The 52132-nt window shown below is 43.0% G+C and overlaps 1 protein-coding gene and 1 long non-coding RNA gene across 3 annotated transcripts in view; both read right to left on the reverse strand.

The window, feature by feature from the left end:
• The window catches only part of LOC136474765 (uncharacterized), a 10185-nt gene extending 5265 nt beyond the window's left edge, over positions 1-4920 (reverse strand). The window contains exon 1 of the long non-coding RNA XR_010763013.1: positions 4784-4920. This is a non-coding gene — a long non-coding RNA (uncharacterized lncRNA). The remainder of the gene's footprint in view (positions 1-4783) is intronic.
• Positions 4921-18758: 13838 nt separating this feature from the next.
• Positions 18759-49977, reverse strand: LOC136478061 (nuclear-pore anchor-like). 2 transcript variants are annotated; one of them, XM_066476385.1, is made up of 49 exons: positions 49481-49977; positions 49248-49394; positions 48480-48578; positions 48186-48314; positions 47997-48089; positions 47856-47921; positions 47434-47523; positions 47258-47335; positions 46805-46947; positions 45797-45905; positions 45621-45713; positions 45133-45181; positions 44888-44991; positions 44747-44815; positions 44250-44384; positions 44050-44154; positions 43816-43929; positions 43611-43689; positions 43398-43441; positions 43233-43306; positions 42694-42796; positions 42417-42551; positions 36836-36934; positions 33628-33669; positions 33490-33543; positions 30209-30388; positions 30082-30123; positions 29508-29552; positions 29124-29207; positions 28757-28831; positions 28488-28672; positions 28285-28387; positions 27437-27553; positions 26098-26190; positions 25422-25577; positions 25287-25340; positions 24589-24702; positions 24360-24437; positions 24126-24275; positions 23792-23863; positions 23177-23323; positions 23047-23100; positions 22870-22957; positions 22699-22763; positions 22523-22630; positions 20814-20876; positions 20523-20700; positions 19184-20355; positions 18759-19100 (listed from the first exon to the last, which is right to left on the reverse strand). In XM_066476385.1, exons 1-49 carry the CDS (start codon positions 49784-49786, stop codon positions 19050-19052), a joined length of 6033 nt encoding a protein of 2010 aa, XP_066332482.1. In that variant the 5' UTR covers positions 49787-49977; the 3' UTR covers positions 18759-19049. The 2 variants fall into 2 exon arrangements, with proteins under 2 accessions (XP_066332482.1, XP_066332481.1); XM_066476384.1 differs by having other exon boundaries at positions 19184-20361.
• Between the last annotated feature and the right edge of the window lie 2155 nt (positions 49978-52132).

Consider the following 52132-nt stretch of genomic DNA (forward strand, 5'->3'; position numbering starts at 1 on the left):
AACACAAGTTGCAAGTAATCGCAAAACTAGGGACTAGTTCACTACCAAGCAGGTTAAGTACAATTTGCCTTCGTGGTGCAGTTGCACAACAAGTTTGGTTGACTTGCATCGTAGCAAAACCAGCTTTCTTACTACATTTGTCGTCGAGACTTCCATTCTAAGGCCAATCAATATCTCAAAAACCATAATCCAAAAATCTGCGGTTTGACACCTTTCCAATTGCTTTCGAATTGCAAGGGCACAATTTGACTTGTAGAACATCTTGACTGCTCAACTATTATCGATACGAGAGGACAAAGGTACGGCACAAACATGGGTGCAAGGAGTCTTCTCTAGGGCATATAAAGGATTATCTAATGGCAAGACAATGATCGTGTTGCCAATCTTGGCATCGATTGTAAACACAACTTTCTCAGGTGAAGGATGACCGCAGTCGCCGCGAAATTGCAGATTCAGTACCCTTTTGTTTTATATTCATATCTCACAAACTACTGATCCAATATGCACAAATTTTGGTGGGCATGTAGATCCATGGGTCTTCTAACTACTCACCAAAATTCAACTCAAACAGACACCGTTTGTCCATCCAAACAATTCATCTACCAAAACTGTTGTGTTCTGAAATGGCAGCAAACCGAGCCGACAAGATATCTCTCAAATCCGATGTTTTACTCAACCAATACTCAAACCAACTTAAGACATTGAAGGGTCCTAAGCGAGGAATGAGATCACCAAGTTTGAGGTCAATCCAACTTTGTTTGAGTCACTAATCGCCGGCTTGAAGATAACCGGTTTAGTGCCACAAAATCTAGACATATTTCATGTTCTCCCTTTTCTTTGCTTCACACGTGGAGGTGTGCGTTTTGCACTCTCTAACCTTTCTCATAGCAGCAGCAACCTTTCCCTAGCTGAGGATGGGGGCTAGAGTTTTCCTCACATGCTTCTTAGGTAACAATTTCCGCTGTTGATCTAGATACCAACTTGACGATGCACAAGCATTGGACTTGTGGCTGTTTTCGCAGGGCACAAAACATTATTCCACATGTAGGGTATTTCTACATTGACAAGGAACCATTCCTATATATCCTTCGGCACTTCATCCAATAGAGTCCGGACACATGTGTAATTGGCACCTTAGGGCATAAAGATGCTAACTAAAATCAGGGACGTGCTTTCACTAGCTCCTACCTAGCCGATACCACGTCTTGTACTATCTACGTGATTGTCCAAGATGGAATTGACTTGATAGCACATTTGGAGAAGAAGTAGCACTTGTATTGTGGGGCCAGGTTTGCTGTTTCCTTGATCAACATTGTTCTGTGAGATCTGGCCTTCATAGTTACCAATTAGTTGTTACCTATCTGAAGACTAACTTTCCTACTGGTAACAAATCAGTTGTCCCTCAACACTAAAAAGGTTCCAAATCTTCACTCTTGACAATAAAAATTTGTGGTCGAAGCCTACAGATGGTCGCCATTGAAGTCAGCAGAAAGGGGTCACACCAAAGAAGGTCGGTTCATCTATGTCATCCTTATGCACCTAAAGATTGAGAATTTGGACAGGAATCTCATATATACCAGGTGATCTATTACAGCACATAATCTCCTGGTCCATTCATTATCCGACTGATAACTTGTTCAACCTTAAGTGTGGTGCACCTTTTTGATCCAATGAAAATGACATAAGTTGCTCACTAGATGATCGATGTCATTACAGGGACAGTCACGTCGAGTAGAGTCACTTATCTACCACCTCTTGCAGTCTGTTTATGTTCCTGTTAGTGACCTGTTCTTCAAAGGTTAACCGTTGGACGACTTAAAAAGGGAGTCCTATTGCATCTAGTTCGACATATAGATCTCTGGACATGATGAGGAGAGATAACCAAGGAAGAGCTCAAGTGAGAATAACATATAGGTGCAGTTCGGCAATGGATCATGACTAGGAACCTCGATACCAGCGCGTGCCGAGCAGCACAACCTTGTGTGCGCGCCCACAGGAGGCTCTCGGTTTCGTCGCGGCACCATGGATCGCTAATCGTGGCACCATTACTGAACATATAACCTACAAGAAATCTCACATGGCACAAATTGGGTTGCATAGGAGCAAGCACTATGCGAAGGAGGGATAGCAAACAAAGGTAGTCACAAGGTTAGGAGTCAACAAGCAGGGGATCCGAAAATCAAAACACAACGCAAGAGAGCATAGCTTAATTGCCAAAGACAACTGAGCAGGGGACTTCTTGCCAAATTTCCATATATGTCTTGTGTCCACCAAGTGATTACCAAAACTTGGACGTGGTTCTAGGATAGCGCTCTTCAACACTCGTATGCTTACCGAGGACAAAAGGGGTGATAACTATGGCACTAATTAGATAACAAGCATACATACCCACCACTTGGCTAAACTAGAGGACATTATAGGTTAAGCATGTAACCACAATTATTTCTAGCAAGGCTAAGCACACACTTTTCTCAAGCACTTCCTATTCAAGCAACATGGAACAAGGCATTCTTGTTTAACTCCACACAAGGAAGATAGTGCAATACATCGATCACAAGTTACTTAGAACAAAGGAAGGAAAGCATATTTATGCACAAGCACAATCATGATGCATGCTCGTCCTATTCGTCCTCACGAAATTGCCAGCCTAAGGTGGCAATCACGTTCTATGTCGGTGGCATAACACGTACTCTCTCGATATATAGCTAGTCGTCAGCTACATTCAATCTACGCATTCGTGGTTAGCGTACCTGCAGGCAAATTCATTGCAGCCCATCCCCACAAGAGATAAATAAGCGCACAATGAAAACAGTAAACTAAGATACTCTCCATATATACATCCCCAGATGTATATACTTTGATATCCATAGCTATCCGATAAATATACCCGCAATTAAGTACCTTCATATATACATGTGTGTAACATGTAAATATTCCAGTAGCCACAGCTATCTCTCCCTTAGACCGACAGTTGGACGGTCATACTCTCACAACTCACACTTACCTGGGCGTAGAGGCAATTGATCCATACAATACCATTCAAGCGAATGGCATCCATACAATAGCACGCCGTATGGACGACGAAAGAAAAATTGCAATACAGTACATCCCTCAAAGTTAGTACTTAGATAGCCACCTAATAGTCCTTAACTGGGCATAAAAGAAGATGTCGCTAGCATAGTTTTACAAATAAGTTTTGACAAATTTGCCTGTAGCTAAAGTTTTAGTTAAAATAGACTTTTTAAAACCAAAACTTGGCTTTTAAAACTATGTACCTGACAGTATTATGCTTAATCTCGCTCTGATACCAGCTGTGACAGAACTGCCCAATTTATACAAGATCAAGTACGGTTGTCCCCGCTAACACGTTGACACACCCATACTTTCACTCATATAAACCCGGTAGTCTGCCGAGTGTCCCGAAAGACCTCGGTAAATCAACATCACAACCAAGATCGCGTGATTAAGCAAATACACATCACATACATCGGGTTGCAGCAGAAATGATATTACAAAGGGGTTAACAAATGATAGTACAAGTTTGGGTTTCAAAACCACTTAGTGAAAACAACATAGCTTTCAAATGATTACATTAATATAAGTTCCAAATATATTGCTAGCATAGTGACATCATCCGACAAAAGCATATAGATGAGAAGTAAGTATAGAATCACCGAGCCCACCGGTGGTTAGCCACCATCATCAACAGGTCGAGAACATCACCTGCAACAAGGTGGGATAAACCCTGAGTACTCGAGTGTACTCAGCCAGACTTACCCGTCGGAAACCAAAACAAATGACACCAAGGATCATGCAAGGCTTTCTTTAGTGGGCTAGCTGACTTGTTTGCGAAAAGCATAAGCTATCATGAAGAAACCATTTTAAGTACTTTGCATCATCTTTATTATGGCCTATCCATCTAGGTAAGCACCTGTACTATAGCAATCACTTGATTAACCAATAACATCCAGTTACCAATTTAGATTTAGCATATCCCATACCATCCAGATAACCATCATTGTTCCATAATAATTACTACGATGCAGTAACTCGAGTCAAGTGCTCACTATCCAGGAGCGATGGCGATTCGAATCGATTCCTAACCAGCTGGTGATTTATTCCTTACACAAACCTCACTCACCCGCTAAAGTGAGATATTGATCACCGAGTCAACTTTCCAGGAATCTCGAGTTTGCCAGGAACCACATGTACCTGGGGGCCGACCGACTGCACTTTGGCCTTATCATCCCGCCCCCGTGTCCTACCACACCTGCTCCGGCACAGTGCGTTGCGGGCAATCTACTCGGCCCAAAAAATCTCCCAGCTTCGCGGTCGGAAGGTACTTTATCCGGCCAGCTAAATGTAAGGCATGCGTTCAACATGACTCGAGGCCCAACAACGGTCGGTCCTTAATCGACATAGACGGAAACTAACAGCACCCCAGAACCCTGTCTGGTTGCCTCCAACTTTTTCCGTCCGGTCTCCAATTATCCATCACACATGGTTAATTCCAGGATATCATTCTTTCCATAGCTAAATTTTTCCAGTAACCACCTATAATGTAGGTGACCGGATATCACCGATCGCTACCAGTCTAAGCAAGGCTAAGCAGTTATTCGATCCTGACCTAACAGGGTAAAAAGGTAATAAGGTAGGCAAGGATAGTAATAAATGCATCAACGGTTTCAATCAACTCCTACAACTTAATGCAACAATATATAACTCATATATAGAAAGAATTGCTTTTTATAAATTAGGAGACTTATAATGCTCCGGGGCTTGCCTGGGATCCGCCACAAGTCAGTTCAGTTAGCTTGCACCGTCCTGGTGACATCACAGGTCCTAACACTTGCTTAGTCCTTCCATCTTCGGGATAGATCCTCCATACACCGTCTTCGGGTTTGGCTCCAACATCATATTCTTCACATGGTTCATCTAGCGCACCTAGATGAGATGCAATATGCAAGTGTATGAATATGAAGAATAGTACCATGAGACGCATCACAAAATAGCAAGCAAGGACAAGCATAGTTTACACTCACACTTAAGTACTTTGCGATGCTTAACTTAACCATCACACAATCTATCATGCTAAGATGGCAAAGAAGATGACAACACCAAGCATGACACAAGTTTTCCCAAGATCTCATGTGCTCTAACTCAGTCATCACTCAAGGCATAAGTCACACTTAACAATATACAAGCAAACACTATAATTGGAATCTGCCAATTTCTGGACATGCAAACAACAGCTACAAGATTTAGCTATAACTGGAGTTACACAAATCCAAATGACTTGCAAGAAGACATTATGGAAATATTATGAAATTGTCTACAATTCATATTTAAACCTATCAGCATGATTCCAAAGTTAACCAGGTTAAACAGGCACATTTATCAAAGCTGGTCCAGCAATTCCAGAAAGCTACAATTTCTGAAGACCAACTTAGAACAGTCATAACTCACAAACTACTTGGCCACATGCCATGAAAATTTAACACAAGCTAGTTAGGTGAGTTATCTACAACTTTCTTATTATCATCTTAAGATGATTCTACAGTTAGAAGGGTCAATTAATCCAATAATTGCATCTCTGTCCAAAACATAGACAGAAACTGACATGCCACTTTAAACAGCTATAAATGGAGTTATACATATCCAATAAATGTGGTTCTAGACTTTTTAGAAAGCTTATCAAATTCTAAACAACTTTGTTGCAAACACCTAAAGCAAATTCTACTATTAAGAAGGCCCCACAATACCAACAAGGTAACCCTGTCAGAGTTTGGGCAGAAACAACCACTGATATTTAAGCAAGTATAACTCAAGATCTACTTAACCAAAAATCATGATATTTAGCTTTTTGAAAAGCTTAATAAAAGTACTACAACTCATGTATTATCACAAAGTCATGATTCATAACCTAACTAGGCCAATTAATTTAATCTTGCAGGCCTATTCAGAATAAGGGTAAGGCAATACAGGCAATTTGTTATTTTTATAGATCTTAAACTATCAAGCCTAAAATACTGAAATTTTTACCAGACATCACTAATCACATCAGTAACACTCCATAAAAATTTCACATTTATTTGAGTAAAATAACTGCAGTTATAAAAAGAACAAGACATGACTAGCATTGAGAACCTAACTGCTTAAATCTATTTTTACAGCTAAACCTTTAAACTAAAGCATGTAATATTATTGATCTAGTACATAGAGAATTTCACAAGGATTCCAAAAAGTCCTCATTTTCTATTTTATGATTTTTGTACGAATTACTATGAATTATCAAAGTGGAGCATTCAAATCTGCAAAAATCAGAAAGAAAAGGAATCTAAATCTTGCATCGAGGACCCTGAAGTTTCCACAAATAAAACCCGAACGAACGGATCCTTTACTACACTATTCATCAGAGTCACTGTCTGTTCACTTAACCCCCTGGAAAAGCTCCTATTCATGCGCGGGGTCCTCTTTCTTCTTCCTCAGGACAGCAGCAGGGAGTGGCCGGCCGGCTCGTGGCTCCGGTGGCCATGGTCGTCACCGGCGGCGGTGAAGTGGCGGGGAGGGTACCTAGGCCTGTGCGCACACGCCGGTGGCCTCGGCTCAGCCCGAGGTGGAGCATGGACGGCTGGCCACGTGTGCATGCGGCTCGGCTGCGCATGGACTGACGGCGGCGGCGCTGTGGGGCACGACGGCGACGAGTGGCTTCAGGCGAGGGGTGCGGGAGTTGCGGCGCGAGGTGAGGGAGGTGGTGGTGCAGTCAATTTGGGTGGAGGGAGGCTGGAGACGAAGGAACAACGGCGACCAAATCTCATGCTCGCGGCGGCAACCATGGCGGCCGCGTTCCGGAGCGCGCGTAGCACCAGAGAGCGAGGGAAGGAGAGTGGGGAGGCGAGTGAGTGCTCGGGCAGCTCGGGCGTTCGCATTTGGAGGCACAGGGGCAGGGCAGCACGTGGCGCGGAGGCGGGACGCGCGGCGGCAATGGAGTGCGCGCTCTGCTGCATGGCTGCCACGGAGACAAAACAACGAACACGTGGCGTGTGTCTCTGTGCCCGACTTGGGGTCCGTTTTTGGGCCATCTCTGCTCCAAATTGGGCTATGGGCCTTGAAGCAAAATTATTCTCCTTCTGATGCTCTACAAACTTGATTCAGGGTGCTCGGCCATTAGGCTGTTGGATTAGCAGATAATTAGTACTAAACTTGATAGTGTCAGTGATTTGACAGCGACAAGCAAACATCCAAAATTGATGGTCGAAATGAAATGCAACTGGTGCCATCTTCTTGTATGTTCTTCCCCATCATGTAAGCTCCAACTTTTACATTTGGATCAACTGAAGTTGCTTAGCAAAATTTGGAGAACGCGGAATGCCAACGTCGTTGCTTAGCGAAACTGACTTAGAATACTTCTAAGTGTTGAAATCAGCAGCAGGTTCCAACTTCGAGCCTCTGTTTGACTTATTTCCAAGTTGATCCAGCTCTTGGTCCAAAAACAAAGTTTGTTCTACATGATATGGACTACAACTTTCATTTAAGGTCCAACCTCAAAACTAGTATAGAACCTATTGTTCTACTTTGATCAAAGTAGGATCACGATGAAGCTTAAATTATCCTTTTTGATCCATTGGAGCATTTTCTTGGCATTTGCTCAACATGAACCTTTCATGACTTTTGTTGTAGAGTTTATCTAGAGTCATTTGGGCATGGTTGCAAGATTTGGTTGACGATCGAGAATTCCATTCACTTTATAAAATAATGCAAGCAAGGACATAACTCGTCATTTCATGTGACTTCTTGATTCCAAACTTCACGAAACTTTTCCATGGATTAATATAGATGGTTATTGATGTGTGACACATGAAGATATCCCAATAACACCAGCCAATCATATATCTTGAAAAGGGCCTATATATAAAGCAAGGGTGCAATATCCAAGTTTAGGTTGGGGCTCATTTCCATAGGTTTGATCTAACATCTTCATCATCACTTAATCTATCATGTTTGAGCTCAAACCCATTGCTCAACTGGTGGCAAACACCTGGGGTGTTACGAGAGGTCTTTGCAAAGATGTGTTCAACCGCGTAAGGAACCACAAAGACGCCCATACACTATGGTCGGATGTTTGTGCGCTCTATGAGGGAACTAAGAGTGAGCGTGAGGAACGCTATCATCTTATGATTAAAAAGCTAAATTCATTTGAGATGCTTCCCAAAGAATGTGCTAATGAGATGTATTCACGTTTGAATGTTCTTGTAGAGGCCATGCGACGTCATGCGACGTTGTGAGAAAGATCTTAAGTGTCCTCCCCATTGACAAATATGGCCATATTGTGACCATGCTACACTAAGGTGATCTTTCCACCGCTACACCGACACAAATCTTAGGAAAGATCAATGCTCATGAGATGTACATGCATATCACCCCACAAGATGGCTCATCCTCTACAAAGAAGAAAGAGAAGGACTTAGCATTCAAAGCGAGTCAAGATAAGGGCAAAGCTAAACTTGAGTATGAGAGCTCAAGTGATGAAGAAGATGAAGAAAGTCTTGCTCTCATGGTGAAGAAGACCGCCAAGATGCTAAAGAAGCTAAACAAGAGTGGCATCAAGTTTGATGGCAAGAAGAAGAAGTTCTTCACTAGCTCAAGAAGAAAGCCAATCTCCGAGATGGATTGCTACAATTATGGCAAACTTGGCCATCTTGCTCATCAATGCACAAAGCCCAAAAAAGACAAGTTCAAGAACAAGAACAAGAGCAAAAAAGACAACTCAAGCAATGAAGATGAAGATGAGAAGAAAAAGAACAAGCCATACAAGAAGAGAGATGGCAAAAAGAGGGACTTCCACAAGAAGAAGAACAGTGGAAATGCCTACATTGTCGGTGATTGGCTCACGGACATAGATTCATCAAGTGGATCATCCGATGAAGATAGTGACGATGAAAAGGTGGCCGCCATTGCTATTGATCTTGCATCTTCACCGCCACCATCGCCATCATCCTCTACACACCTATGCCTTATGGCCAAAGGTGAATGCAAGGTAACTAAGGGTGATGATAGTAGTGATGATGAACATGGTAGTGATGATGATAGCGATAGCGATGATGATGACTCACCCACATATGATGATCTTGTCAAAATATTAAGAAAATACACTAAGATCATTAGAAAGAGTAGAGCTACAAATGAAAAGCTTGATGCTAAAAATGATTCACTCTTAGCTAAGTGTGATACATTGGAAAAGGCTAATGATGAGCTTCGAGAAACTAATGATGCTATATCATCCAAACTCAATGAGCTCAAATCCTCTAAGAAAGAGCTTAAAGATAAACATGATAAACTTGAGTGGGTGCACAATGAACTCATCACTAGCCACAACAAGCTAAAAGATGAATACACTACTCTTAAGATTAATCATGATACTCTTATTATTGCTCAAGAATTTTTACCAAATGAGCCACATGATGCTACTAACCATGTTGTCAAGATTGATATAGCTACTTCATGTGATGATTTAATTGATGAAAGCATTAAGCATGGATCTAGTAGCAAAGGCAAGCAAGTGGTTGAGTGCAATGATTATAATGAGTATGTCAAGCTCAAGAGTGATAATGAGAAGCTCATAAAAGATCTTGAAGAGATGAAAAGCCACAACACCATTGTGCTAGAAACTCTTAATCATGACAAAGAATTAATCCTTGAGAATGAGAAGCTCAAAGAAGAAAACAAGAAGCTCAAGGAAGAGAAGAACAATGATGTTCTCAAGGAAGAGAACAAGAAGCTCAAGATGGAAAAAGAGCATCTCAAGGTGGGATTAAGCAAGTTTGCTAGAGGCAAGCATCTTCAAAGTGAGCTACTCATGAACACCGTTATGAAGATGGATAGAAGTGGCATTGGATATGTGGCAAGTGTAGAGAAGAAGAAGGCTCAAGCTCAACATCAACAATCAAAGCCAAAGCCAAAGCCAAAGAGATGTTTTGAGTGTGGACAAGAAGACCATTTTGCTCATGAGTGTCAAATTCCACCGCCACAACCCTTACCCAAGCATGCTAGACCTTTTGCTTTCAATGCTCACTACATGCTTAGAAAAAATTCTAGTGGAAAGATGAAAGTTATGTTCTTAGGACCCCCTAACAAGAGTAGGCCTAAGAAGATTTGGGTGGCTAAGTCACTTGTTGAGAAGGTGAAGGGTCCTCAACAAGTTTGGATTCCTAAAGTTTGAATCTCATGTGTGTAGGTGAACTACAAGACCGGTGGAAGTCATTGGGTTATTGATAGTGGTTGCACTCAACATATGATCGGTGATCCTCGTATGTTCACCTCACTAGATGAAGAGGTAGATGGACAAGAGAAAATAACATTTGGAGATAATTCAAAGGGCAAGGTTAAAGGATTGGGCAAAGTGGCAATATCAAATGATCATTCCATCTCCAATGTGCTCTATGTTGCTTCATTGAGCTTCAACTTGCTATCCGTTGGGCAATTGTGTGATCTTGGTTTTCAATGCTTATTCACCGAGAAGGAGGTTGTTGTATCCAAGGTAGATAACAATAAAGTGATATTCAATGGATTTAGATACAACAACTTATATCTAGTCGACTTCACCTCCGAAGAAGCAAACTTGAAGACTTGCCTATTCACCAAAACAACACTTGGGTGGCTATGGCATAGAAGACTTGCTCATGTTGGGATGAGCTCACTCAAGAAGCTTATGAAGAATGATTTGGTAAGAGGGTTGAAGGATGTGAAGTTTGAGAAGGACAAGCTTTGTAGTGCATGTCAAGCCGGCAAGCAAGTTGTAAACACTCATCCAACCAAAGCTTTCATGTCAACCACAAGAGTGTTAGAACTCCTACACATGGATTTATTTGGACCAACAACATACAAGAGTTTGGGAGGAAATCTCTATTGTCTTGTGATTGTGGATGACTATTCAAGGTATATATGGGTGTTCTTCCTTCATGACAAATCTGAAGTTGCCTCTTGCTTCAAGAAGTTTGCCAAGAGAGCTTAAAATGAATTTGAAGTGAAGCTCAAGAAGATAAGAAGTGACAATGGCAAAGAGTTTGACAACACAAACATAGAAGCTTATTGTGATGAAGTTGGAATCAAACATAAAGTCTCTGCAACTTATACTCCTCAACAAAATGGTGTAGTTGAGAGAAAGAACCGGACTTTGATCACTCTTGCAAGGACAATGCTAGATGAGTACAACACCCCCGAAGCTCTATGGGCGGAAGCAATCAACACCACATGTTATGCATCCAACCGCCTATTCCTTCAAAAGTTCCTTGGCAAGACACATTATGAGTTGCTCAATGGAAAGAAGCCAGACGTCTTATTCTTTAGGGTGTTTGGTTGCAAATGCTACATCTACAAGAAGCGGCAACACCTAGGGAAGTTTTAAAGACGTTGTGATATAGGTTTTCTTGTTGGTTACTCATTGAAGTCCAAAGCATATAGAGTATTTAATCATACCACCGGCTTAGTTGAAGAAACATATGATGTGGAATTTGATGAATCTAACGGCTCCCAAGGAGCACATGAGAATCTTGATGATGTAGGTGATGAACCATTAAGAGAGGCTATGAAGAATATTCCGATGGGAGACATCAAGCCAAAAGATGATGAAGATGATGTACAAGTCATTAACCAACCTTCTTCATCAAGTGTACCATAAGATGGTGAAAAAGATGGGAGAGTAGAAAATGAAGATACTCATATCTCCCATGAGCAAATGGTGGTACAAGCACAAGATGTTAATGCTCCACAACCTCCTCCTCAAGTGGTCAATAGAAGAAATACACCTCTTCTACAAGATCATCCACAAGATCTCATCATAGGGAGTCTATCAAAGGATGTAATGACTCGATCTCAAAAACTTACTTCATTTATTGCTCATCACTCTTTTGTCTCTTGCTATGAGCCTACCAAAGTAGAAGAAGCTCTTAAAGATCTGGATTGGATCAATACCATGCATGAAGAGTTAAACAACTTCACTCGCAATGAAGTTTGGACTCTTGAAGAGCGACCAAAAGGTGCAAGAGTCATTGGAACAAAGTAGGTGTTCCGCAACAAGCAAGATGATCAAGGTGTTGTTGTGAGGAACAAGGCTAGACTAGTAGCAAAGGGGTTCTCTCAAGTTGAAGGTTTGGATTTTGGAGAGACCTTTGCACCGGTTGCAAGATTAGAAGTCATCCGTATCCTTCTTGCATATGCATCATATCATGAAATGAAACTATATCAAATGGATGAAAAAAGTGCATTTTTAAATAGCTTTATTAATGAACTAGTCTATGTTGATTAACCTCCCGGGTTTGAAGACCCTAGATATCCTAATCATGTTTATAGGTTGTCCAAGGCACTATATGGGCTTAAGCAAGCCCTAAGAGCTTGGTATGAGCGCCTTCGGAACTTTCTTATTGAGAAGGGCTTCACTATTGGGAAGGTCGACACCACACTATTCACCAAGAAGCTTGATGGACATATCTTCATTTGTCAAGTATATGTTGATGATATCATCTTTGGATCATCAAATGAAGACTCATGCAAAGAATTTAGTGAATTGATATCGAAGGAGTTCGAGATGTCAATGATTGGTGAGCTTACATTCTTTCTTGGTTTTCAAGTCAAGCAAATGAAGGAAGGCATCTTCATCTCTCAAGAGAAATACATAAAAGATCTTCTCAAGAGATTCAAGATGGATGAATGTAAGCCAATCAAGACACCAATGCCTACCAATGAACATCTCGACCTAGATGAGGGAGGTAACCCGGTTGATCAAACTCTCTACCGTTCTATGATTGGTAGCTTATTATATTTAACCACATCTAGGCCTTACATCATGTTTAGTGTGTGTATGTGTGCTCAATTTCAAGCTAGTCCTAAGGAAACACATTTAATTGCCGTAAAAAGAATCCTTAGGTATCTTAAGCACACATCAAGCATTGGCCTTTGGTATCCCAAATGAGCTTTATTTGAATTAATTGGCTATTCCGATTCGGATTACGCCGGATGCAAAGTTGATAGAAAAAGCACATCCGAAGGGTGCCATTTGCTTGGTAGATCACTTGTGTCTTGGTCCTCCAAGAAACAAAATAGTGTGGCTTTGTCCACCGCCGAAGCGGAATACATTGCCGCGGGTGCTTGTTGTGCATAAATATTATACATGAAACAAACTTTGCTAGACTATGGTATTGTTCTAGAAAAGGTATCTCTTTTGTGCGATAATGAAAGTGCGGTAAAACTTGCAAATAATCCGGTTCAACACTCTCGCACCAAGCACATAGATATCCGCCATCACTTTCTAAGAGATCATGTTGCTAAAAATGATATATCACTAGAAGGTGTAAGATCCGAAGATCAATTAGCGGATATCTTTACTAAACCGCTAGATAAGGCTACATTTTGTAGATTGCGGAATGAGCTCAATGTACTTGATTTTAGCAACTTCACTAAAAATTGAGCTTATGTTGTCCCTTGCATTCATTGTAATATACAACATGTTTAAATTTGTGGTAATGCATATAGGGCTTGTCTAACATGGTTAAGATAACCACTGAAAAGCGTGTGAAGAAGCTTAACTTTGGATCAAACTTGACAAGCAACTAGATTTACTTACAAGTATTGTATATGCATGAATGTTGTTCTATCGTTTTGTTCCATTTGCCCTCTTGTTGCCTATTTTCTTAAAAAGAATTATAGCCTAAGGCAAAATATTTTGAAAAATATGAGGGTTTGAGAGAGGTCACTCACATCAGTCCCAATTGGTGTTTATTTGGATCTTATTCAAGTTGGGACTTAATTGGGAACAGGCAGCGCAAAGAAACTTTGAAGATTTGCTGGAAAAGGTGCACCGGACGCTGCACCGGACGGTGCTGTCCAGCGTCCGGTCAGTTCACAGGAGGTGAACTGCTGCCGAAGGAGTGACCGGACGCTGCATTTGTGCGTCCGATCAGGAGGGGATCCAGCGTCCGGTCGATCGAAGGAAGAATAGGCTGTACTGACCGGACCCTGCCTGCGTCCGGTCATGGACCACCGGACGTGTCCGGTCCCGATTCCAGAAGAATTGGACCTCTCTGGAATCGACCGGACGCTGGGTGGTACCGTCCGGTCGCTACCACCGGAGCGTCCGGTCAGTGGATCTCGCGCGATTTCAGGACTCTTTTCGGTTTCCTTCTCTGTCGCGTTTGGGACCCTCATATAACCACGTCTTCGGGTTCTTTGCTCGTTGACCTAATCTAGATAGCCCTCGAGCCCTAGCCAGCGCCGCCGCTCCCGCGCCCAAGCTCGCCGCGCCACCGTAACTCGCCGTGCCGCCGCAGCCCCGAGCCGACCACCTTGCGCTCGCTTCGCACGCCACCGCGCCTGCCCTGCCCTGCCTGCGCTTGCCCCTATGCCGCGCCAACCCTAGCTCGCGCGTGTGTCTGATCCATGCAGCTCTCCGTGACAGCGCCGCCATCGGTTCCTCTGGCACCAAGCTTCATTCAAAGTCGATTCCAGTGCCTTAGGCCTACCTCCTCTCGGTAAGGCTAGCTCCTTGTTTCAATTTTGATTTGCTTAGATCAAATTGCAATACAATGCGCTGATTTCAAAAATTCTAGGGCCACCAGTTCATCGTTGTTCCTCGTAACCCTAGCCCCTGCCGGTTCCAAGGGTTCCCCCGCGTGTCGCCCTTTCCTTTTCTTGGATCGCCGGATCGTCAGGTAGCTTGCCCATCATCACAATTTCGTACCTACATTGCTTGCTTCCTAGGTTTTCGCATCTAGTAGATATATTATATTTATTCGTATATCTATCTATTCTATCGTGCAGCGAGTCGGTTCCGTTGTGGTTCTTGTGGTAGTTGGCAGTCAACTCGGAGCCAAGCTCGTGAGTAAGGATCGAGGCCAAACCTCGAGAGTGTCAGTTTGTCTGTTGATCTTCATCAGCAGCAGTTCACCCTCTTGTCAGATCAGATGGCTCGCACCAAGAACGTTGGTGGTGGTCCAGGTGATGATGATCGGAGGCCCTCGCCTCGCCAGCCTGCAGGATCGAAGGGCAAGTCAACCAAGCAGGTGACATCCAAGAAGCGCAAGTACCCTGACGCAGAGACAGCGAGAGCAGCAGCTGTTGTAGAGGCCGCAGAGCGTGCCGAGAGAGGCGGTGCCCGTAGTGGAATCGTCATAGCAGATCAGTTGGCACCAGATGCGCAGGACAGACTGAGGGAGATTGAGCGGCTTCATGGTAGTTCACCTGGGACTGTCATGATGGCAGGACGTCGTCTAGTCATTGAGGAGCCTCAGCGTCAGGGGGAGTCCCAGCAGGAGGCACAGCAGTAGCCCCCACCAGCAGAGCCTCAGCCAGCCCAGGAGACTCAGGAGAGTCAGCAGACTGAGGTGACCGAGCCGGCACCCCAGCTACGCCGCTCAGGTCGTACCAGTGCTACAGTTCCACCGAGGCTAGCTACATAGCGCAGGGGGTCACGTCCTCCGCCCAGACCACAAGGTCCGCCTCCAGTGGTACACCTCGACTTGAGGGCCGCTACAGCCAGGCAGGTTCGCCAGCTACGCTTTGTTGAGTTCGACGTGTGGTTTCCTCCGAGGATGGATGAGAGAGCAGCTAAGGGGTTCTATACACCGCTCCAGGAGGACTTCTATAATGCCTATATCAACAGTGGGGCAGTGTTCAGATCACAGAGGGTCTGTAGTTTGGAGTCTATTGTGGCAGCAGCTGGAGAGCACATCCGCCCCTACTTGTCATATTTACCGGGGCTTGCAGATCTGATTGGCCAGACAGGAGTATATGTACCATCTTGGGTCCGGCAGTTCTATGCTTCACTCTACGTTGATCCGCATCACAACTTCATTCATTTTGCATTCAACGGCAGAGATTACCGAGTGAGGAGCTCCAGGGCCCGGGAGATACTACGGCTACAGGATCAGTCTGTCAAGCTGCATGAGGTATGCTATGGACAGCAGGAGCCTCCCAGACGTCCTCATGGAGGGTTGGTGCCCCCTACAGATTTAGTGCGACATTGCTTCAAGGAGCCCTTTGGTGAGGGGTCGAGCAGGAACCCCAGTGACTTGACTCCTACAGCGAGAGTGCTAGAGGCCATTATCAGGAGGACACTGCTTCCTAGGTTGGGATACAGGGAGGGCCTGACTCGCTTACAGCACTCCTTAATGCCCTGATGCAGCAGACCATATTCGACATTTGGGACCTCCTTCTATCAGAGATGGAGGATACTATTGCTGAGGGTTTCAAGGGTCGCCGACAGCTTTCTTATGCACATTGGGTCACATTCTTGATGCTCAAGTGTGTGCAGGTCAGGACTCCATTTACTTTGAGCATTTACTTTAAGTATTTACTTTGAGCAATTCAATACTTGTCTTTACATTCATAGAATTGTCATGCTAGAGTAAGTTTGGAACATAGGTTGCAATTCTTTTGTGCGTTAATTTGATAGAAACACTTTTCTAGGCACAAGGGGTTAATTGGGCTATCCATAGGATTTGTTTATTGCAAGAAAATTTAGAATTAGCCCAATTCACCCCCCCCCCCCCTCTTGGGCATCTTGATCCTTTCAGCCACGAATACAGCAAAAGATGAGTTCAGACGAGACAACGCTTGAATTAGGGCACTTATGAAACACACATAAGTTCTATCTAGATTTGCACTATATTTTTCTAAATATTATATGTAGCACAATTTTTTCTTTACATCTTAGTCCCTTCATCCTAAAATAACCGCATGCCTCACTCCTTAAGGAGTCAAACTTTTTTAAGTTTAACTAGATATATAGAAATTATTATATCAATGAATCTCTAAATAAATTTATTATGCAAATACATTCTACAATTAATATGAAAATATATTCCACAATCTAATGATACTTATTATCCATAGTAAATGTTATTACCTTTTGCATATATATTTAGTTAAACTTTAAATATTTGGTTCCTCGAGAAACGAGATATGCACTTATTTTGGAACACAGAGTACGTTCTAAACTACTAACTAACCAAAAAAGTTAGACTAGGAAGGTAAAGCACTTACAAAGGAATGCAATGAGTAAATGTGAAAATATAGATTGAATTAGAGAATGCAAACTACTGCATAATGATTTCCCCCGCAATATTGGTAAGTTTAGGCTTTTTCACTAGTTCTCGTTGTAGAGCCTCACAATATTGTCCTCGAAAGAGCTAGGCTCCGTGGTTGGATAACTCCGTAGATAGCCTATGAGCCTTTCCCACGGGCCTCCGTGTGACCTCTCCCTAACCATTCCTTGTCGTCTTCACTATGAAGAGGTCTTGGACAAAACGCCAAGGCCTCGGTTAGTGTTATCTTGCAATATTACTAACCTAGCACATATAACTCTTGGTGCATGCATGCACCAATAGCAAGGAGGTATGTACTCATTAAACGGTCTAAACACTAGGCCTAAACCTAGAACAAGCGATAAAGTAGCCTCTAACTAGCCTAATGAAAGCCTTATGTTTGGTTTTGGTAATTGAGACAACTAGTGGACTAACATTTATCCCAAGTGTTGTGATTGAGATAGGTTATGTGCACACCAAGACTGAGCAAGATGGCACTCATCGAGGAGATAAGAGGTGGCCACAAGTTGATCAAGTGCTCAATTCTAGAAAAAGAAGAAAGAGAAAAACAAAACCCTATGAATTGAAGGCAAAGGTATAAGATAGAGCTCTTTGTTTTGTCGGTCAAGATGCAATAGAGTGTGTGATCAGGTTTAGGATAGATAACCATTATATTATGAGGGAAGCTCTCAAGTTGAATGGTTATCTAGTGCCACAAGCTGTGATTTCATTTGCATATTCATAACACTTAGTGACATTGTGATATGCAAGTGAAAAGTCTTTCAAAATGGTTGAAAAATGCTAACTCAGACACATGAAATGGTGTATCACTTGATGGAGTTAAGCACAACTATAATTTAAAGCTATCTTCCAACTATAATTTAAAGCCATCTCCCAACCTAACATACTCTAAAATATGGCCCGACTAACACAACTAGTGCCATATAAGAAGTGACAATACATATTCGGCGTTCGACTTCTTTTTTCAATCGAAACAGTGTTTTTCTCTCACAACAATTCAGCCATAACAGTGTTTTTCAGCCAGTTTCAACCAAAATTCTGCCAGACAAACGGGGCCATTAGTTTTCCATTACATTTATATATAATTGTTGTTCTATTATTTTTCTCATGCAGCTATTGTTTGATACATATGTTACATTTCTTCTCGGGCATGGACAAGCGTGGATATATCCACTACATGCATAAACATAGGCACGAAATTGCACCCACACATGGACATGGGTTTCTCCGTGGATAAAAAAAATATCTAATATGTATGGGTGGATAAAAAAAATCTGATAGGTATGGGCAGAAACCAATTACCATCCCTACTCACTTCATCTCTGCCACGGATTAAACCCACATCTCTGCTCATACTTCTCTGCTCACCGAAAAGCTCTGGGTTTTCTCCTATGATAACTTACCTTCTAAGTTGGATTATTTGTCTTTTGACCGAGCTTACCTTATTCAGCTTTTTGCTTGTCTTCTAAAGTTTTCATGACTATCCTTGATATTTGCACCTTAGCCTAACTCCATTTTTTGTATCTATGACTGAATATCTTATATAATACTCCGAAATTGTTATAGCATCATCCATATAACTAGATATCTTCTATACTAGCAAACATTGTTAATCCTAATAGTTATATTGTTAATCAACCTCCAAAATCTTTAAACCCTTGCTGAGGTCTATGTTTCTTGCACCCTGTATAAACACCTCTCAAATCAGCATCACATGTGGCATGCCCCGCCCAGTGCCCCAAGTTACAGCCATTCAGGCTGTGGTAAGATGCCTTTACAAACACTGAGTTTGGACTAAAAGTAGCTGTCGCAGAACCCACAAGGATTCGCATACAGGTCAGGGCACATTTAGTAGGAGCCAATGAGGCACAAAATTCGTAATCTAAAAACACAAGGTGGTCTCTGTATCCCCATGGGCAAAATTATCCATGCACGAGAAAAGACAATCTACTTTTACTGACCACGCCCCCCACGGCCCCTTGATCCTCGACCCGCAGCATCTTTCTGCAAAAGAAAGGCAACCCCGAAACAGCTTAATGCTGGATATAAGCACACAACTGAAACGAACAAGTACGAGGAAACCATACCCTGAGTGTAACTGATTGCTGGCCACGACCCCGAGCAGCTGCAGGTTGTTGTGCACCAGCAGGTTGCTGTGAACGCTGAAACCTGGCTTGCCTATTTTGCCTGGCCCTTTCAAAGTTGATTGTTCTGGTGTTCCGCTGTTCAGAAGATGCACCGGCTTGGGCTGGATTAGTTGAAGGTTCACGTGCCTCTGTTGCAGTGCTAGTATTCTGGGGCCGAGAACTTGCACCAGCTTGGACTGGATTAGGGGAAGGTTCACGTGCAGGAGATGCATCTGTAGTTTTGCTTGGTGAGGCATCAGCTGCACCAGATTGTGTTATAGGACTTTGGTCTGGTTCCAATGCAGCACGCTCAGCTGTAGTCTCACCCTCAATCTCTGACATATCAACATCACTCTTCTCTTCAGGTTCCTCTGGCAACTCTCCCTCCTCCATATCATCGTCAACATCAGTTGCAGTAGTAAGCTGAGCATCTTCCTTCGAATCTTCTGTTTTCTGGTCATCGTCAAATGATTCAATTACTGCCTCTGACTTTGCCACCACATGCTCATCTTCTACGGGAATTGCATTTGTGTCAATATTAACATCAGCATCCTGGCCTTTGATGTCCATCAATGCATCTCCAGAGTCATCTTTATCACCCACATCATCCTCCCTTGTTGCCTCAGCCTCTACCAATGGCACAGATGGCTGATCAGTACCAATCTCTTCTGTAGGCTGTTGTCCATCTAGGTCATCAGTGGCTGGAAGTACACCAACCTGTGCCGCTACATCCCCAAGAGGTGGTTGACCACTTTTAAGCTCACTAGTCCCTTGTGAAGATTCTTCCTCCTTGGGCTTTTTAGATGGAGGATTGGCATCATTAGCCTCACACTGTGAGGCACTGTCTATCGTCTGTGAAGATGAGATCAGCCGTTTACGACTCGAAGGCTGTAACATAGGTAAAATGCCAGAAGCTTCACGCTCTACTGATGGCCCCCCTTTGTCCTGAACAACAGTGGAGGCATCAACAGCTGATGCATCTGTATCAGCATGAGGTTCTTCAGTTCGTAGAGTAGGACGAACAAGGGGTCTTCTTCCTCCAGGCCTACGCACTTCAGTGCTTGGTTTGGGAACTGCTCTATCTTCCGTCATTTTAGCTTTAGCTGGCCTTGGCGGAGTATCTACTGGACGTCCTGCAACTGAACGACTTATGAGCTCCCACATTGATCAGAAGAGTAAAGGATCAAATGTCATAACATAGGAAACAACATCAAATGCTTCAGAAGACAGTGCATTGATCATTGTGTCCACTATTGGATAGGATGCCAGCAATGTCATGACAAAATGAATACTGAATCACCTGCAGCTGAAGTAGATGCATCCACAGGGGCAGTTTCAACAACTGGAGTTTGAGTCGCTGCACCATCACGGAAGGGACTAGAAGATTCCTCCAAATCTTTAGCTGCACGGAAGTATGAAAGAAATTGCTCTTCTAGTGCAGAGACAGGTGGCACTTCAGATGATAATCCAGGATAATTCTGAAAAAGAATGTGTTGTAACTTTCAGTTATGATATAGAAGGTACATCAAAGACAATGTATTTGAAACATTTGTCCAGTAACTTGGCATCAAAAGTGCATTCAAAAGTATACCTCAATCAACTCTTTCACAGCCTGCTTATGCTTCTCTATAGACTCTTCCAGTTGTTTCTTGTCCTGTAAATCAATACTTACAATCAGTGCTTCGATCAAAGGGGACCCACAAAATATAACGTTTTGAACAAGGACAGTCAAATTTGCAACTTGGTCCCTATGTTTCAGAAAAATGGTAATATAGTCCCTCTCTTTACACAATGTAAGTGAAGTTTTAGTTTGTCCTAAGTCAAACTTATCTAACTTTGACAAGTTCATCTACAATCTATACATAATATTAAAGAGCAAAAAAAATCTTTCTTCCGTCTCCCACTCTCATCGATCTGTCCCTTCCTCACCCCTCTTCATCCCTCTCACCCTTCTAGCTTTGAGTTTGGAGCTGCAAGACCTTCACTGGCGCCGCACCACTCACATCAAGGCATGGCCGCGCAATAAATTGTACGTCCTGTTGCAACGCGTAGGCATATTTGCTAGTACCAAATAAACGCAGTATCAAGACATTTTCCATGGTGGATTTAATAGAACTAATTTTATGTTGTAAATGTACTAGCAATATAGGGTCTGTTTGCCACAGCTTAAACTTATGCATATGCTGCTTATTTCTAGCTACCAGGAGAAGTCACTTTTTGACAAGCTGCTGCACAAAAAGTCATGGTGTTTGGGCTTCCAAATTTTGCTTATAGCCTTTTGGGAGTGGGCTCACTTGTCATCCCTTTTCTCCAGTCCTAATTCGCATAGCCCCAAATCGAGGAAACCCCATGAAACCCCAACCCCAGAAACCCCAAATCGAGGAATTTGCTGAGCTGAGCTTGCGGGAACAAGGAGTTCAACCTTGTCGATCTTCTTGGCCGATTAGAGCTACGCGGCGGAGGGCAGCTTGGTGATTGAAGGGATCTCAGGCAGGCTCGACCAATGGTGGCGCAGCACAGAGGGAGACATCCCGTCAAGATATTCAGCTCATTCTCTGTCGTCAGCCTGGCTGAGGGTAGAGAGAGGGAGCAGCAGTGCATGGAGTGGATAGAGGAAGGAGCAGGGGAATAGCCTAGCCGGGAAGTGTTGGGGGAGCCGGCTTCTCAGTTTATCTGGTTTCGTAACAAGCCGGATGGCGAGCCAGATAGAGAGCGAGCAGCAGTGCATGCAGTGTATTGAAACAAAACAAACCTGACGGCAAGGATCACAAAACCTAGAGCTCTAATATCACGATACAATAATAAGAGACTAAATTGGATAATTGTATTGAGATCCATTGGGTACTGTTATGTATAAAGTACATGATGGATACATAGGGGAAGCCCTTACACTAGGAAACTACAACTTGGAACGGAGGGAGTAAAATTAAAAAAATATTCTACATTGTGCAATTATTCTTCAAAACAAATCAAATGCTAACACACCCACATGACCAACTGAAATCGTTCAAAAATCAATGGTAAAAGTCAATGAGATTTCACTAACACACTTTTTAGGACAACCATATATTGTATAATCAGACGGAGGAGTTGACAAGCAAAGAATTTGGGAGCCTATTTCTTATGTAAAATGCCACCTAGTTCCTCCTAAGTTCATTAAGGCACATAAACCTTTAATTGCGTGAAATTCAGTCCCATTATCCAAACAGGTCGTAAAAACTAACACAGCCAAAATATACTGTTAAACTGAATATGTATTACCATACGGTAATGAGATACTTCTTTTATGAACGAATGTACCTGTTGCACCTTTTGAAGAGCACCAAAGATTGTGTACTCGTTCCTTTTACTCTTAGCTTTTTCTTTCTTGTTATCATCTCTCTCCTTTTCCAGGGTTCTTTCTAATGTCTGTTAATACATGTTTCAGTTAAAGGCTCAAGAATATTTTGGGTACCATTTAAGCAAAACGTGCTAACCTGTATCCTGAAATCCTTTTCTTTTATAGCCTGCTCAAGTGTTGTTTCCGATGTTGTCTTCTGACCTGCTAAAGTATATTAGATTTGCAGCAACTAGCGTGAAACTATTCAAAAGTTTGCTCAAGTGGGAAAGAATAAGATGCAACCACAAAAGGAACAGTGTGGGAGTACTTGATTTAAGATCCTCCATCTGCTTTACAAGGCTTTGATTTTCTTTAGCGATCTCTCCCTTCTCCTTCATCAAGTTGTCATGCTTTCTCTGGAGCATTTAAAATGGGAGAAGGCACATGAATACACAAAAATAGATATTCAATATTGCAACTAGAAAGTGAAAAAAAAAATTCAAACCTTTAAGTTGATATTAAACTTCTTATACTTGTCAATCTCAGATTTAAGGGAGGCCTACAATAGGGTAAGATTATAAGTACTACAGCGACATAGTTGGTATATTGGTGTTAAAAATTTGAATTATTCTCACCTCTACATCATTCAGCTTCTTTTCCTTGGAATCCAATTCAGATTGACATACAGAAAGCTTATCCTCCAAATTTTTTATGACAACTTCTTTCTCAGAAACCAGTTTCTTTGCACTTTCAAGCTCCATAGAATTCTCTCTCAAGGTTGACTGTTGAAAACGATAATTATGCATGTGATAATAAGATGCATAAAATATGACCCCGAAAAAAGTCCAGGAAATCCAATCCAATACCATACCACTAATGAAATTAGACACTTAATGACTCATGTACAGCTACAGAGACTTGCACAATCACTTTCACCCAAAGTAAGCCACCGTCCAAAAGAAGATAACAATAATAATCGTAATACAGAGAAGTACAGTGCAGATGCCCATACAGTTTATGTCACGAACTCACGACAAAGTAAGTAAAGTGGTATAAAAATAATTCGAATAAAATAAGGAAACAAGGCACTAAAGTGATTCATTAAATGTTTGGTCAAACTAGACAAAATGACAAGACATCAAACTGCTTTGTGCAGAAGACCAAATTCAATTGTATAAACATCATGTACCAAGAAACATTCAGAATGGCATCATTAGAAAGAAAAAAGAAGAGGAAAACAGATGACTAACTTTGATATTCTGAAGTTCATTCTTCATGGCTTCATAAGTGTTCAAATCAATGCCTTTGCTATTTTCAATCAGCTGCCAAAAAAAACCATTAATACACAAGTGCAGAACTCAACATATGAAGCAACAACAACAAAGCCTTTAAGAACTCAACATATGAAGAATCAAATGAATTAATATGTAGATTTCTATGCATATATTGTTTTCTTACAATGTTAGGATTTTTATGGCAATAACCTGCATATTACAAACCATGGACTAAAACATGCTTGGGACCAAAAGCCGCAGTTGCTGTTCTTAGCAAAGAATTTCATGATATTTTGTCACTAAAACTTACCTCCGAAATCCTTTGGTTGAGATTTGCTATTTCTGCCTTCTGCATTTCTAGTTCTCTTTTGCACATTTCAACCTCTACCTGCTTCTCCAGTAGAAGGTTCTGCAACCTCTCAGATTCCATTGTAGCCTTTTGAGCTTCTTCACGGAATTTCTGAACATACAAAATTAAAATAAAAATAATAATGCAAATATAGATATAAACCAGCAATGAAACATTACCAATTTAATATCTCACCTGGCATTCTTCGAAATTGTGCCTATTCTCCTCCCTAAGTTGTATGTTGCTTTCACGAAGCAAGTTAACTTCTCTGACCTGAGGTCAGCCATTTCAAAGAAAAAATAACAAATAAGCTAATAAGGCTAAAATACATTCAATAACCAGGGATCCCCAATAACCATGTTAAAGCAACATAGCAATGCGACAGAATGTAATCCACTAATCCCAACAGACATTTGAATTGCACCTGAAACTGCAGTGACTTGAATTCTTCATCCTTCAACATCATCGCTCTGGCACTATCAGTTTGACTTCGCAACAAGTCCTGTGCCTCCTTGGCAGACTTTAAAGCACTTTCCAGCTATATTAACATTAAGAAACATATTAGAAACAATAATACATACAATCGAGAAAGTTTGTAAAGTAAAATACAATGGAGGTTCACATGCTCCATCCAATACAACTACTTCTAACACAAAAGTCCCAACCAAATATTCCAAATCTAGTCTATAAAAAAATGCTCATTTCATTGAAGACAGATGAATTAAAAAGGGCCATCAATTTCAGTATAACAAAATAATAAACCAACATAAATACATGTGGCTGATAAAGACTGTTTCCAAAGCAAATTGACTATTATTAAGGAGACGTCAATTTAAACAAACAATTGCCAGTAGAACTGGCGTTTTGACACGAACTAGATGGGAACATGACGCACAGCAAACAAACAAAAAAAACAACTCCTTCAACACACGCACAGTTACCAAACAGAAATCGAACAACTTTTTAATTATATGTTCAACATGGCACATTGCATTTGGCAGAACTTGCTGCAGTTTTTTAAGCAGCAATAAATGGCCTTCATGGAATCTTATATTTTAAAATTCAAAAGCATTTTGAATGAGGACAAATGCAGGGCTGGTTGCCAGGTCTAGCATAACATACTTCTATCTGAAGCCGTGACTTCTCCTGTTTAAGCAATGATATCTCTGTTTCGGCCTGAAATAATCAACAGGCTGAATAAGAACCACATCTAGTGCAAACTGAATACTACAAAAACCCTCCAAATCCAACACTTACTATTTCTTTCGATCTGCGCAGATAGCTGATGACACTTTGTAGATCATCTTCTGCATGTGAGTTATCAGTACGATGTGATGAAAGCCCAGCAATATTCCGTTCTTTCTCGGCTAACCGAATGTGCAAAGCCTCTAACTGATTGTGTAGAATTCTATTCTGCACTCATCACAAAATGGAAATCATGAAAAAAATGCATGCTAGCCAAACTCAGAATCATTAATTATGAAAAGAATAGCAGTAAGAATAAGTCGAACAGAACTCTACATAAATTTCTTATGAAGAGTATGCATGTTCTCTTGCATGACAATCAGTGACAATATACAAATACAACAATGTGGTTCACAGGCACAAGTCATCCCTCAATTTTAATGATAATCGCTAAAATAAATAAGAATAGGTGTTGAAGTTACAGATACAAATTTACAAAACATAAGCCCCTCAAAACTCAAAAGGTTAACTTTTAAATATCCATTGGTTTAACACCCATTCTGTAGTAAACTATTCAATGTGGTGATGGAACTGATCAGCTCTGGTATGAATGAAAAAGTGGCAATGGCACAACCAGAAGAACAGGCAGGAAATTCCTTAAACAAGAATAACACAACATCAAAATGTAATACAAAAATACTTCTGTGATAGTGTGTTGGATATTCAACAAAAAAAATTGTTAAATAACCTGATCATTAAGCTCATTATACTTCTGCAGGGCATCATCCTTTTCTTTCAATAAGCCTATCTTTTCTTGCTCACCAGAAGATCTCAGACCATCCTGAAATGATAGCAGTGTTGATTAGTTACGTAAGAAGCAAACCAATGGAAACTCCAAAATTCAATGCAGCATGGATAATGCACATCTGTAGCACATCAAGAAATCTATACATTTTTAAAACAAAAATGCACGAAGAGGCCAAATTTGATTTTATTTCTGATTGCTTTGCCCACTTCTCACAAAAAGAAGGCAGCATATATAATCAAAATTGATGAAAAATAACATATGTGCTAACGATATATCCTGCAATTAAAGTAGATTATAGCACAAGGAAAACACAGAATATAGATGGATTCAAAGTCCACCAATGAAAACAGAGATGGTATTCTGGGAACCCAAGCCAGCCAAACCACAAAAACAAGAAGTTGACAATAGAAGATGAAATAGGATAACAATCAGTCGGATAAAAAATGCAAAAGAAACATAACCAAGCTTTGATCACATTGGGTCTGACTGGTTGCATCCAGGCCTGTACAGTCCAGTGCAGTTTGCTCATGTTCGGTTGCTTGCATAGGCTTATGCAGGCTTTGCACAGTGCTCTGCAATAGCTAGTACGCTAGATTTGGTCGTATTAGACAATGCAGGTTTGCACAAGCCGGTCACACATAAAAAAATGAAATATTCTCACCCCCATAGCGCTACTAGAAACATGAGACCTCAACTAGAACATGGAGGTGAATATATGCAACAAAATGTAAACAACCATTGGATATGTTTATGCTACCTTATCAAATGTGGCTTGCCTGTGCAGCAAGACATTGGATATGTTTATGCTACCTTAGGTTATGCTACATAAGGTCTAATGTAGGCCAAGGTTAATGCAAGTAACCAATCAGACTCATTGCTTGTTAAAATCAGCAACAATAGCAATCATGGATTTGGTTATCCAAAATACTTGTACACGAATGAAAAAAAAAATGTTCACATTACATAAAGTATTAAAAATATTTTTGCAAGAACAAGTCTATCTATATATTGGCAATAAATATACTACTTATCAGCAGCAGGCCCCGCCACGGCTACCAGATAATGAGATAGTAAATGCACCACCATTTCGTTCCAATTCAGGTTTCATGTGTCAATAAGAAAGGTGTTTATGAAAGGCAGGCCAGGAGCTTTGGAAGTGGCATGCACACAGCCAGACAAAAACTCAAAAGGTATATTTGTGCGACTGAAATATAACATAGATTCTGAAAAAAAAGCCCAAAAAAAGAGGTTACATAGTCAGAGTGGCAGGGCAAGTTACATTTTCAGCTCTCAGTGCATCTGCTGCCTGGCGAAGTACAGTGATTTCATGCTGCAATGAAGATAGCTGTTTAGAAGTATTTGTCAACTCCTGTATTGTCTCAGATTGCAAAATAACCTACAGAAGACAGATGTAAACATGAATACATATCAGTATAAACCATTGCATTCATACCTGTGATGTTCACAATAAACGTAAATCAGAAAGATGCTACGAATCAATCATGGATATATAATAATCTTCAAATCTGAGTTTGTGCTTTGCAGTGGTAGTGGCTAGTGGTATGTTGCACACTCGTGTTGCCTCCACCTTGAGGATCTTCTCTACGCCTCTGTGGGCTGATTTTTGTGTGCATTTGTATGCGACAAAAGAGGATCTATATAGCATATAAATTCATTTTCTTTATGATAGAGAATTTTTGGCTTCATGACTTAATAGTTCCACAGCTAGGTTAATGAAGAGTTAGTAAACAATTCATAGGATAGTAGATAGAGATTAGGACTTGCCATTTATTTAAAAAATGTGACAAGGCACAGGCTCCTGACTAGAGGTAGCTAGTACATGAACTACAATTCGAATGCATATCCTTGTTTGCAACTTTCCAAATAGCAAAGTCATTACTATTAAGCTAGCTCATTCTAAATGATTATAGCAGTATACAACGAATTATTCTACAAAATCACTTAAACTTATGCACCGCATGATGAAACTGGAAGCAACACGAATCAAAAGCATGGTGGCCAACATTTTTATATTATTTTGTTGTTATTATTTGGGGGTGGGGGACTTCCCACATTCTCCACCAAGAAAAGTTGGTTCGCATCAGCAAAAGCATAAAAGAAAGAAACCTGGCGTTCGTAATTATCTTGGGCGGTTCGCCAGCGCTTATACTGCTCATCAAGTGAACTCTTTGACGAAGCCAATTCAATTTCCAATTTTTCTAACTGCGGTCTGTTAAGAGGAACAAAACAACAGCAGAAAACGTCAATTCATCTGGAAGAAGTACACTTGAAAAATATTTCTGCCGGGTTTAGAGTAAACCAATGCTTACAGTTTCTGCGAAACTTCTGTTCTTAAAACAGAAATTTCATTCATGAGAGAAGTGACTTGCTTCTCTTTAGATTCAATCGCATTGGCAGCTTCTTCACACTTCAAGACATAACTCTTCTCCATTTCTGATAACGTATCCCTCAACTTAACAATCTCATCTTCCAAGGCTTTCCTGCCAACCTCGGTCTATACATGAAAACAACCAATGTCAATGTGCATACATAAAATAAAGGTAGAGTCTTCAATATAACATATATAAAATTCTGGTACCTCAGCCTTGTAGTCCTGATGGGCAGATTCCAATTGCTTCAACGCGACTTCATTTAAGTGTGCGATTTCTTTGTACTGTACAAGATTTCATGTTGCATGATTCAGGAAATCAATACATTGTGAATAAGCAGCTTTCTTGGAAGGCAAAATTAAGGTTCTGTCGTCATAAATAAGCCTCTCCCTCCAATTTAAAATATTATGAACAGAGCACTCACGTCGGTAAGAGGAAAGATAAGGGAGGAAACATAAAGTATCGTAATAGTGGTAAAGGTGGTTTTAACATTCCCCTTAGTTTTTCAGTGCATAGAAACATTTTTACATCTAGGTGAGCATGATCTTCTGGAATTTAACAAGGTGAGACGGGCACCTGAACCATGTAGTTCTTATTTGCTTGTGCTTCCTCCTTGTATTTTTCTAACTCCTCTTTCAACTGGAATAGCTCATCATTCTCCTATTGGTGACCAAGACACCATGTATCAGGCAATCAGCAAGTTAATACACAATAACCTGCATAAAGGAACACTTGACACAGGAAGGTAGGGGTGGGGTAATGACTTCTTGTGCAAAGATTCAATGGTGTTTCAAAAGAGCATGGAAAGACAAGGATATAAAAAATATAGAACCCATTTAAATCAAAATGGCAGTACTATAGTCCTTACAATTATCCCGCACAATGTAGATACATGATTATTGGAGTACAAACTCATAGATAAATAGTTAATGGCATACAGCAACAAAAAAAATAGCTCACCTCAGATGCAGCTGAGATTTCATGGCCACCATCCCTTGAAATGACCTGATAGAATAACAGCACAATTAGGAGCTTACATGATAATGATCTATCTAGTACAGCATATGATCTTGTCTTATAATTGTACGAGGTTCGAACTGGCCATTTTTTAAATTTGGCCATAAACAGCAGACATCACGGAATGGGTATGTCTTACATCATGTCCTCCCTCTCCTACCAGATAGATAACATTTTTATTACTGCAGTCCCTACCAGATAGATAACATTTTCTCTATATATTGTTGTCATCCCCAAGGGACTAGACAGACTCTCAGATATCAAAGGTTAGTAACAAGTATTACGGATTTCGCTTTTTAACTTAAAATATATAGTACTTCTACAGGAGTTTACGATCCTCAAAATGGCATGCGCTTTTGTGTCACTATACAACGCAATCATTTCACAGAGACTAAAATGGTTCACCAATAAAAAGCACACATGTGACAAACTATGAAGATTATCAACACTAAAAACATGACTGATTTTTTATATTCAAAACTTGCAAAATCACAGTTTTTGACTTATTTGCATCTACCTTTCTCGATTTCAGCTTGGCCTCTAAATCAGAACACTTGGCCTGCAAAAAGAGAAACAAATCAAAATTGTCCCAGTCTCAAATATAGTGCTATCAGTCCAGCTACAATAGAAATATTTCAACAAACCTCTGCAATGGCAGCCCTTGATTCAGCATCAGAAGCAGCTTTCCACGAGTTATTTAGCTCCTTTCTCATATCCTCTACCTGCTTCATGCAGCTGTCAAACACATTTTTCTTGTCAAGCGACAAAACACGAACATGATCTCGCTGCTCTTGAAGCTCCTTCTTAAGCTCAGCCCAATCTCTCTGCAGAATAATTCAGTTTGTGAATAGCTGGGAAACTGGGTGAGGTTAAAGAGAAACGAAAAAGTAAAGCAGATAACTCATGCTAAGTTTTGAGCGGCTACAAGCTTAAACTCAAGATGAGCGGTCGAAAATATTTAACCCATGAAAACATAAACATACAACAAAACACTAGTGGCAATTATGGATGAAAACGGTACGGATATTTATTCGACCGTCCGTTCGACCGAACAAATATGAACACTTATCTGGATAGTTACTCGGATATCCGTAATTTTTTTCGGATACGGATACTAAAACGGATATCTTAGGCGGATATCAAATACGGATGTAATATCATCGATATCCGGCGGATATCAGATAATCCGGTTAAGTATCGGATATATCCGGATATTTAAAAACGGATATTATCCGGATTATTATTCAAACGACCTTGGATGGAGAAATGATCAAAATAAAAATTGTAGATCTCAAAAAGTTATGAAACTTTGTTGTTTACAACTTTTTCGTTTGAAATCATTTAGTGCTTCAAAATTTAAACCGTCCAAACTTTCTCAAATGGAAAACTAGCTTATAGGCGTCAAAATTTAAAAATCACAAATTTGAACCATCGAAACTATCTCAAATGGAAAGTTGACCAAAACAACAATTGTAGATCTTGATGAGTTGAACAAACTTGGTATTCAAAACTTTTCAATTTGAAGTCATTTAGAGTTCATAATACTAGAGTCAAAGTGTTGTTTTTTCATTTGACCAAATTTGACTTGGTCAAACTTGCTCAAATGAGACACTAAATGACCTCAGATGAAAAAACTCTGAATACCAAGTTTGATCATCTCAGCAAGATCTACAATTGTTACATAGCTCATTTTCCCATTTGAGAAAGTTTTATCAAACACTAGTCACAAATTCTTGAATCTCATATAGACTTTCTGAAACTATGTCACACACTTGTGAAATTTGAACTATATTTTATTCAAACTTTCTCAAATGAAAAAATGGCCTATATAAGGATTGTAGATCTTGATGAGATGAACAAATTTGGTATTCAAAACTTTTCAATTTGAGACAATCTAGGGTTCCGAAAACTAGTTTGTAAACGTCGAAATTTAAAAATCACAAATTTGAACCGTCCAAACTATCTCAAATGGAAAGTTGACCAAAACAACAATTGTAGATCTTGATGAGTTGAACAAACTTGGTATTCAAAACTTTTCAATTTGAAGTCATTTAGAGTTCATAATACTAGAGTCAAAGTGTTGTTTTTTCATTTGACCAAATTTGACTTGGTCAAACTTGCTCAAATGAGACACTAAATGACCTCAGATGAAAAAACTCTGAATACCAAGTTTGATCGTCTCAGCAAGATATACAATTGTTACATAGCTCATTTTCCCATTTGAGAAAGTTTTATCAAACACTAGTCACAAATTCTTGAATCTCATATAGACTTTCTGAAACTATGTCACACACTTGTGAAATTTGAACTACATTTTGTTCAAACTTTCTCAAATGAAAAAATAGCCTATATAAGGATTGTAGATCTTGATGAGCTGAACAAACTTGGTATTCAAAACTTTTCAATTTGAGACAATCTAGGGTTCCGAAAACTAGTTTGTAAATGTTGAAATTTAAAAATCACAAATTTGAACCATCCAAACTATCTCAAATGGAAAGTTGACCAAAACAACAATTGTAGATCTTGATGAGTTGAACAAACTTGGTATTCAAAACTTTTCAATTTGAAGTCATTTAGAGTTCATAATACTAGAGTCAAAGTGTTGTTTTTTCATTTGACCAAATTTGACTTGGTCAAACTTGCTCAAATGAGACACTAAATGACCTCAGATGAAAAAACTCTGAATACCAAGTTTGATCGTCTCAGCAAGATATACAATTGTTACATAGCTCATTTTCCTATTTGAGAAAGTTTTATCAAACACTAGTCACAAATTCTTGAATCTCATATAGACTTTCTGAAACTATGTCACACACCTTGTAAAATTTGAACTACATTTTGTTCAAACTTTCTCAAATGAAAAAATAGCCTATATAAGGATTGTAGATCTTGATGAGCTGAACAAACTTGGTATTCAAAACTTTTCAATTTGAGACAATCTAGGGTTCCGTAAACTAGTTTGTAAGCATCGAAATTTAAAAATCACAAATTTGAACCGTCCAAACTATCTCAAATGGAAAGTTGACCAAAACAAGAATTGTAGATCTTGATGAGTTGAACAAACTTGGTATTCAAAACTTTTTCAATTTGAAGTCATTTAGAGTTCATAATACTAGAGTCAAAGTGTTGTTTTTTCATTTGACCAAATTTGACTTGGTCAAACTTGCTCAAATGAGACACTAAATGACCTCAGATGAAAAAACTCTGAATACCAAGTTTGATCATCTCAGCAAGATCTACAATTGTTACATAGCTCATTTTCCCATTTGAGAAAGTTTTATCAAACACTAGTCACAAATTCTTGAATCTCATACAGACTTTCTAAAACTATGTCACACACTTGTGAAATTTGAACTACATTTTGTTCAAACTTTCTCAAATGAAAAAAATGGCCTATATAAGGATTGTAGATCTTGAATCCATGACCATGACTCCATGAGACCCATGAAGCCATGAGCTTGGCTATTTCTACTCATGCCGCGAAGATTGGTGCTTGTATGATGTTTGATGTATGATGTATCTGTATCTTTATCTTATTTGTTGCTTTACTCTTTAGTCTTTCGGCTTAATCTAGATGGATTATGGACTCATAGAGTGGTGTAATGGTTTGCGCACGTATGATATATATATATATATGCTGCTTTTACTCAATATCCGAATAGATATTTGTATCCGACCTTCTCCGAATCCGATTCATACCGTATTCGATACTCATTATGCGTATCCGTAACCGAGTCAATCCGTATTCGTATATGTATCCGAACGCTATCCGTGTCCGAATCCGAATCCGAACAGAAATATGAAAACAAATATAATATGAGTGATATCCGTTCGTATCCGATCCGTTTTCATCCCTAGTGGCAATCCATAAGAAAGAAAATACAAGCAATCATCACCATGCAGAAGTAGCAAGGAGGAAACTTACTTCCAGTCGCTTAATGTGTTCCTCATGATTTCTCCTTTCCATGGACCTTGCATTCTAAATAATCCACAGGTTAAAAAAAAGAGGCGACATATATTCCAAACCTTTCCATAACTCATCTTAAAGCCTAAAACTGCATACCTCTTGAACCTCCTCGGTGGTATGGATTGTGTCGATTGTAGCCTGAAAAGCAATATATGAGATATATATACACAGAAAGAAGAACGAAATGACAAGAAAACATTAATACAATAATGCACTGTAAACTGTACTACGGCCCTACCTGCAGCAAGAGTGTCTCACAATCAAACAAAAGATATGGCAGATATGTTTTTTTTTTTTAAAGCAAGATGAATCCTGTGTTGCATAACCAATGTTATTAAGTAGTCTGACTAATCGCGATTAGTCAGGCTTATCGGTCCACTGGCATCGATTATGACCTCTGACTCAACTAGAGCAATCAGAAACCAAGTCGTCCAATTAGGCGTCGATTCATCACAAGTAGTCGTCCGACTTGGGCGATGGACAACTGCAAAGCAGATGGGAAACTCGTCATGGGCTGGCAGATGGTCACTTGGGCTTATTGTTTTTCATCCCAATAGGGTTTCATTTGTTATCTCTTCTTGTCCTGCTATCTCCTGTTTGATTCACTTCCCTGCAGACTGGAGTCGCCGCCCACAGAGCTCATATAGGCGGGAGAAGCTCTTGGCGCCACACCCTTCTCAATCACAGACGCCTCCTTCCTTCCCAGTCACGGCTGCCATCCCCCTTCCCAGCCAGTCACCTCCCTACACTGCATCTGCTGGCCAGGAGCCCGCACGGAGGAAGCTGCCAATCCGACCCATCCCCACCGCAGTTAAGCGTCGCTGGCCGTCCGCCTGTCCTTCAAGCGCCGCCCACTGCCATGTCACACCTCCTGTTCCATGGGATTTTGAAGAATTGCCCCACCTCTGATGATTCGTGACCTCCACATCATTTTGCTCCTAACTTTTCTTGCTCCGAGCCCCTCTGATGGATCTGTTTCTAGTAGCTCTTAGCTCTGCTTAGCTTCTCATCCCTCTACTTCAGTACCTCCATGCTCTGGTTCCTTGAGAGCAGAGACAGTAGCTGATGTGTATGTGCACTACTGCACTTGTGTAGATGTGGATCAGTGCCGGCATGCGGTGGTGGAAGTGTTAATGCCTGAGCCTGACCAAGAAGTAGGAGCTGCAGCTGCATCACGTGCTACTCCAGATATTTCATCACTAGCAGAAAAGGCCATAGCTACATACTACATATATTATATCGGTTCCGCTATATAGAGGATGATTATATCTCCGACTAGGGTTGACTAGGATCGACCTATCCAGATGATCAACAACTAATCGGCTTATCGGTGCCATGGCGACTAGGGTCAATCAGATGATTTGGAAACACTGTGCATAACATGCTAGAGAACAAAAATCAAAAGTCGGTTGTAACCAAAAAAAAAGTGAATATGTAAGTAATTCTTTTGTTGTATAGTTTGTTACCTGTGCAACAATAATCATGGTAGCATACCATTGCATGGATTTCAGAAATATGACAGGATGGGAGACCATCAGAAATATGGCATGCGGAGGTAGCCGCCGCTATAGCGGCCGCAATAGTGGTAGCGGTCTCCTACCGCTACCGCTATGACGTAGCGAACTAGATTTAGCAAGTTGGAACTTAGCGACCACTATTTAAGTTAGCGGGCCGCTATAGCACTCCGCAATTCTTTGTAGCGACCGCTATTTGAGTTAGCGGGCCGCTATAGCACTCCGCAATTCTTTGTAGCGGACGCAATAGCGTGGTATGGTATGCAACAAACAAATAATCCTAGTCCACTTAAGATACGCAGATGGTTTAAGTGACCATGAGAATGATGAAGTTGCCACTTTTTAACAATGATAATGAATGATGGTCTTATAAACTATTTACGTCACTCATAATCTATTTCTTTATAAACTCTAATATACTACGACTTATATGCAAGTTGTGGAACATCATATTTTTTTTCTTAATTTAAGTATGTGAGATATAAGGGCGGGCCTGGTGGCTGGTGCAAGCGGTAGAGTCTTACCGCCTGTGACCGGAAGGTCCCGGGATCGAATCGCGGTCTCCTTGCATTGCGCAGGTGAGGGTAAGGCTTACCACCGACACCCTTCCCCAGACCCCGCATAGAGCGGGAGCTCTCTGCACTGGGTACGCCCTTAAGTATGTGAGATATCAGTTCTTTGAGTATAGTTAAATGTCTATTTATATGCCCATAATTCACAATATATGCTTAAATTTACATGTAAATTATCATATGCCGCTATTGGAACTTAGTGTCTGCAATAGCGCCTGCTATCCGTGATCTGCTAATCCGTTACCAACCCGATATATGCTATTTGGTACCTTGGATATAAGCAGACTTACAGCAATGATAAAAAAAAATCCAAACATGTCTTACCAACTACGTCCATCCCCACAAAAAATGAATGCAACTCCAGCACACCATCTCAAAGTTTGACTAAATTTACTTAAAAAAATGAAAAATATTTATGACACCAAGTAAGTATCGATCATTAGATTCATCAACATTATATTTTCATTATATACCTATTTGGAGCATAAATGTTAATACTCTTTTCTACAAACTTGATCAAACTTCAAATATGGGGCTGAGCTAGTGTTGCATTTTCTGTGTATCTGAAGATCGGTAAAAGTTCCCAAATGCCTTCTTAAACATCATGCCCCCAAAGGCGAAAGCATCCAAGATGTTTTGTTGTGGCAGGCATATCAGCTGCAGCCAACACTAGCCACACCGATAAACCTAGGTCAGCAATCAGGGGTTTGTTTCCTAGGTAAGCAATAAGGCTGTGCTATGCTATGTTTTCATCAAGTACACAAACTCCAAAAGTTCCAGTCAGAACAGAGCTCCTGTCATGGCGGGAGATAAGCCCCACAGCTGCCAGGACATCAATCCATCATTCTTACACTTCCACTGCCACATATGCATCCAACCTCAAACCAATGAGAATACTATAATCCATCAAAGATTATATCAGAACAGAAGTTAAAATAACTAGCATGTTCATTAGACCATGAAATCATGCAATTATCAAATACTGGGAAAAAAACTCTGTAGATTTGTCCGAATGAGACTAATGTGGGATAAGAAGAGACATTCAGTAGGCTTTTTATAACAAGCGTGCACATAACTAAAACAAAATGAAGGATGAATCTAGCAAAAACAATTTACATGTATTGTACCTCAACTATATCAGCATGATAAGAACTGATAAATGTAAAATGACACCTGATACACAGAAACTTTTATATGTGGCAATGAGAAAAAAAAAACCTGCAAACGATGCACTCGCTCCGTTAAATCACGGACTTCATCCAAAGCTTTTTTCTCTGACTTCTCTAAATTCTCTTTTGCATTCTTCAATGTCATCACCTAGAATGTTGGGAAATCATGTCAGGTTTCTGCGTCATTATAATTATTTAATGGATGCACAAAATGCAAACTGTTGGAGTATGTGTGTATTAAGGCCCATATATGGCCCATGTATGACTCCCATATAGCTACCCTTCCAGGGTTAGCCCAATAGTAAGGAATTACAATTCTATCATGGTATCAGCTTAGGTTTTCCCTTTCCTCCCTCTCCCAGCCGCCAGGCAGGCAGCCGCCGCCGGCAGCCGCTGCCGCCATGGCCGGTGGCCCACCACCTCCTCCCCCTCCCTCCTACTTCCACTGCTTCCCCCCTCTTCCTTCCACCTGGGCGCAAATCGCGAGCCGCGCGCGCCACGGAGACCCAGCCGCCGCCGCCGCTTCTCTTCTCGCCGCCGTGGCCCTTCCCGGCGCGGCTGCGGGCCTCCCCGGCGCGGATGCGGGCGGCGCGGCTGCGAACGGTGCGGATGCGGGCCTCCCCGGCGCGGATGCTCGCGCGGCTGCGGGCTTCCACGACGACGCCGCACGCGCGCGCGCGGACTTCCAGGCTCCTTTTCCCGCCCCGCCTCCTCTGCCATTTCACGCAGCGCCTCCACCGGACTCCGCCCTCGCAGCGGCTCTCGTCACCGCCCGGGCCGCTGCCGCGGAGGGCCAGGCACGCCTGCGCGCGGCGGCCCAAACCTGGGAGCGGGAGCGCGATGCGGCCGATGTTCTGGCCCGTCAGATCGCCGAGGCGGAGCAACTCCTCGTCCATCCGTTGTACCACGACACCACTGCCACCTCGTCTGCTTCACGTCCGTCCTCTACAGTGGTTCTCTGGCCCAACTCGGCTGATCCCCTCGTCGCGCAGCTGCACTACCAAGACGGTGGTGTCCAGAACATCCGGAGCCTGGTTCCTGTCGTCCTCAACCCTGAGTCGCCCTCCTATGCCCGCTGGCGGGACCTGGTCCTTCTCATCCTCCGCCGCTACGCCCTCGACGACCACGTCCTCACCGACGCCCCGCCTGCGGCTCGAACCCCTTCATGGCTGCGTCTCGACAGCATCGTCCTCTCGTGGATCCTGGGGACCATCTCCCTCGACCTTCACGACCTCGTCCGCAGCACCCCTGAGAGCACCGCCCGCCGGGCCTGGCTGGCGCTCGAGGGCCAGTTCCTGGGCAACGCCGAAGCCCGGGCCCTGCGTCTCGACGCAAGCTTCCGCACCTTTGTCCAGGGCGACCTCTCCGTTGGCGAGTACTGCCGGAAGATGAAGACCATGGCAGACTCCCTCGGTAACCTTGGCTGGGCCGTGGAGGACCGGATCTTGGTCCTCAACGTCCTTCGCGGCCTCAACGAGCGATACAGCCACCTCCGCACCTGGATCACCCGGCAGCGGCCCTTTCCCACCTTCCTCCAGGTCCGTGACGACCTTGTCATGGAGGAGCTCACTCAGGGCATCACGCCTGGGTCACTACCCACGTCGGGGTCCTCGTCTCCCTCGACTGCTCTTGCCGCCACTCCTCCGCCACGTCCTTCCGCTCCACCAGCGTCGTCCCTTCTTGGTCCTCCTCCTCCCGGGCCGAGCGGGGGTGGGGGGGGCCGTGGCGGCCGTCGTCGACGCGGGGGGGGGGGGGGGCGTGGTGCGGGCCCTGGCCGTGGGAGTACTCCGACGCCTCCACGGGGTACACCCTGGCCCTCCTTCAACAACCCTTGGTCAGGGCACATCTCCATGTGGCCCTTCTGGGCTCCCGGGGGCGAGCCTGGTCCACCGGCGGCCATGCTCACCGGCGCCGTCCCAGTCGCCCCGTTCTCGTCGTCGTGGGCTCCACCTACCTGGACCACGCCAGGGCCTGTCGGTTGGGACCCGACGGCTTTGGCCCGCTCTTTCGGCACCATGACCCTGACTCCTCCAGTCGGCCCAGACTGGATCGCCGACTCGGGTGCTACCTTCCACACCACCCCCAACCCTGGTATACTCTCTTCTGTTCATCCTCCTTCCTCCCACCCTTCGTCCATCATGGTCGCCAATGGTTCGTGTCTTCCTGTCACTTCCGTGGGTGCCGCTCACACTCATGGCTCTTTTCGTCTTCCGGATGTCCTTGTTGCTCCCTCTATGGTTCACAACCTCCTTTCTATTCGTCGTTTTACAGCTGACAATTCATGTTCTGTTGAATTTGACTCATCTGGTCTTACTGTGAAGGATTTGGCTTCCCGGCGTCCTCTTCTCCGATGTGACAGCACGGGGCCCCTTTACACCCTTCGGTTTCCTGCGTCTGCTTCTTCCGCTTCGCCCTCCGCTTCGTCAGCTGCTTTTGCCGCCACCACTTCATCCACTACATGGCACCGGCGTCTTGGGCATCCTGGCCGTAATGCTTTGACCCAGCTTAGTCGTAGTTCCGACATACCATGTACTCGGGCTCACGATGAGCACTTGTGTCAGGCATGCCAACTGGGCCGTCATGTTCGTCTTCCTTTCCCTACCTCCTCTTCCCATGCGACCCATATTTTTGATCTTGTACATTGCGACCTATGGACGTCACCTGTTATGAGCATTTCTGGCTATAAATACTATCTTGTCGTGCTTGATGATTTCTCTCATTATTCTTGGACTTTTCCCTTGCGTGCTAAGTCTGATGCATTCCCCACGCTTCTCCACTTTTTCGCCTGGGTGTCTACTCAGTTCGGCCTCACCATCAGGGCCGTCCAGTGTGACAATGGGCGTGAGTTCGATAACTCCAACTCTCGTGCTTTCTTCCTCTCTCACGGTGTGCAGTTACGCATGTCATGTCCCTATACCTCCTCCCAGAACGGTAAGGCTGAGCGCATGATTCGCACCACGAACGACACCATGCGCACCCTTCTGTTCCAGGCTTCGCTTCCTGCTCACTTCTGGGCTGAGAGTCTGCACACCTCCACCTACCTCCTTAACCGCCTACCTTTCGTTGCCTGTCCGGCTCCCACTCCACACCACGCTCTCTTCGGTACCCCCCCCCCCCCTCGTTACGATCACCTTCGTGTCTTCGGGTGTGCGTGTTACCCTAACACCACTGCCACTGCTCCCCACAAGCTGGCTCCCCGTTCGACTCAGTGTGTCTTCCTCGGGTACTCCCCGGATCACAAGGGGTACCGTTGCTTTGACCTCACCTCTCGTCGGATCCTCATCTCTCGCCACGTGGTGTTTGACGAGTCCGTCTTCCCTTTCTCCACCACCTCCCCACCCCCCTCCACCCCCGACCTTGACCTCTTCTCCCTATTTCCCACTGACACGGTGGACCAGCCACCATTGCCGTTGTGTCCTGCAGGTACTACTCCACCGTGCCCTTCGCCGGCTCCGTGCTCCGGCTCGACGCCCTCTGGTGCGGCCCCTGACCCTGCGCCCAGCGCGGGTCCGGCGGCGCTGGACTCTGGTGCTGCTCCTGGCCCTACGCCCTGCGCGGGTCCGGAGACCTCGGCTTCAGCACCTGCTGCGCGTTTCGCACAGCCGGTGCGTGTCTACCACCGCCGAGTGCGTCCGGCTCCGCTGCATCCGGAGCCGGCCCCGCCACCACCGTCGCCGCCTCGGTCACCACCGGTGGCCTCTTCTCCGCCGTCGACACCTACGCTGCCACCTCCGCCCCCGGTTGCCCGTGTCGCGCAGTCGGTGTACCACCCGCCTCTCCTGCACCGACACCCGCGTCATGTTCACCCTATGGTGACGCGGCACGCGGCTGGTACCCTGCGGCCCCTGGCTCTCGCAGCGATGCCAGGCGAGCCGCAGGTCTCTCCTGTACCCTCTTCCGTTCGCGCCGCCTTGTCGGATCCGCACTGGCGTCGCGCGATGGAGGAGGAGTACGCGGCACTCCTCGCCAACCAGACATGGGATCTGGTGCCCCGTCCGCCTGGCTCCAACGTTGTTACCGGCAAGTGGATCTGGACACACAAGCGGCGGGCTGATGGTTCCCTTGATCGGTACAAGGCTCGCTGGGTTCTCCGGGGTTTCACTCAACGCCCTGGCGTCGACTACGATGAGACGTTCAGTCCAGTGGTGAAGCCGGCTACCGTCCGCACGGTTCTCTCACTGGCTCTCTCTCGCTCCTGGCACGTGCACCAGCTGGACGTCAAGAATGCCTTTCTGCACGGTACTCTGACTGAGACAGTCTACTGCAGCCAGCCTGCGGGCTTCGTTGACTCTTCTCGTCCTGATATGGTCTGCCGGCTCAACAAGTCCCTCTACGGCCTCAAGCAGGCCCCTCGGGCTTGGTACTCTCGGTTTGCTGCTTACCTGCTGACATTGGGATTCGTGGAGGCAAAGTCAGATACTTCTCTGTTTATCTATCACCACGGCGCTGAGACTGCCTATCTGCTGCTCTATGTTGATGACATTGTGCTCACAGCCTCCAGTCCGTCACTCCTCCGGCGTATCATCACCTCTCTTCAACAGGAGTTCGCTATGAAGGATCTTGGTGTGCTCCATCACTTCCTCGGCGTCACAGTTCAGCCTCGTCCCACCGGTCTCCTTCTTCACCAGCGACAGTACACTCTTGATATCCTGGAGCGAGCTGGGATGACTGACTGTAAGCCCTGCTCCACTCCAGTTGACACTCAGGCCAAGCTGTCAGAGGCAGCGGGCAACCCAGTACCAGACCCCACTGCGTACCGGAGCCTTGCAGGAGCACTTCAGTACCTCACCTTCACCAGGCCAGACATCACCTATGCAGTTCAGCAGATATGCCTCCACATGCATGATCCCCGAGAGCCCCACCTCACTGCTCTCAAGCGCCTCCTCCGCTACCTCCGAGGCACTGTCGACTACGGCCTGCTACTCCACCGGTCTCACTCCACCGATCTCGTCGTCTACACTGACGCCAACTGGGCCGGGTGTCCAGACACTCGACGCTCCACTTCCGGCTATGCTGTTTTTCTGGGCGGCAACCTGGTGTCCTGGTCGTCCAAGCGCCAGCCGGTGGTCTCCCGTTCCAGTGCCGAGGCGGAGTACCGCGCTGTCGCTAACGGCGTGGCGGAGGCCTCCTGGCTCCGCCAACTTCTTGCCGAGCTCCACAGTCCCCTCTCCCGGAGCACGCTTGTTTACTGCGACAACGTCAGTGCGGTGTACCTCTCCACCAACCCTGTTCAGCACCAGCGGACCAAGCATGTGGAGATCGACCTTCACTTTGTCCGCGATCGGGTCGCCATCGGCGATGTTCGGGTCCTCCACGTCCCGACCGCCTCCCAGTTTGCCGACATCTTCACCAAGGGCCTCCCGTCCTCCACATTCTCCGAGTTTCGCTCCAGCCTCAACATCACCGGTGGCTAGTTGCGTCTGTGGGGGGGCTCGTGTGTGTTCTTCTTTTCATGTCCAGTCTGCAACTCCGCTGTGACGGTAGTTCAGACTGCGGGGGGGGGGGGGGGGGGGGGGGTGTTGGAGTATGTGTGTATTAAGGCCCATATATGGCCCATGTATGACTCCCATATAGCTACCCTTCCAGGGTTAGCCCAATAGTAAGGAATTACAATTCTATCACAAACAAACCTCCATTGATAGCTTCCTTAGATTCCCCTCTAAACCTTGTTTAGAATCCAAATCTTCACGAAGTCTTCTTTCGTAATCAACTACCAAGCGCATCAACTCCGCATTTCTAAGTGAAGCAGAATTAGACTCCTTCCTCTGTAATTACAGGAGAATAATCAAAATCAGCATTAATAATAATGCGCAAGAGTTCTCATCAACAAATAAACGAAGAACTGAGAATTAACTCTGAGTAATATAATTAAGAAGAGAAAACAGTATTATAACACAGAAAAAGAACCTGATGCTCAAGCTCCGCTGCAAACCCATTAAGCCGGTCCCGAGCAAAATCAGCTTCAAGCACTGCCTTATCACGCTCAGATCGCAGAGCCTGAAGCTCAGTCCTGAATTGACAACAGTAAGTATTGAAGGTATTTGAACTTTATCCAGAAATAGAATCCTAGTCGAACTTCAATAAATATGTCATCTACAACCAAACAAAATAAAAGCAAACTAAAGTGCAAGGCAAACTAATTAACAGCATATATCACCCGGTGTGGATGAGAACTGAAAGTTCCTACAACATTCTACCAGCATGAGACTACCGCAGACGTGGCTACTATCAAAGGGTAAAGTACCAAGCTTTTTCGCAACAAAAAAAAAATTAACAGTTACTCCTCAAATGTTACAAAAATTATGGTCCATCAACTTCTGACCTATAAAGCTACCGATAGCCCCCTAGAAGCTTACTGCAGATCTTGTATAATGAAATAAAAATAAACATACACTGATCATTAGCTATGTTAAGTAAGCCAGATAAACAATGAGAGAAAAGACAACCTCAATTTTGTCAACTCTTCATCAAGGCTTCTGGCTCGTTCAGAGACTTGCTCATAAGCTTTCTTCGAGACTTCCTATAGAGTTGAGGTAGAAAACACAGGATGGAATAGATCAAAACTACTGTATTCATATAGGCTGCTTGAAAAGTGTCATCCAGAAAATTACCTGTGATCCTTCAAACAGAACCATCAGGTCCGTTCTGCTGCTATCTAGAGAATAAAAAGGAAAAGCGTGAGGTAAAGTTAACATCCAGAGCATCTGCGAAGTACAAGTGCCTTGACATACACCACCACAACACAGTCAACCCCACACAAATACAAGTTATTCAACTAATGGGCAGGACAAATCAAAAGAAAAAGCATAATAGAACAAACAAACCTTGCAGAGCACTAGGTGCTGATTCAACACTCGAACGAGCCTTCTGCTGCTCCTCACACAGCTTCCGATACATCGCCACCTACACAACAATAAAGAATAACCATAGGCTATCTTATGATTCATGGTACATGTAGCAATTAATAGAATTATGTTTCAACACAAAAGGATTTTCTGTGTCTTTGAAAGAAGAATATGTAAGACATACGGATCGATGAAGAGATTCGATCATTATTGCTTGTTCTTCAGATTTCTTCATAACTTTTTCAACCCTGGACGCAGCATCATCTGTAACTTTCTTCAACTCAATTTGGAAGCTCTCCTACAAAGGTAGGAACGAAATTAAGAATCTTTGCAATTGAAATTGAGAATACAACTAGCAATTGACAAATTGAACAATTAAAATTGTGTAGTAAAAAAAACAGCAACATATCACACTTACCCGTAGTTCCATATCCTTTTTGTCAAGATCGGCTGAGAGCATGTGAACTTGATTTCTTAGTTGAACATTTTGCTGAACTAACCCATTGATATCTTTAAAAGACATCTGCCAAAGATTATAATATGGTAAGACAACAATTTGATGCAAAACCATAGTGAAACAAAAGGCTTTAGAAGGGATAGCCACAAGAGTAGACTTACATTATCCTTGATATCATGCTCTACATTAGAAAGAACATTGCCTAAGCTTGAAGAAAAAGCGCCATGGCCTACATTAGGAAGGCTAGAACCACAACGAAGCTGTATGTCTTGGCATTCTTTTAGAAGAACAGCAACCTACAAAGAACAGTAAAACAAAAATCAGAACATGGATATGCAATACCACATGGACATTATAAAGTAGAAATGATGCATAACAAACATAATTCATATAATTCCCCACATGCTTTTTTATTAGACTTGAAATAATTGGAACAACTTCAGGACGAATGGAAGGACATTAGTGGATAACCACCATAGCATAAATATTTACGGGGGCTCCCACAGTCCCACCACCTGAAGCTGCTCCAAATCTCATACATGACACACATCTAAATCACAACGAACAATCTGTTTGAAAGTTCGCAAACTCCCATGTAATTAATATCAATAATGAAAACAAGCAGACTGAAATGCCAATGCCAAGTTGAAGCGCTCACTTGTTTTTGCAGGTCATCTATTTCCTTCTGTGCCACACTATGATCACGCTCCTGTCTTTTCAGCTCAGACTGAAAGGTATGTGGATGTTAAAACCGCATCCAATGAAACCTATCAACGTGCAATACCTGTATACTGCGTACCTTTAGATTCCTAATATTGCTTTCAAAATTATCGTGCTCCAGCAATGCTTGCTGCAATTTCTGATCCATTAGAGCATAAGCTTCGACCATCCTCTCATGCTCAGCTATGATCAGAAGAAAAAACAGGGAGGAATGGTTGAGAGGAATCATAAAGTAAGCAGTATCGCAGTGCTTTCATTTGCCAAGCAATGTTATTTCGCTTGTGTGGTGCTTCAAGAGATTAAGAACAATGAGCGAAAACTTACCCCGTTCGTCTAAGATAAGCTCAGCCTTCTCTTCTATTTCATGCAAAACCTGGTGTACAAGAGATATTCAGGTACTCGACAATGATTCAGGTAAAGAAGCACATACTTGTGCACAAAGGATCTCTTTAAAGCAAAAGACATTACTGTTTCTGTGATCCTGTAGAAAAACTAGCATACTTCTTTCTAATTCACATCAGGCCCATCGGACGATTCAAATTACTTCGTCATTCTAGATATTGCAATGACAACTGAAAATAGAGCGCCAAATGTCCACAGGGTAATTACTTATTTGCCATAGCAAAATTTTGCAATCTCTTATTTTCTATAATATCCCAATGACACATGGGGAACACCTGTGTCACTAACAAAGGCAAATAGAATTCCAATGGCACAAAAGAAATTTAACCAATGTCGATCATTTGGGTAAAACGAAGATGAGCAGTTGATAAGATCCCAATTCAGAGATAGTAACAAGCACAATAACTTACCCTTTCCAAAACTGCTTCTGCATGTCTCCTTCCCCGCCTCTCATGGAGGAAAGCATCAGTAGCTTCTTCGTATTTCTCATAGATCTTAGCAAGCTGATAATGCAATGAATGTTATCAGGAAACATAAAGAGAGGTGAAAACAAAGAAATTAAGAGTACAGAAGAGGTAGGACATACACTCCAACCGTCACGAAGAAGAGAAGCAGCTAAAGCAGTTCCAGAAACACCACTAGGTACCTTTGGAATAACCATTAGGTCATTCTGATTAACTGCATCAGAAATAGGCCTGCAAAATAGGAGCGAGGTTTAATGAAAGACAAACTTTAAATATGAAGAACCATTTTGATTCACTCATCTCTCGTCATTTTGCCCTTTTCCTATTATCTTTACTACTTCCTCAATAATCAGGGAAAGAAATCTGGATGCATCAAGTGGAAATGGTTTGTATCATTATTTAACAATTATATGTTGATGACTGTTACAGCATCTAAAATTTCTTAAAAAAAAAGATGTTGCCCTAAATATTACTCTAGAATGCTCAGAAGTGATGCTTTCTTCATTTCTTTCTTCTACATCCCACATCCACATCTATGAAAAATTGTCAGTAAAAGTTGGCCTAGAGAAGTACGAAGTGCAACAAAACAAAAGGTTCAGGGGTTGCTACATTCACGACAACATTCCCATTCCATGTCCCTAGAAAATAACATGGAAAGGACTAAAGAGATCAAAGTGGAACAAACTAAACTCCTAACAAGTTTTTAATCTTATCCTAGCATGATTGTTAGTCAGGAATTCTGTTTCATATGCCCTATTGTACCCTCATTTCAGTTTGCATAGCCCCACCACCAAAAGAGGCTGCAGTAGAACCACACATCATCTCAGTTAGGCCTACCAGCTTCATCACCACTGAATGAAACATCCTCAGGGAGGGCAAAACTGCTTGGACAAAATTCTGCCATGGGTCTGCTGCAGGCCAAGCAGAGCCAAGGGCATGGGACAGGCCATTAGTCCACATCCACCAAAAGTGGGCCAATATGCTAGGGTGATACAATTTTTAATCATTTCAAAAGAAAAGTTAACAGCTGGCGATTTGATAAACATCTCACAACTTTTTGTTTTCCTGGCATTTCAACTTTTTGATGTAACACATTTACAACAAAAGAAGTCAAGTGCTAGAGATCATACAGTTCTCGTACTGTTGTGTCTACTAGATCAGAAGAGTCTGCTGCAATGCTGGTCAATGGAATGAGGCTCAATTCACTGGACTTCCTTGTATTCTCCAGATCAAGTTCACACTTTTCAAGCTTCTGCTTCAAGTTGACAGCATCCTGCAGTAATAAGATCACATAGCACAATGAAAGAGCATCCGAGATCTTGCTCAGGTTATGACAAGATCTAATAAACTTGCGGGCGTACCCAGTGCAGAGAGCTCCCGCTCTGTGCGGGGTCTGGGGAAGGGTGTTAGCGGCAAGCCTTACCCTCGCCTGTGCAATGCGAGGAGACCGCGACTCGAACCCGGGACCTTCCGGTCACAGGCGGTAAGACTCTACCGCTTGCACCAGGCCCACCCTTCAAGATCTAATAAACTTGCAACCAACTAAAATTTTGCAGGGAACATGAACATATAAATAGATATACCTTTTCAAGGTCTCTCCTGGACAAAGACTCCTTCTCAAGCTTTTCCTTGTATTCATCTTCAACTTGGGTCAGATGTGTCTAGTTTGTAGGAGAAATTGATCATGAGTTATTCACTGTTTGTAACTGGGACTGTGGGACAAAAACATGTAACCATGATATACAAGCAAAGGCATTACCTCTAATGCTTTAATAACACCTTCGAGCTCCCCAGCCTTTTTCGACCATTCCTCGGAACTTTCTTTGTGAAGTTCAGCAAGTTTCATGACCTAAGCACCATGAGCTATGGTAAATCATCTCACTAGAGATAACAAAGGGTCAAAGTACTCCAGGTGTTCCCACAAGCATTGCATTGCATCAGCTTTTCATAATGAGTTTCAATCAGGTAACAGGATCATCAGATATTAACAATTAAGATGTGACAAAAAGTCTCACTCAACTATAAAAATGATGAATGGGCATGAGGAGATAACAGGAGGCGAGTGGAGAATCTCTAGGCACTAGGCGCCAGGCGGCAGTCAAATACTGACATACAGCAGCACCAAGGGTGCACACATACCAGCAGCAAAGAGAAAGAGAGTTAAGAAAGATAAAACCATACAGTTGAAAGCTCCGCACCAAGACGTTGTTCATTAGCAGCTGCAGCATCCTTTGTTGAGCACAACTCCTTCAATCACCAAAATATAAAGAGAAAAGATTAGATGGAAACAGTAATACTGCAATCATCTGCATGAGAAATTACCTTTTCCATGTAGGATACCCTTTGCTCCAGTTCAGAGATGCGTTCTTTGCTTCGCCTCAAGGAGCTAGAAGATTCAGAAATCTCTCTTTCAAGCTGAAACACAAAGGTTCAGTCAGCGTATGTGTTCTAAATCCATCATGAGTTAGATCACAAAAACTACCCATCATGAGTTAGATCACAAAGACTCACCTCAGCAATCCTTGCTGACATCCGAGCCTCCTCATCCATATTTGTTTTCCTTAGTTCAGCTAAGTTCTTCACTTTTGCTTTCAGTTCTTCATCAAGCCAGAGATTGTGTTTTTCAAGCAGCTCCTTCTCCTGATAAAGAAAAGCAAACCACATAAGAACCAACTGGTGCACCATGCAAACATATGGGTAAGGCTCAGTATTAGGCAGTATTAATGCATCAAAGAGTAAAGGAGTGACACTACTAAAATAACAGCTATGCATCTCGGTGTTAATTCATCCATTTCATGTTCATACCTGGGTAATGCGATTGCAAATTGCTTGACAATGGGTAAATTTGGCTTCGACCTCTTGTATCCTAGCCTCTTTACCAGCAGAAGTCTCTGCCAGGTTTGCCTGAAAAGATGATAACCATGTTTTCAGTAAACTTAAACAAAAAATTGCAGGATATACACCCAATCCGCAAAATAAAAGAGCATTAAAATCTCAAAAAGAAAATGCAAAAACTAAGAGCCTTTTTGGTTGGCTGCTACACATGACATTGAACATGTAGCAAGCCATACTTCTTGCAAGTTGCGACTTGCGACTTGCGAATACAGGCAGAGAAATTATCCACAACAAAGGACGTACCCAGTGCAGAGAGCTCCCGCTCTGTGCGGGGTCTGGGGAAGGGTGTAGTGGCAAACCTTACCCTCGCCTTTGCAATGCGAGGAGACCGCGACTCGAACCCAGGACCTTCCGGTCACAGGCGGTAAGACTCTACCGCTTGCACCAGGCCCGCCCTTCAGAAATTATCCACAACAGCTTATATAATAAATAAGTGTCTATACCACAGGTCTACAAAAGTAGTGGCAGGGTTTGGTGGAATATTCACAGGTCACTAATCAAAAGCATGCTTTTATAATTTAGATAGTGCTAGTCGTATAACTGAGCACACTTTCACATTACAAAGTCCAATACTGATAAGAATACGGCTGACACTAGATTCACTATGAATACGGCTGCCAAATTGACCGGTTAGTGCATAAATATTATTATTAAAAGTACTTAAACAGAAGTGCTCACAATTTTGTCGTAGTAGCTCTGGATGATGCCATCCTTCTCTTTTATTTCTGCATCTCTCTGCTCAATCAACTCCAGCGACTGACACTTGGACTTGTGCAGCTCCGTGATTTCAATTTTCAACCTCTCCACCCCACCATCCTTAGCGATCTACAACAACAAACATCGAGTGATCAGTGTACCCAACCAAACCAAACAATGTGATCAAACAAACAACTGAAAACCTAGAGTCTTACCGCCTGGATGCGAAGCTGATGTATCTCCGCCTGAGAGGAGGCAAGCTCGGCAGCGCGGCGCTCAGCAGCGGCGGTGAGCTCGGCGGCCTCGGCCTGGGAGCGATCTAACTCGGCGGAGAGGGAGGCGTACCGTTGCTCGAGGAGGGCGCAGGTCTGCTCGGCAGCGATCGCAGCGGCGTCCGCCTCGGCGCGTACGGTATCCACCTGGCGCCGGAGCTCACGGATGGCGGCGTCGGCCCGCTCGGCAACGGCGGCCGTGTCGCCGCCGAGGAGCCGGAGCTCCTCGTCGGAGATGAAAAGCGGCATCGCCGCGAGCTGCGAATATGGAGGCCGGGCCCTAGCCCTAGCCCGCGCGCAGTAACCGAAGTATGGCGGATGGGTCTAGGGTTCTAGGGTTTGCCGACCGCCGCTGAGGACGAGGTGGTGGTGGTGGTGGTGGTGGAAGGGCGGATGCGGAGGGACTCGAATGGGGAGTGGAAAGACAGGGCGAGAAGCCAAGCGGCGTAGGCGAGGCAGCAATATGTCGCGAAGTGTGTAGGGAACTGGGTAGATTAAACCTCGGCCCACGGCCTCAATAAAATGGGCTAGTTCAAGTTCAACGTAGACTGGGCCTGCTGCGCCTGAGGAGGCTGAGTGGTCCAGAGAAAAAGTCCATGGCCCTGTTTGGAAGAACTGCTTCTGGGCCGTGCTTGTGTCACCTGTCCATTATCCACGATCTTTGTTGAGACGACCGATGCTAAAAAATACTGTTTAGTTCATGCCTAAGTTTGTCGCGATTAATTTTTGGTAAACTATTGTTGCCATAGAAAATATAGCAAGCAAAATTAAAACTACACTTATAACAAAGTTTGCCAAGAAAATGAGTTTATAATGTGTGGATAGGATGCTAACAAAGTGTGACGCGTCATAGCTACAGCAATAAACCAAACGCATGCCCAAGAAACTATGGTACGCCTAACTTGCGGCATGGCAAGGCGTGGGCGAACCAAATACACATGGGTTAAAGATTTAGGATTTATTTAAACTTGCTTCTACTAATTGTTATCCGTATTTAAGTTGTCGACTTGATGTGAGTGTTTGTATTTTCCTAAATTTATGCTAGAATATAACGGAGTTGTTTTTCTTAATATAGGCGATATGTCCTTTGATAACGAAATACCTATGATAAATACGTCAATCTAGGCCCCGTTCGGCTTACCCAGAAGCCGGTTTATTCGGCTTCTTTTTTCAGCCGGAACAGTATTTTTCTCTCACAACAATTCAGCCAGAACAATGTTTTTCAGCCAAATTTCAGCAAGTCGATCGGGGCCTAGAAATCTGCGTGTAAAGTCCTTTAAAAGTGCGCATAGAACAGTGGCGGACTAGGATTTTATTTAAGGGTATGACAACCAAAATTTTCATACATAATTCAGTAAAACTATTTGACAATTCGGTAAGAGTTGTAAAATTTGCAATAATAATTCGAGATACATGTACTAAATGACACTATAAGTCTTTTTGAAGATTTAATTGAAAACATCCATAAATTATAATATAAATAGTTAAAACAATATACTAGTAATTCAAAATATACAGATAACTTGGTGATATTAACAATGAAAATAGATAGGACTAAGAAAACCAAAGCAAAGATTGAACACACAGTCACACGGATCCACGTCCCTGGAATGGTCGTCCCGGATCGCGGTTTTGGAACGACGTGGTACGCTTTATTGTCAAGGCATACGGAGTACTGTTGTACTATACCTTCTCAGTCAAAAACAATGTAATTTTGATATGAGTTTAGATAAAATTTGTATAGATTCATATTTAGAATTACTTTTGGAACAGAGCGAGTATTATTTTGAACCGGAGAGTGTATGTTTGTATAATACACTATGCAAAAGGAATATATAGATTAGGGGATGAAAATGCACCCTCTAAAGATTATAAAAAGAGTGATTACGTTTTAAATCTACCATATATCCTTATTTTTCGTATACCATTTTCTATTCTCGCGCGAGGCCACGTCGCCTCCTTTTTCCTGGTCGTGCGATTCGAAATCAACACCCAGCGCAGCGCTAACTGCACATCTGCAGCGAACCTTTGAGGGAGTATATACCTTCTCTAGAAAACACATATATATACACACCTACAAAGTAAACGTATCCCCTCTAGTTTGTTTCCCCCTCCTAAAGTCACGCTACAACACGAACACCCCTCTATCAACGAATGTCTAGCAACAGAAATACGATCTGTTGCTATACGACATATCCCACATCGCACACCGCGCCCGCTCCCCTAATAATTTCGTCTGCGTAGCCCACGAACGTGGATAGTCCAACTGCCCAGGGGCGGATCTAAAGGGGGGCTGGGGGGGCTCCAGCTCCCCTACAACTGGTGTATCAATGAAAATATGGGGAGGGTAAGGGAGAAAAAGAGGTGGAGGAAAGAATAAAAATGGAGAGAGAAAGAAGAGGAGATCAGCCCCCTTCAATCATATTCTGCATCTGCCACTGCAACTGCCTAGTAGGGTTTATCGTGATTAGGTGTTAACTGTGCCTTCATCTACTAGAGGCGACGATCGCCCGCATACTCCTGGTGTGAAAGCTCTAGTTTGGTTTTGGTTAGTTGATAAAATCCTAAGTGCTAACCTAGTTGATCAAAGTAATT

Source organism: Miscanthus floridulus, chromosome 8 (genome assembly GCF_019320115.1).
Source record: "Miscanthus floridulus cultivar M001 chromosome 8, ASM1932011v1, whole genome shotgun sequence".
Lineage (NCBI taxonomy): Eukaryota > Viridiplantae > Streptophyta > Magnoliopsida > Poales > Poaceae > Miscanthus > Miscanthus floridulus.

What these genes read in the sequence shown, in the direction of transcription:
- LOC136478061 (XM_066476384.1), bottom strand. Translation starts at nt 49,786, where the DNA reads ATGCCGCTTTTCATCTCCGACGAGGAGCTCCGGCTCCTCGGCGGCGAC. An exon ending in AGCATGATATCAAGGATAAT is followed by an intron (nt 44,155 to 44,249) that starts GTAAGTCTACTC and finishes AATCTTTGGCAG; the next exon opens with ATGTCTTTTAAAGATATCAA. An exon ending in AGTCACGGCTTCAGATAGAA is followed by an intron (nt 24,703 to 25,286) that starts GTATGTTATGCT and finishes ATGTTAATATAG; the next exon opens with CTGGAAAGTGCTTTAAAGTC.